The sequence below is a fragment of the Telmatherina bonti genome, assembly GCF_933228915.1.
Source record: "Telmatherina bonti genome assembly, chromosome: 13".
NCBI lineage: Eukaryota > Metazoa > Chordata > Actinopteri > Atheriniformes > Telmatherinidae > Telmatherina > Telmatherina bonti.
This window is the reverse complement of record NC_136611.1, coordinates 4,640,761-4,710,195: the sequence shown is the minus strand read 5'-3', so window position 1 is coordinate 4,710,195 and position 69,435 is coordinate 4,640,761. Positions and strand designations below refer to the sequence as shown.

Sequence of the window (69,435 nt, the reverse complement as noted above, 5' to 3'; positions counted from 1 at the left end):
GTCCTTTCACTTCTCAGACTTTATGTATCAGTACATAAAAACCAGCAGGTCCAGCATCGTAGCAGGAAAACCTGCATTTATCTCCTGGTACTGCAGCAAGTAGAGCAGGGATCCTCAGACCTGGTTTCCCTGCTGCAACACACCTGACTCAGGACTTGTGCAGAGCTTGATGTCTATTAAATTCAAATGAAAACTAGGATCTGTGTGAAAGCTGCAAGCCAGATTATTTTCTGTTGCTTTCGGGGTTTGGAAACTTTTTAAGCTTTGGCTGATTCAGGAAAACTGATTTTCATGTGTTCCATGTGAGGACAAATGGACAAAACCCTTACAGAGGAACATCCGGGACGAGCTGCATGTGCACCTGATGTAAATATTGTCTGAGTAGAACCTGATCAGATTTAAGCCAACGTGTGTCGGGACTTGGTCATGCTGACATTCGAAACGTGCTGCTGTTCACCAACTTGCAGCTGGACTTAAAGTCTCACCGCTGCATTTAGTCTGGTGTCCATAAGTCATTTTCTGCACCACTTGGTCCAATTCAGGCTAGCGGGAAGCTGGAGTCTATCCCTGCAATTATTGGGCGAGAGGCGGGCACACCTGGACAAGTCGCCAGTCCAGGTGCGGTGCACGCTCCCGATGTAGTGCAGTGGCGGAAGGCGGGGCTTAATGCGGAAGAGTCTCAATCCACTCGTTTTGCCCGCAGGCTGATCTGACAGCCTACGGAGAGGGTCGGTCTGAAGTAAATAAAGCGGTTTGTGACAATAACTCCATCAATCCCAGCCCTTCTGGTCTCAGAAATAAAAATAAATTAGCCTGAAATGCACAGAATAGTTCCACTTTAAGCTTGTCTCCTATAAATAATGACACCATGTGATCAGTTTTCTCGTCCATTTGAGGCGGGAGCTCCTAACTTTTACCGCCTGATGAGGAGGAAATGCACTTTAATATGTTCTGATGAGTAAAACCTGAGAATGAACTTTGTTTTTCACATGACTGCAGACAGAAAGGGCTTCTCTGAAGCCCATCAGCTTCAGCGCTGATTAACGTTAAACACTAAATGTGTCTTTGGTTCCATCAGCGCTACTTCGGTGAATACCCGGAGGACCACTTCACTGAGGACCGTCCCTGCCAGTTGATAAAGAAGTTCCAAGCGGAAATTAAAAAGTTTACAGAAGAAGTCAACACCAGGAATGAGGGCTTGGAGGTGCCGTACACATACCTGGACCCACAAGTGTTTGCAAATAGTGTGAGCATTTGAATACTGGAGAGTGGGACTCCTCAGCTGCCTGTGGAAAAGGGAGAAATGTGGGAAGGGAAGTGGTACAGACTGGGTGCTGTGGTTTTAATGGATGTTGTGGTGGAGGTAAATTTCTGTTTGGGGTTTGACGCAAACATCCATCAGAAGAGAATAATGTAGAAGCAGAGACTGTGAGATAATCTTTTTCTGTCTTACTTACTTAATGTTTATTTGCTTTGCATCAATGATCAGATAATAAACCCGACATTGTGTCCACTGGCTTCTTTCTGAGTTGTACTTGTTATAAAAAATGTGTTATTGTTGTTTTGTCTGGTTTATTCAGCTTAATAAAGATGTGAGAAGTGAAAACAACATGTCACTGCAGCTTTTCTTAAACTTAATGATCATATTATTAGATTAATTCTGTTGCTAGACATTTGTATTAATTAGGTAATAACATGTAATTGATTTTAACACTGTAGTCTACATCAGTATTATTTAAAGATGCATTACGTAACTTTCTGACATTAACATTCCACGTTCCGGACTTGTTCGAAGACACATTGACGTGTATTTCTGGAGCCGTCTCCTTATCATGGTGGAGGGGTTTGTGTGTCCCGAAGATCCTCGCAGCTATGTTGTGTGGGGCTTTATGCCCCTGGTAGGGTCACCCATGGCAAACAGGTGTCTAGGGGAGGGACCAGACCAAGCACGGCTCGTAGACCGCTATGATAATGACAAACATTGGCACAAATGTTCTCTTGCACGGATGTGAGTCACCGGGACCCCCCTCTGGAGCCAGGCCTGGAGGCGGGGTACGAGAGCGAGCGTCTGGTGGCCGGGCCTTCACCCATGGGGCCCGGTCGGGCTCAGCCCGAAAGGGTTACATGGACCCCACCTCCCGTGGGCTCACCATCTGCGGGAGGAGCCGTAGGGGTCGGGTGCAATGTGAGCTGGGCGGCAGCAAGGGGCGGGGACCCTGGCGGTCCGATCCCCGGCTGCAGAAGCTGGCTCTAGGGACGTGGAACGTCACCTCTCTGGTGGGGAAATGTTTCATGTAAACGTTTATTCAGAATTATTTTCATGTAAACTCATAGAATACTTTAATTCAGAATTATTTAATTCCGAATTAAAAAACATTACGTAACCGTAGCCGATGTAGCGACACAAAACCTCTCTGCGGTACGAATTCTTTATAGGTCCCAAAGTATCAAAATACTGGTTTATTGATAGTCAGGAAACTTCATTGGAGACAGTGAGGTGCAAACAAACTGCATTTATTTTGTCAGCATCAAAACAATACAAACAACTAATGAGTCAAAACTTACGTCAAGCCTGATTTTACTCTGTATGGAAGCTGCTTGGTTACCAGTCAGGGCATCGCCGATCCCTTTCCACCTGACTTTTTAACCCCTCAAGCCGCAGGGCTCTGCCCGGGCCCTTTTGGGGGGTTTTTTGTGTTTTTTTTAATATAAAATCTTGTAAAATCTATTAGACACTTCATATTTCAATATTACTGTGCATGTCTGGTCCATCATCTGCCTACCAGTCTATCAGTAGTATTGAAGTTTGGTATCAATGCTTTTCTGATAATAATTATATATTAACTATGTTTAATATCCACCAGGGCTGTGAGAGACTTCTCTTTTGAGACTTTAAAACAAACACAGACACAAAAATAAAACAACCAAACACTGTTTTGCACAAGACTGTCACCATGCAAGGAACCGTTATTTGAAATTTAAAGAAAAACTTCATCTGCAGCATGGTGAGTTTTGCAGATGCATCCATGTGTCCGAATGCCACATGTACAAATGTTCACACTTTTTCACCCTTCAATCAGCTGTTTTATTAAAACAATCCGTTTTACTTCAATCAGAAAAAATGTGGACGCAGCAACTGTCTGCTTCATGCTTTTCCGCGTTAACCACGCCCACCTCAAATATCCAACAAATCACACAATACTTCTCAAAGCGCCAAAAGGAAAAGGTTCTGCAAGCCTGATGTCTCAAGAACTGTCTTCCATCAGAATTATGCCATTTTCTACAAGAACAGGAAATATGTCTCGCTGTTCGTGGAAGATGTTAGCAGGCAGTAAGTGGTAGAGTTTTCAGCAGGACCTGGTCTAATGTGGTCTTGGTCCCTAAAAACAGTGAATTTGCCCTTCATATATTACAGATCAGAACCAACTTCAACAGCAGGCTACTTTTCTGAACATTTCTCCCATCCATGCTCAGATATAGTTAAAACAAAACAAAAACAACAAAGTGACCTGATGGCAGCATGTCACTTCAGACCTGCTGGAGGTGGGAGTTGAAGCTCACGGGGAACTCTGACGGATGTTCCCAGCAGACCCTCACGACTTTTGTTTAGAATTATGTGGCATAAACGAAAACATATCTATTTAGTCAACAACACATTATTTACATTAGTCGTCTTACAGAACGACACCGCCTAAATAACTTATACCTTACAGGGTAATGGTCTCTCTCCAGTCTGAATTTTCTTATCACAAAATCTCTCCTCATTCATCACAGCTGAATTCTCCATTTTCATGTGTTTTTTTTCAAGTGTGTTTTGATGAGAAACCCAACTCCCCACTCATTGCAGCTCAACGACTTGGCTTGTGCGTGGATTCTCATGTGCCGGTTTAAGACTCTATTATCACGGTATCTCTTTCCACATTCGTTACAGCTGAACGGTCTCTCTCCTGTGTGGGTTCTTATGTGTTTGCTGAGGTTTGTCTTGCGACTAAACGTTTGTCCGCATACATCGCAGCTGAATGCTCTCTCTCCTGTGTGGATTGTCATGTGTTGGTTCAGGTCTGTCTTGTGGATAAATCTTTGTCCACACTCATTACAGCTAAAGGGTCTGTCTCCTGTGTGGATTCTCATGTGTCGGGTTAAGTGTTCCTTTCGATTAAATTCATGTCCACATTCCACACAGCTGAATTGTCTGTGTACTGTGTGGATTCTCATGTGTCGTCTTAAATGGGAATTGCAACTAAATCTCCGTCCACACTGACCGCAGCTCAACTCTCGGTCTTCTGTGTGGATTCTCATGTGCTGGCTAAGATATATTTCATGACTAAAGGTTGTACCACAAACATCACAGGGAATTTTCTGGATGTTTACATTTTGTGTCACACTTTTCTCACGGTTTAAACAACTCAAAGGTCTTTTTGTTAAGTGTCTCTGAAGTGATTCCTGGTTGTGAAACTCTTCATCACATTCAGGGCAGCTGAAGGATTTCTTGGCGGTGTTGCGCTCCACATCGCTGTTCACACCTGACCCATGCGCCCCGTTGTCGTTCCAGCTTTTATCACCATCTTCCATTTCAGATCTGACATGTGACAAACGTATCCCAGAGGAGCTTGAAGCTGTGCCGTCTCCATTTGGTTGTAAAGAACTGTTTGTTTCATGCTCACTGGTTAGTTCTGGAGCTCCACACACCTCTTGATTAGGTTTTGATTTAATCCGTTCAGCTGCAAAGTTGGTTGGAGCCTCCACCTCCATGTTATTCTCTATTTTTAATTGAAGAACATGGGGTGAATATAACCAAGAAAGTGGTTTAATTTCATCATCGTCACTGTTCAGAGGAGCAAAGTCACTGTTTAAAGTTGACCCATGCGCCTCGTTGTTATTCCAGTTTTTCATTTGAGGTCCGAAATGCGATGAATTTATCACATCGCAGCTGAATGGGTCGTCCTCTGTGTGGTTTCTCATGTGTTGATTTAAGTTTGCCTTTCTGCTAAATCTTTGTCCACGTTCTTCACAGTGGGGCTTGTTCCCTGTGTGGATTTTTATGTGTTGGTTTAAGTTTTTTGTGCAAATAAAGCTTTTCCCACAGTGTTCACAGCTATATGGTCTGTCTTTTGTGTGGGTTCTCATGTGCGCCTTAAGGTACATTTCATGGCAAAAGATTCTGTCACAAACATCACATTGAAGAGTGTTTTTCCGTGTGGGGATACTTTGCTGGTTGTTTACGACGACTCTACGTTTCACACTGTTCATACAGCTCAAGGGCCTTTTAGTTGAGTGCTTCTCGAGTGATTGTTTGTCATGAAACTCTTCGCCACATTCAGGGCAGCTGAAGGATATCTTGGCGGTGTTGAACTCCACGTCACTGTTTCCACCAGACCCATGTGCCTCGTTGTCGTTCCGGGTACGATCACCATCTTCCATTTCGGATCTGACAAGTGACAAACGTATCCCAGAAGAGCAAGAAGCCGCTGTGTCTTCATTTGGTTGTAAATAACTGTTTGTTTCAAGATCACTGGTTAGTTCTGGATCTCCACAGAACTCTTGATTTGGTTCTAATTTAATCGGTTCAGCTGGGAAGTTGGTTGGTGCCTCTTCCTCCATGTTATCTTCTGTTTTTATCTGAATAAGATGGGGTAAATATAACCAAGGTTGTCTTTCTTTTTCATCATCTTCAGTCTTTAGGGCCACGTCGCTGTTCACACCCGACCAATGTGCCTCGTTGTCACTCCAACTTTTATCACCATCTTTCATTTCAGATCTGACGTGTGACAAATGGATCCCAGAAGAGCTTGAAGCTGTTCCGTCTCCAATTGGATGTAAATAATTGTTTGGGTCTTGATTACTGGCTAGTTCTGGTCCTCCATAGTCCTTTCTATCAGCTTCTAATTTAATCTGTTGAGTTGGGAAGTTGGTTGGTGCCTCTACGTCTGCATTATCTTCAGATTTGAGTCCAAGAAGACGAGCTAAATATAACCAAGGTTGTGGTTCTTTATCATCTTCACTCTTGAGAGGAGCAGTCATCATTGGTACATTCTCCACCACATCATCGCCTTCATTACTTGATCCTGATTGGGCCATAGTTCCTGTGGTTGACATTTATACAAGGAACCTTTCTGTGGTCACCAACAGCTGCTGCACATCTGCAGGGAAATTTAAAAGAAAGATAATAGTTAGATTTAAATACCATTAAAAACTCCTCAACTCATCCCCTCAGAGCTTCTTCAGTCACAACTTTTGTGACAAACAATGTTACATAAAAACTTGGTAAAGATAGAAAGCTTATTACCAGCTCAGTATCATATATTAATAAACACCAAAGCGCTGCGACAAACAAGTGGTTACGGGAGCTGACAAACTCATCTGTCATTTTACTTGGCTCTGGTTTATGATGGACATATGTGTCATTCAGTTTCATTCCTTATGTCATGTGATCTCCTAAAACAGCTTAGCTAAAGCAACTGAGTTAGACAACTTCTGAACATTAAGTTCAGGAAACATAATGTAAAATTTAGATTTCTAATCCAACTTTATTCTGAAAGCATTTATATTCCCACTCAGTCATAATTATTTAGTCATATAGTTCACCTTTTAACCGACTTTTATTGCTGTAGTGAAATGCTATCAAACGGGTAATTTACAGATTATTATTATCGATAATTTCATGCCACTACGATCCCTCTTCTTTTGGACATTAAATAAAAGCTTAAACCTGAATTACTGTCATAATTGCTGTTTAAAAGTGTAAAGTGTAATTGGGCTGTTACACATCACTTCAACACTGAAAATGAGGCCAATTTTAATGTTTTCCAACATTATATGTGAGAAAAATCCTTGTAAAGTAAATCAAAGACCGTCTGTTGCTGCATAAGAATTAAAGCAAAAACTTATGTAAAGTCTTTTAGCAACAGAATGGTATTTATATTCCACCAATCATCCCTAAGAAAAAAAAAAGTTGTATTATTCTGCGGTTGTGGCACACAGTCAATGATGTGTGTCAACCATAGACCGTATAAGAAGGATGGACGGAGCCTCCGGCAGTTAAAAGTGAAGCCTATGTGGAAGTGCATAAAACTGCAGTTCCCCCTTCATCCACTAGGCGCTGCAAAACAAAGCAAATCCCCATAGACTCCCATGTTAAAAAGACCAACTTCACGGCAGAAATAAACATGTTTACAGCCTGGTACAAAAATCCGTTTTTAGTTAATAGGTCAGATTTACCTTCATGACAACTATGGGGGGAGTGAATTTTTTCTAACTCGCCTGTTTAAAAGTAATTTAATCTCAAAATTCAGCATATTTAGGGGTGTGTCCTTTAGATTGACAGGTACCAATCTCCCGCTTCAAGTCAGAAGAACGTAGAACAACCGTGGTTTTTATCCGGTTATCAACGAGACTTAGCTTTAGCCCTCTTACCTCCGTTAGCTGGTTAGCTCCTGTTACCTCCAGGTTAGCTCTTAGCTACAGAAAGCTCAGAGTTCGCTCGATGTCAATCATCCACCATGACGCTCACAGCCCCCCTCTCAGCCCCACCTCTTTGCCCATATTTGTATTTTTCAGGCTATACAACACGCATGCCCCTACCAAGATGGTGATGGTAGGAACCGCCCACCGAGCTTCAATTCAGCTCTTCAGAAACCTACGGGTGACGTCACGGTGGCTACGTCCATCTCTTTCTATACAGTCTATGGTGTCAACCAAGCAGCAAAAGTGAAGCCGATGAGGAAGTGCCAAAAAACTGTTCCCCCCTTGTCCACTAGGGGCCAATCCCCCATAGACTTTTATGTTAAAAAGACCAACTTCCCACAGCAACATGTTTACAGTAAAAATAAACATGTTTACAGCCTGGTACAAAAATCAATTTAGGTTTAATAGAGCAGGTTTACCTTCAGGACAACTGTGGGGGGAGTGAATTTTTTTTTATAACTCCGCTATTTAAGTAATTTCATTATAAAATTTGGCATAATTAGGGGCATGTCATTTTGATTGACAGGTACTTGATATCCCACTTCAAGAAGGCAGAATGTAGCACGACCGCGGTTTTTAGCCGTGGTTTAGCTTTAGCCCGCCTATCTGCATTAGCTCCAGTTAACTCTGGCTTCGCTCGGTTAGGTTTAAGGTTCAGGCAGGTCAGAGTTCACTAGATGTCAATCATTCACCATGATGCTTACAGCCCCACTCTCAGCTCCACCTCTTTGCCATGTTTGCATTTTCAGGGTGTGACGACACGCGTGGCGCTGCTAAGATGGTGACAGTGGGAAACACCCAATGAGCTTCAATTCAGCTCTTCAGAAACCTAGAGGTGACATCACGGAGGCTCCGCCCATCTTTTCTATACAGTCTATGGTGTCAACACAGTGGTTTCCAAACGAGGGGCAAGACCAAATACAACTTGGGAGTTTTGGCATTGGACAAATTTGTAAAGGTAGCAACGGGAAAGGATGAAATAGTCAAGAAAAACGAGAGACTTCAAGTACAAAAAAAACCCAGAAGAAACTAGTAAGACGTAAGCAGCGTTTAAGGCCCTTGCACCTACGGCACTGCTTGGCCTCTTGGCACCGCCTCCCCTGGCGACCACTCATGCTTCACTCACCCTCACCTGCAGTCAGACTGCACATCTGTTCATTTTGGCTTTAAACCAGGGACTTCCTGTCCACAGAAGGTGGGGCTATGGTGGTGATGTCATATAGACACGTGTTTGTGGTCAGCATTGCACTACACTAATCCAAGGTCAGTTTGGTGCAGATTGGGTGTTGTATAAACAGCGACCTTGGCCTCAAAATGGGAGAGTTCCTGTTGCCAATGGGCGGGGCTAATTTGTAATCCAAGTGTTGACACGCAGTTGTGTTCAGGATGGGACTGGGCATCATACGTATAATTTTTGAGGAATTATGTTGATTTATGTGGGAGTTGTATGAATTTGTTGTTGATGGCGAGAAGTCAAGCTTAAAGGCCCCGCCCCTCCTACACGCCTTGGATTCTGTAAACTATCAGCACAAGTTTTAATCACACATGCCTCCTGAGCATCATGACCAATTTTAGTGTCAGTTGGATAAAATCCCTTGCACACGCTCGTTAAAATGCATGATGAAGAAAAAGGCCAAAATGGCACCTTTTTCAAAATGGGTGAATTCCTGTTAAGCTTAGCACATTGGTCCAGGAGGCTTTTTGTAGGCCTTGATAAGGAGCACATGTGTACCAGATTTCATTCATGTCAGTCAACTGAGTGGGCAGGGCTAATTGTTTAAATTAATCCAGGGGGCGCTATCCATTCATCTATGGACTTTTGCAACATGTTTGTATATGACTGCTTCCCAATCCAGGTTCTGCACACTTCCTAGTGGGAGTTCATTGGCTGCATGTGTCATAGTGGCGCCAAGTGCTGTCTCAATTCAAAGGCTCCTTCCAATCCACCCTTCAAATCCGCCCTTCGTTTGGCTCCAGATTAATTTAAAACGAAGGCTAAAAGAGATGTATCCTAAGCGCCCTCTCCTATCCCAGAATTGATTGCGCTCCTGAAAAGAATGAGCAACAGAGCGCCGGTGGAGGTACCACACCAGCCAGACCATTTATTTATTCTTTATTATGTATATAAATACACATAATTGTCCCAGCAGACAAGCTGGGAGGACAGCGGCATTGTGTCCAATAACCACAAATAAATTTAATTCCAGTGGTCCTTAGATGTCTTCGTCCCCTTTCATGAAAGGCTGAATTTATTACAGTCACTCAGATAACTGGAGATTGAAATAAGGGAACAATAATTTAAAATGTGCTAAATTATAATTCAGTGATATAAGACACTGTTTTGTCATTTAATTAAGTAAAAGAAAAAAAAAACCACACAAATGGGTCCTGGACAAATTAGAGCATTTTTCTGATGAACAGTGGGACAAAATACCTGTCAACAGGTGCAGAAGTCTGACTGGGAGGAACAGAAAACACCTGACTGTAGCGGAAACATTCAAGGATTGTTCAACTAAATATTAGTTTATGGCTGATGGAACATATATTACTTTATATTTGTTTGCTTTTTTAAAAAAAATCTTTATATTGAACCAGAATTAGAAAATAATGCCATGATTTTCACTAAACTTTCATTTATTATTACTTTAATCAGTTTAATATTATTTCCCAAGCAGCTGTTTTCTCCTTCTTTAATGGGAGGGTATGAATACATATGAGGACGACTGTATATGTGTCTAACAAGGATTATTTTCTACTGAAGTTAACGTCAGCTTGACAGGATGAGCTGTCAGCCAGAGGAGAGCTCGTCTAAACCACCTCCTCCTCCTCATGTTCCTCATTTACACACAAAGGAAAATGAAAATAAATCTAATTTAAATTTACTGGCAACCTTTTCTGTCATTTTAAAAATATTTTTGTGTTTTTGTGGAAGACTGGGATCAGTAATTGGATAAACCTGGCATATGTAGTTGCCAGGCAACGGAGGACTGGAGCTGGATTAGGCCTAGACCGGAAATCATATAAATCTTTTCAGGACAAAGCCCTGTATGTTTTATGGTGATCAGATCAAAATTGAGGGACTTATAATGATTTTTGATGTCATGGCGGCATATCGAAGATAAAAAGTTCCTGGATCCAAACGGTGGTCTGAATCACTACTAAAATTAAATCAGTTCTTCCTTTTCACGTTTCCAACAAGTCCTGAAAATTTCATGACTTTTTAAGTTATCTTGAACACAAACAAACAAACAGATAAAGCCGGTAAAAACATAACCTCCTTGGTGGAGGTAATTATGCTACCATGTAAAACTCTCTTTGTGAAACATCAATATCATATTTTTCCATAAACACCTCATAGGAGTAAAATTTATCATTTGCATTTAGTAGATTATTCACTGTGTTAACATTATTTATGAACCAATTATGTAGAAAAGTGTTTTGTTTGTGTGTAATATATATGCATTGTTCCACAGAAAACTATTTTGTGGGGAAACTACAGCAAGACTCGAAAGTGGAGACCCATCCAATATGGTGGAGACACTGGTTCACTCTACAGCGCACAATGAGGCCTTTATGCCTGTATGATGTCTATGGTGTAGTTAAACAGAAAGAACATCACATCTAAAATAACGTTAAACACTAATTTTCCTTTTATTGGCATCATTGTTCTTTCTTAAATCCATTGAATGACTATGCTAAACCCACGTTTGGATCCTTCATCCACTTTCTGTGGAGCCGCGATGCTCAGATTGCTTTTCAAAAAATCTTTCTATTGAACCAGAATTAGAAAATAATGTCATGGTTTTCACTAAACTTTTTATTATTACTTTAGTCAGTTTCATCTTATTTCCCAGGCAGCAGTTTTTTTACTCCTTTAATGGGAGGGTATGAATACATATGAGGACGACTGTGCCATTATCTAACAAGGATTATTTTCTATTGAAGTTAACGTCAGCTTGACAGGATGAGCTGACAGCCAGAGGAGAGCTCGTCTAAACCGCCTCCTCTTCATCATGTTCCTCATTTACACACAAAGGAAAATAAAAATAAATCTAATTTAAATGACTGGCACCATTTTCTGTCATTTTAAACATATTTTCGTGTCTTTTATGGAAGAATGGGATCAGTAATTAGATAAACTTGGCATATGTTGTTGCTAGGCAACGGAGGACTAGATTAGGCCTAGACCGGAAATCATCATATCAATCTTTTCAGGACCAAGCCCAAAGCCCTGTATGTTTTATGGTGATCAGATCAAAATTGAATAATTTATAATGATTTTTGATGTCATGGCAGCATATCGAAGATTGCCATGGCGGCACGGTCACACCAGACACTTAACACTTGAATACAGACAAATACAAATATGGTAGGAAAGAAGTAATACTTTTATTCATGTATGACGTCTAAATAAGTTTCCAAGCACATCATAACACAGAATACCATCAAAGTGGTGCGAAAAAGCTCAGAAACTTTACAGCACGGTCTTTTGTCCAGTAGCCTGAGCTAGCTTAGCTGCTGCTAGCTCACTACATCTGGAATAGGTTAGCTTCTGACAGAAACTGTTAGCTGGTAAAAACCATAGACATCACATATACAAACACGCCGCATTGCATCACGCTGCCCATACGAGCTGACGTCTCATCGCGCCGCCATCTTGGATGGGTCTCCATGCGCCTCCAATGTATTTATTTGTAAGGTGTAGGTCCAACCACAACAATAACTTCACCAACTTTTACCAGATTTTTCTCACAGTTTAGTTTGCTACAAAGGGGGGAGATATTCTTATGATACAGATCACTGTAAAACATTAAAAAACTATGCACTTTTATGCTAAAATATATTTCATAGTGCTATTTAACAGAGACATAAGGTAGCTACAATATAAATAAATGTATAAATGAATTTGATACTAACATGTTTTATTGTTTATGCATTTGGGTTTATCTATTTTTATCTGGTCAAATAAATTATTATTCAACCTTGTGAAATGTAATTCCAACAATCTGCTTTCAATATTTCACCAGTAATTGCAACCGTGTGCTTGACAAAATACGGGAATAGTTGCTGGATTTCTCTTGATTACGGTTGACTCTTTTATTTACATATATCAATTTATCAATATAGAGATACAGTCGTACAAAGTCTGAAAATAAAGTATTGTATTAAAACTGTGCAATTCAGAAGTTACCCAGAAAAGCACTAGAAAAACGTAAACCGCCGCTAAGGCTTTTGAAAAGTTCCTGGATCCAAACAGTAATCCAGATCACCACCAAAATTAAATCAGTTCTTTCTTTTCACGTTTCCAACAAGTCCCTAAAATTTAGTGAAAATCCGTGTATAACTTTTTAAGTTATGTTGAAGTGTTTATGGTACCATGTAAAACTCTCTTTGCGAAGCATCTATATAATATTTTTCCATAAACGCGTCATAGGAGTAAAATGTATCATTTGCATTTTTTAGATTATTCACTGTGTAAACATTATTCATGAACTAATTATGTAGAAAAGTGTTTTGTTTGTGTGTAATATATACGCATTGTTCCACAGAAAACAGTTATGTGGGAAAACTGCGTTGATTCTGCAGCATGACCCATCCAATATGGCGGAGACCCATCCAATATGGCGGCGACGTTGGTTCACTCCACAACGCACTACGAGGCGTCTATGCATGAATTACGTCTATGGTGTAGTATCACATCTAAAATAACGTTAAACACGAATTTTCATTTATTTATCTGGATCATTGTTCTTTCTTAAATTCACTGAATGACGTTAAACCCACGTTTGGATCCTACATCCAATCTATGTGGAGCCGCGATGATCAGATTGCTTCCAAATAATATTTATACATGGTTCAGAATATAACACAATGTGTGTCGTTTTAAACTCTTCACATTATGGATGGATTCCCATATTACAACAACTTAACATTGCTAATCACCAAACATTACAACCACACAATTCCTGGTAATATCACCACCTGCACAAAAGGTAGGTAAATTCTTACCTCCCTTCCCAACAGATGTCCTTCACCAACAGCTTTTTCACTGACTATTTATCCACCCAGTAAGTTCGTCTCCACGGACATCTACTGTCAGCATCCAGATATCCGTCAGATTCACAAACTGCAGTTTAAATACTATAAATAAAATGAATGCAACACACCGCCACAGAAAAGGGTCCGCTCCTTTTGCTGTTCAGGAGACAAACCGGAGGTCCTTTCAGGCCCCCTCTTCTTCCTCTTAGTGGTTTGTGTGGGTTGATTTGGTGCAATTCCGCCACCAACCGGCCAAGAGTGTGTGGCCCTGTCCTCCTCTCCCGTTTCTTTTTTAAAACTAAGTTTATTGACAGAAATAAGTCTTATGGTCATTGGTCAACACAGGCATCATATCATATATACAATCAGCAAAATAGAAAAAAATGAAAAAATTAGAACAAATGAAAAATGAAAGTTACTGCAAGAGGTTATTCATTTGGAATGTTCCTGCATTTGTCCAGTAGATGGAGGCTTTTCTCCACCAGTTTGGTGTCATGTCCAGACACTCCTGGACTGTGGGGGGGGGGGGGGGGGGGGGGGGGGTCTGAGGACCGGAACTGAGGAACATCAGTTTGATTAAAGTGACATCAATCTATCAATCAATCAAATTTTATTTCTATAGCAATTTTCATACAAAAGTAGCACAAAGTGTTTTATAAAATAAAAAGCAAAAACAAAACAAGGTTAAAAACTTTCCTTCACATCCAAAAACATAGAATTGACCCAAATTCTAACACATACACTCAGTTTGTCTCACACACTCTCACATAGATATAAAACAGTCCCATCAAACCAACCTGAGGGATCCATCCACATGGGGACACTAATCATGACTATAGAGACCACCGCCTCAAAAAAAAAAAAAAAGACATGACAAATTAAATGTTTCCAGAATATTTATTTCATAAATAATTTTCCAGAAACGGGGAGCCTCTAGAAAATATGCTGGACCTGTAACCGAACTGCTGGCGTCATTCCAGAAGAACTTTCCTCTCTACTGAGATTATTCCGACTGCCGTTTTATCACAATGTCCTTCATTCCCACATCAGAACCGATCCGCTCCAACCACAGCGTCCCATGATGCACTGGGGCTCCACACTTTACTCTTCATGTAAAATAATCTGACAAGCTGTTATTTGCCTTCTTATGTGTCAGCAGGATCCCTTTCCTTGATTCCCCCCACCCCCCGGCGGAGAAGGGAGGAGCCTAGGTCACATGACCAGCAATCTAACAGGAAGTCACTTTGAATTCAGAGGTCGGTCCCGGTTCTGGTCTGGATGAAGGTTTTCCTCCCTGGTTCTGGTCTGGATGAAGGTTTTCCTCCCTGGTTCTGGTCCTGATGGAGGTTTTCCTCCCTGGTTCTGGTCCTGATGGAGGTTTTCCTCCCTGGTTCTGGTCCTGATGGAGGTTTTCCTCCCTGGTTCTGGTCCTGATGGAGGTTTATCTGAACTGGTTTTAGCTTTGTGCTAACTGGTTTCCTGTAACAAACATTACGTTGTAGACGGATCACAGTGAACCGGGTTGAACTGGTCTGGTTCTGATCCAGTCGTTAACAGGTGACGTATAAATAAAGCTGAAATGGAAGAACTGATCTGAAGAATTCTGGCTTTCTGGGATCGATGAAACATTAGCGAATGAAACGTCTGCACAGTAAAAAGTTTTGACTTTTTATTTTCAGACATAAAATCTTCACTTCTCAGAAATAACGCAGAACGTTTCCTCTCTTCTTCTCACAAACTATAACTTAGAGAGGAAGGTAAGGATCAATCGCTTTTATACTCTTCTATAATGAGGTCATCATCCTCCAACAGAACCTGGTTTGTAACAGGAGATCCACCATCCTCATCCCTGCCTGGACCTTGGTCCTCCTCCTCTTCCTCCTCCAGCTGGCCCGTGTCCTTGTCTGTCAGAGTCTCCAGCTTCATCCTAACATCACAGAGACCAACCTTGACGTTAATTACATCCGTGTAGCTGTGAGATGCATTCACTGACACGCTTTACCCTGTAATTCCCTGCTTCTCGTTAGGAAACCCAGTCAAGTTTTATAAAACATCTTTTCTTTCACTAAACTGCCTCCAGAGTCGGAATCTGAAGGCTGCTTTAGAGTCAGCGGCGTCTGGGTCGGGTCTGCGTAGCTGATGCAGGCCAGAGTGTGTTTATACTCCAGCGCAGTGTAAAAGCGTCGTGCTGCAGTCTCCTGTCCGGATCTGCGGGCAACAGCAAGGTCGGTATCGGCCGGTAAACTCCACAAGTTGTTTCTATGGTTCAATAAAAGTTTTTTTATATGCAAATTACACGCAGTGATCAGTCTTAATGGGCTGCAGTTAGTAAACATACCTGCACAGCCTGCTAGATTTGCACGTGACCCGTTTCAGTCTTCTGTGTATTTTATGCAGCAAATCAGCAATGTGGCTGCAGAAGCAAATATCCAGAAACAACTAATCACAATCTGACCAATCACAAGGGAGTACTTCTGCTTCGCTGCTTTCAGGTCTGAAGAGGTGCGTGTGGAGGCTCTGCAGCTCCGTAAGGCGGTTACGGGACAACCGACCCGACGCAGGCGCCGCGCAAGTTTAAACCGGCCTTAAAACCGGGACTAACCCAACGACGTGGAGACGTACAACGTAAATGAAGAAAGATATGCAAATTTATTTTAGCCTACGTGATGTTCAATCAGCTACAAAGACATTTAATGTTCAAACTGAAACTTTATCAAGAGATAAAGAAGAAAAACCAGGCTTATTGGGGAACTACTGGTTAGTTATCAGGGAATCTAAAGAGGCAAGAATATGGACTAACCATACTGAACCAGTACTTACTGGTGACCACAAAGACCATAATTAGAAGGTTAAGAGACTAAGAGGACTGATGACTCTATGATCTAGAAAGTCACTTATCCATTTGTTTCCAGTATACTGCAGAGGAGTTTACAGGACTATCTATGAAATAAAACATTAAGAACTGTGAGAAATGTTGGTGTCCTTAAAAAGACCAGTAAAAGTGAACATATCACTCTGGTTGTCAGACTTTTACGCTGGCTTCCTTTACAAAGAACTGATTTTAGAGTTTGCTGCTGGTTTACAAGGCCCTGAAAGTCTCAGGGTATAAATATACAGCTGACCTGCTGCTGCCACGTGAACCTCTGAGATAATCTGCTGTAGGTTTGCTTCAGCCAGGAGAACAACAATAAGGAGGGTCAGCATTTAGTTTAAACGCCTCTGATATCAAAACAAAAAACTACCAAATAACCGGAAATCTGCTCCAAACTCTGGGCATTGAAACATGATGTATTTACCATCATTTTAATCCAAATGAAAATGATGGCAATGATCCAAACTTTCTTCTTCTTCTTCTTCACTTAAAAAGAAGAAGAAAGGAAAGAGGAAGATGAGGAGGAAGATAAGTCCCGTACCTGTCCGGGTATCTCTTCAGGGACATCTGGCCCACGTCCTGAATGAAACTGATCTGAGCTTGGAGACAGAAGGCGGGACATCGTCAGCATTCAGTCAGAAGATCACATGACGTCCAAACAGCCAATCAGCTGAGGTCTAAATGAGGCCTTTAGAGATGTGGATTAAAATCCGAAGAACTGGAATTAAAGACGGATCTTTAACAGATATCTGATGGTCAGTTTTATCATCCGAGTTATTCATGATTGGCTCCGGATCAGAAAGGTTCTGGTTCCGTTCTGATGCAGTGTGACCAGATGTGGACATAAAAAAACCCACTGATGCAGAACTGTGTGTGTGAGTTACCTTGGTTCAGGTCCATGTAGCGGACCTTGTTCAGGTACGGCAGCATCTGGGTCTGCAGACCGACGGCCGTCAAACTGAACCTCCTGAACAGAACCGCAGCAGCCGAACAGTTCTCTCTGAGCTGGAAGCAAAACCAGGATCCAGATGTTCAGAGTCGGGACATGAAACCAGGAACCAGATGTTCAGAGTCAAGGATCAGAGAAACTTCTCTCCTCCACATGGCAACACAACACATGGACACATCCTTTCTAGGTGCAGCCGAGGTGTTGAGGGGATCCGTCTTGGTGGCCTCAGGATTGGGTCCCTGCTTTTTGCGGATGACGTGGTCCTGTTTGCTTCATCTGGTCGTGATCTCCAGCTCTCACTTGAGCGATTCGCGGCCGAGTGTGAAGCGGCTGGGATGAGAATCAGCACCTCCAAATCTGAGACCATGGTCCTCAGCCGGAATAGGGTGGATTGTCCTCTCTGGGTCGGGAGTCAGGTCCTGCCTCAAGTGGAGGAGTTTAAATATCTCGGGGTCTTGTTCACGAGTGAGGAAAGGATGGAGCGTGAGATCGACAGACGGATCGGTGCGGCGTCTGCAGTAATGCGGACTCTGCGCCGGTCTGTCGTGGTGAAGAAGAAGCTGAGCCAGAAGGCGAAGCTCTCGATTTACCAGTCGATCTACGTTCCTACCCTCACCTATGGTCATGAGCTGTGGGTTGTGACCGAAAGAAGGAGATTTCGTATACAGGCGGCTGAAATGAGTTTCCTCCGCAGGGTGGCCGGGCTCTCCCGTAGAGATAGGGCGAGGAGCTCGGTCATCCGGGAGGAGATCAGAGTAGAGCCGCTGCTCCTCCGCATCGAGAGGAACCAGTTGAGGTGGCTCGGGCATCTGGTCAGGATGCCTCCTGGACCTCCCTGGTGAGGTGTTCCAGGCACGTCCCTCTGGGAGGAGACCCCGGGGAAGACCCAGGACACGCTGGAGGGATTATATCTCTCGGCTGGCCTGGGAACACCTCGGGATCCCCCCCGCAGAGTTGGCAAATGTGGCTGGGGAGAGGGAAGTCTGGGAAGTCCCTGCTTAGGCTGCTGCCCCTGCGACCCGACCCCGGATAAGTGGTGGAGAATGGATGGATGGATGGACTCCATCGCATTGGACTCAAGGTTTTAGTGAATCTTTAACATACTGAAAAACCAGTCCGTACAAACTTGAATCTCAGAAAATCAGGAAACGTTTAAGTCTGAAAATGTGTTCATGAAACTCGATGTCCAGTTCTGTCCACTTCAAACGCAGTTTCATGGTATCATCTGGAACACAAAGTTCCCTTTAAACCAGGGTTCTTAAACTCCAGACCGTGACGACGACGGTGCTGCAGGTTTTAGATGTTTCTTGCTCCAACACACCTGATTCAGAACTTGAGCATCTTGATCCAGCGGGAAGCATCTAAAACCAGCAGGATGGGAGCTGGTGATTTCTGCTTTATTCAAACAAATGAAAACATAAACTAATCTGCAGCTGCTTGGGACATCATGTCGGACCAGTTTTACCAGTTTAAGCACAGGTTTTATATCATCATCAGTCCAGGTGAGTCGTACCTTTCTGCTGACCAGTAACCAGCTGGGTTTGTGGAGTGGTCTGAATCCCACAGAAACCTGGTGCGAGTTGGCGTGAAGGAGCCCCCTGGTGGCCACTGATGACCCGTAATCCGCCATGATGCTGCGACTCTTCAACAAAACAACCCAGAAAACATCAGAGATGAAGGAAAGTCAAACAGAACCTCTGAGCTCGAACCCTGACACGGACAGAAGTCGCAGGATTCCAAATCCTGCATGATTTACTGTTTGGAGTTTGGCATCCAGGTGAGTTTAGGAACGTGGGACACACCTGGCTTGGTTCTGATTAGACCAACTGAGACTTTAGGGACTGAAATGGATGGTTGTTTTCATGTTAATAAACGAGCAGAAAAGTCTCAGTTTCCGTTCTTTCTGAGTGAAATATCTACCGTCCAATCAGAGGCGAGGAGGTCGGCATCGGAAAGGTACTCGCTGGCTCTGTCTACGTCTTCTATCTCAGAGAAGAAGTCCAGGAAGTTCTGGTGGAGGTAGAGGTTGAAAATCTCTCCCGACATGTGCGAACGCTCAACAACCATCTGGCGGAAGACGAGACGCCGTCACGTTCTGAGGTTCTGAGACTAAAAGGAGAAGAAGAGGAAGGTCTTTACCTCGGGCTGGATGGTCAGCGCCTCTCGGTGGTGCTGCATCAGGTGACTCGGTAAACCCGGTCCGGGAGAACCTTCAGGACTCTCTCCTGTTTGGAAACATCCGTTTCAGACTTCAACAGTCCAGTAACTCATCAGGTGTTTACTGGTCTGAAGGGCTTTCTACTGGTCAACCAGTAAGACACAAACCTTCATGATCATGACAGAAAATATTTCCATTATTGGCCAGTCCCTCAGTTCAGCAGGACTCGGACCTGGACTTGGCCAGTCCGTCAGTTCTGCGGGACCCGGACCTAGACTCGGACCTGGACTCGGCCAGTCCGTCAGTTCTGCAGGACTCGGACCTGGACTCGGCCAGTCCGTCAGTTCTGCAGGACTCGGACCTGGACTCGGCCAGTCCGTCAGTTCTGCAGGACTCGGACCTGGTCTCGGCCAGTCCGTCAGTTCTGCAGGACTCGGACCTGGACTCGGCCAGTCCGTCAGTTCTGCAGGACTCGGACCTGGACTCGGCCAGTCCGTCAGTTCTGCAGGACTCGGACCTGGACTCGGCCAGTCCGTCAGTTGTGCAGGACTCGGACCTGGACTCGGCCAGTCCGTCAGTTCTGCAGGACTCGGACCTGGACTCGGCCAGTCCGTCAGTTCTGCAGGACTCGGACCTGGACTCGGCCAGTCCGTCAGTTCTGCAGGACTCGGACCTGGACTCGGCAAGTCCGTCAGTTGTGCAGGACTCGGACCTGGTCTCGGCCAGTCCGTCAGTTCTGCAGGACTCGGACCTGGACTCGGCCAGTCCGTCAGTTGTGCAGGACTCGGCCCTGGACTCGGCCAGTCCGTCAGTTGTGCAGGAATCGGACCTGGACTCGGACCTGGTCTCGGCCAGTCCGTCAGTTGTGCAGGACTCGGCCCTGGACTCGGCCAGTCCGTCAGTTGTGCAGGAATCGGACCTGGACTCGGACCTGGTCTCGGCCAGTCCGTCAGTTCTGCAGGACTCGGACCTGGACTCGGCCAGTCCGTCAGTTCTGCAGGACTCGGACCTGGACTCGGCCAGTCCGTCAGTTCTGCAGGACTCGGACCTGGACTCGGCCAGTCCGTCAGTTCTGCAGGAATCGGACCTGGACTCGGCCAGTCCGTCAGTTCTGCAGGAATCGGACCTGGACTCGGACCTGGACTTGGTTAGTCTGTCAGTTCTGCAGGACTCGGACCTGGACTCGGACCTGAACTCGGTTAGTCCGTCAGTTCTGCAGGACTCAGACCTGGACTGGTTCTTTTTGGCTTCTTGACACCATGAAGCGATTAGACACAGTTCCAGTATGAAACACATCCTACTGGCCAGACTCACTGGTATTAGACTGGTATTCTCACGCTATCGGCTTGTTTTCAGTCGTGGTTATCAAAGCGTCGGGTCATAATCAACTGGACACAGGAAACTCATCAAACACGCCATCCTGTTAGAAATAAACAACTTATGAGATGTTGAAAAGATAAATCAACAGGAAATAACTGCAGATGAACCTTCTGATCAAAGTGATAAACGTCTGACTTTGCCAGATTGATCGCTCTGCACGCCATCAGAGGATAAATCTGGTTTAACGGCTTCTCACCGTGTGAATCACAGAGAAAGGAAACCTGGCACAATGTGGGAGATGGGCTCACGTTTGCAGTGCAGGATCTTCCCCAGCGCTCTGAACAGGAACAACGAAGCATCTTTCCCTCCAACAAACTGTTCGTCTTCCTCTCCTTTCGTCTGCCTGGACTTCTTCATCCTCTGCTTTGTCCTGGAGACGCTTCCGCCCAGACGGATTCTAGGTTGGTCCTTCATCCACAGCAAGTCCTGCTCCATCGATGTGTCTAAGAAGTTACAGAGGAGTTTACTTGGAAAGGCTGAATGACAGAATAAATATATGAAGTCTGAACAGCAGCACCTCTCCTCACTCTGACCTGGACCACAGATAAACTGGAGACTGTTGATCGCGTTCCGGATATCCCCCGAACTTCCTGAACAGATTGTTTCGAGCTGTGTCTGATCAGCAAGTCGCATCTTTCCAAAGCTCTGTTAAAAGGAAAAACTAAATTAAACTTTAAAATAAACAGGAAAAAAAACAGCATCCAGCTGGACTGAGCTGGAAGAAATCCACTCACCTTTCCTGCTTCCAGGGTCGAGATGGAGCTCAGGATCTTCATCATCACAGTCCGAGCAACTGCGTTAAAGCTGGAGGGAAAAACACAAAACCAGTCAGGCCATGAGAAACCAGTCAGGACGGTCCAGTTTAGGCCATGAGAAACCAGTCAGGACAGTCCAGTTCACGTCACGATAAACCAGTCAGGACGGTCCAGTTCACGTCATGATAAACCAGTCAGGACGGTCCAGTTCACGTCATGATAAACCAGTCAGGACGGTCCAGTTCACGTCACGATAAACCAGTCAGGACGGTCCAGTTCACGTCACGATAAACCAGTCAGGACGGTCCAGTTTAGGCCATGAGAAACCAGTCAGGACAGTCCAGTTCACATCAATAAAAACCAGTCAGGACGGTCCAGTTCACGTCACGAAAAACCAGTCAGGACGGTCCAGTTCACGTCACGATAAACCAGTCAGGACGGTCCAGTTCACGTCACGATAAACCAGTCAGGACGGTCCAGTTCACGTCACGATAAACCAGTCAGGACGGTCCAGTTCACATCAATGAAAACCAGTCAGGACGGTCCAGTTCACGTCACGAAAAACCAGTCAGGACGGTCCAGTTCACATCAATGAAAACCAGTCAGGACAGTCCAGTTCACATCAAAAACACCAGTCAGGACGGTCCAGTTCACATCAAAAACACCAGTCAGGACGGTCCAGTTCACGTCACGAAAAACCAGTCAGGACGGTCCAGTTCACGTCACGATAAACCAGTCAGGACGGTCCAGTTCACGTCACGATAAACCAGTCAGGACGGTCCAGTTCACGTCACGATAAACCAGTCAGGACGGTCCAGTTCACATCATGATAAACCAGTCAGGACGGTCCAGTTCACATCATGATAAACCAGTCAGGACGGTCCAGTTCACGTCACGAAAAACCAGTCAGGACGGTCCAGTTCACGTCACGATAAACCAGTCAGGACGGTCCAGTTCACGTCACGAAAAACCAGTCAGGACGGTCCAGTTCACGTCACGATAAACCAGTCAGGACGGTCCAGTTCACATCAATGAAAACCAGTCAGGACGGTCCAGTTCACATCATGATAAACCAGTCAGGACGGTCCAGTTCACGTCACGAAAAACCAGTCAGGACGGTCCAGTTCACGTCACGATAAACCAGTCAGGACGGTCCAGTTCACATCATGATAAACCAGTCAGGACGGTCCAGTTCACATCAAAAACACCAGTCAGGACGGTCCAGTTCACGTCACGATAAACCAGTCAGGACGGTCCAGTTCACGTCACGAAAAAACAGTCAGGACGGTCCAGTTCACGTCACGATAAACCAGTCAGGACGGTCCAGTTCACGTCACGATAAACCAGTCAGGACGGTCCAGTTCACGTCACGAAAAACCAGTCAGGACGGTCCAGTTCACGTCATGATAAACCAGTCAGGATGGTCCAGTTCACGTCACAAAAAACCAGTCAGGACGGTCCAGTTCACGTCACGATAAACCAGTCAGGACGGTCCAGTTCACGTCACGATAAACCAGTCAGGACGGTCCAGTTCACGTCACGATAAACCAGTCAGGACGGTCCAGTTCACATCATGATAAACCAGTCAGGACGGTCCAGTTCACGTCACGATAAACCAGTCAGGACGGTCCAGTTCACGTCACGATAAACCAGTCAGGACGGTCCAGTTCACGTCACGATAAACCAGTCAGGACGGTCCAGTTCACGTCATGATAAACCAGTCAGGACGGTCCAGTTCACGTCACAAAAAACCAGTCAGGACGGTCCAGTTCACGTCACGATAAACCAGTCAGGACGGTCCAGTTCACGTCACGATAAACCAGTCAGGACGGTCCAGTTCACATCATGATAAACCAGTCAGGACGGTCAAGTTCACATCAAAAACACCAGTCAGGACGGTCCAGTTCACGTCACGATAAACCAGTCAGGACGGTCCAGTTCACGTCACGAAAAACCAGTCTGCACGGTCCAGTTCACGTCACGAAAAACCAGTCAGGACGGTCCAGTTCACATCACGAAAAACCAGTCAGGACGGTCCAGTTCACATCATGATAAACCAGTCAGGACGGTCCAGTTCACATCATGATAAACCAGTCAGGACGGTCCAGTTCACGTCACGATAAACCAGTCAGGACAGTCCAGTTCACGTCACGAAAAACCAGTCAGGACGGTCCAGTTCACGTCACGAAAAACCAGTCAGGACAGTCCAGTTCACATCAAAAACACCAGTCAGGACGGTCCAGTTCACATCAAAAACACCAGTCAGGACGGTCCAGTTCGTCCCGTTAGACCGGGTCCTGCAGAGTTTGTGGGCTGAACCTGATGCAGCTGATGTTCAGCTCCTCCTGGATCTCTCTGGGAAAAAGGGAACGCAAGCTGCTGCCTCCATTAGAGGAATCTGACACGATGAAAACCAGAGGACATCGACTCGTCGTCACGAACCGCCTGGAAGACAACAAAACACACGCCAACATGTAAAACCATCCACACGCCTTGGGTTTCTCCCGCCGCGGTCCACGCAGGATCCGGTCTGACCTGCTGGGAAACGTAAACGCCGTACGACTGCAGTACAGGTAATGCCTGCTGGATCGGGTCAGGTGGATGTTCGGTTCTGATCGCATCTGTTTACTGTCTCCGCGGTTAAACCCGTCTGGTTCGGTAGGTCTAGCCTCCGTGTGGCGCCGGTGTGACGGTGTAGCTACTATCCAAACACAACTTGTGTAACCGTGGAAACAGAAAGTGCAGATCTTACCTCAGGATGTCATGCAGACTGCCAGGATGTCTGTAGAACTGGTTTGGAAAGTCCTGAAACCAGAAGGAGAGAGTAAACCATCACACGGTGTCACAGGGTCTCATGTCCAGACCAGACAGAGGAAGTCTGTAGACCTGCATGAAGAAGTCTAAAAAGGGTCCCTGAATGCACTGCTGCTTCTGGTTCAACATCATGAGGATTTCAGTTGATCTGCTGTTCTGTCCCTGGAAACATCATGCCTAAAATATGACCAAACAACTGGAACCCAACAATTCCCAGTTGGGTTGAATGATTCATCTTTTTTTTTTTTTAAATAAAAAAATGCAATTTAAGAACTGCAATTAGCAAATCACAAAGAATATGATTAATTATCATGGAGCATCCACTTCTTCTGGCAGTTTTTCCACATCGCTCGGACCTCTAAAAAATCCACCATGAAAACTGAAAAAAAAACGTGAACGTTCCTGATGGAGGTCCACGACAGAGGGACCTGAGGAATCTGCTGTCCTGTGGTACAAACACGAACGGAACCAATGCAACCAGAGAAAATCCTGGAATAAGAAGCCTTGGTCAGTGTGTTGAACCCACCTCCACCAGTATGAGCTTCCTGTCTGTCGTTCCTTTATCTCCTGCCATTTTCAGACAGCTGTATTTGTTAGCTCTGAGGAGAAACTCCTGGAACTGGGCTAACTGGGAGCTGCAGCCGTTTGTCCGCCATTCATCTAAAGGACGAGGAAGTAAAGATGTTTTTTGGTTAAAAGTGAAGCCTATGCGGAAGTGCATAAAACTGCAATTCCCCCTTCATCCACTAGGGGCTGCAAACCAGAGCAAATCTCCATAGACTCCCATGTTAAAAAGACCAACTTCACAGCAGAAATAAACATGTTTACAGCAGAAATAAACATGTTTTCAGCCTGGTACAAAAATCCATTTTAGGTTTAACAGGTCAGGTTTACCTTCATGACAACTGTGGGGGGAGTGAATCTTTGTCTAACTCGCCTGTTTAAAAGTAATTTAATCTCAAAATTCGGCATTTTTAGGGGCGTGTCCTTTTTATTGACAGGTACCCGATCTCCCGCTTCATGTAAGAAGAATGTAGAACAACTGCGGTTTTTAGCCAGTTAACAACGTGACTTAGCTTTAGCCCGATTACCTCCGTTAGCTAGTTAGCTCCTGTTATCTCCAGGTTAGCTCGGTTATCTCTTAGCTACAGGTAGTTCGGAGTTCGGTCAATGTCAATCACCCACCATGACATCACAGCTCCACGGGGGGGGTCCACGAGGTGGAACTGACCCCCCCTATCAGCTCCACTTCGTTGCCCATATTGGTATTTTCCGAACAAGATGACGTGCATGCCCCTGCCAAGATGGCGATGGTACGAACCGCCCACCAAGCTTCAATTCAGCTCTTCAGAAACCCACGGGTGACGTCACGGAGGCTCTGCCCATCTTTTATATACAGTCTATGACATTGACACTTTTTCCATTCAGCGGACCCGACGCCATAATTCCACGCTGAATCCAGATCCGCTTTGGACCCATCAGAACACAAATGGGTCACAAATCTACAAAGATCATAATGCTCACATCTTCCACCCATTGTTACCTAATCTTCAGAGTTACTGAGATCCACTAAGGGTCGTAACGAGGCTTCTAGTAAAACTGAGGGTGGATAGGAGACCTATGTGGTCTCCTTTCAGCAAACTGTGGTCTTCATCTTCGTCCGCCCCCCTGGAGATCAAACTGCTAAACGTGGCACCACGGTAATACGTATTGTGTCGCTTCCTTTGTACCTTGCTTGTTTTCGGTACACCTCTAGTTGTTCTTCACACTGTAATTTTGGTTCGTTGTTTCCTGCTTCATTCAAATAAATTACATGTAAGCCTGATTTACAGCCCTCATATGTTCCTCCAAAAAGGCAGCAATGCGGGATATGGTTGTACCTAAACAAACAAAGATGAAATGATTCTGCCAATGGACTGGTTTGTTGGGACATGGACTGGTTTGTTGAACACACATTGGAAATCTGAAAGCAAATAGACTCTCCAGTGAAACAAAGACTGGAGTGTAGGACACGTTGGAGCGCATCATGGTAACGATCGGGCTGCCGATACAGAAAACCAGTCAGGTTTGAAGACTAAAGTAAAAACCAAAGCAGAGTGTAGAAAGGTGATGTTGCCAGGATCGAGCTGTTTTCCATCCTGGCCAATCACTGAGTCTGATTTTCTTCTCTCTTGTTGATCAGCGGCCATTTTGAGGAATGTCGCCCCCTAGAGAGCAGTTGTAACTTGTTGCATGACCATAAATCTGCAACTAAAACCGCTTTGCATCGCTGATAGCAGCCTTTTAGAGGGTCCTGACCCCCATGAGGGTCCCAAAAAGATTTCAGAGGGTTGTCGGATTACTGTAAACAGCTTAGTGAGCGCTCAGTTGAAAAAAGGTTGAGAAGCCCTGGTGGGGGTGGTGATGATGTGAAGGTTTGTGCTCACTGTGCTGCCAGCTGCTGTACAGCTCCAACGTTGATGGGTTGGTCCATTCCTGAACTCTGAGATCCATCTCCAGAGACAAAACCTGAAGCGTTGCAGTCTTTCCGCAGCCTGGCGGTCCTGTCAGTATCAAGATGCCGCCCTGTAAACGACAGCAGGAAGTTAGGTATGGCGGTCCTGTCCTATGAACGACGTGATGGATTCTTCAGTCTGAGCATCAGGAGGTTCGGTTCTGTTTATTCAGTGTTTATTCACCACACACAGGATCAGGATGAGGACGGCATTCCAGAGCAGTAATAAGTGGAATGGAGTCCAATAAGGGGTCTGGCCCTACACTGTACAGACCAGACCTGTCCCGTCTGACCCGTACCGACTAAACCTGTGCTGACCAGCTGGGTACTGGGCCATCCTGTACTAACCAGTACCATTAATGGAAAGGTTCTATAGGTGAGATCTCGTACGATAAGACCAAAGACGTCTGATAATGTTTCCTGGAAAAGCCACCAGCAAAATGGGTTTGAAACCAGCAGCGTTCAGGTCATCATCTGGTTAATGAAAGCGGGTAAAAAAAAAGTACTGAGAGGAATCAGAACCGGGTCAAACGGTCCTACAGGTCCAGGTTCTGTTTCTAAATCAGTAAACTGAGTTACCTGTGATGCGTCTGTGTGAGCTCTGATCCAGTTCTCCACCTCTTCCACCTTCTTCCTGTGGACGCCCAGTTCAGCCTGCACACAGCACAGCAAGGAGCTGAAAAACCGTCATTTTCCAGCAGAATTAAACTATTTCCTCATTTTAAATAAAGTTATAAAACACTGATATTCCAGATACGAGAAGCACGAAAACTCTGCCTTAAGTAGAGCAGTTCAGATCAATAACGACATCTTTCTGGTACGATGTGAATGATCCATCAGGACGTCTTCAGTAAAACCGACCTGCGAACGAGGCGAGTACCGCTCCACCCACGGTTCATCCCGATCCCTTTGGGTCGCCTCGGTCAGCAGGAACGGGCTGCTGGCCTCACCTCTCTTCTTCCTGGACCTCTTCATCTCATGCCTGGTGCTCCTCTTCCTCCCAGACAAGGAAACAGCTTTTTCTGCCAAGTCACTGAAGGACGGATCCACCCAGCGTTTCACCTGTCAGACACCAGAATCACCACAAATTAATCGATTGCGATCAAGCGCCCGTTTTTACTGCATCGTATCAACAGAAAGGACGAGACATGCTTGATGTCAACTGACCAGACGTCTGGGGGTCAGTGAATGCAGCATGTAATGTACTTCTACATGCTGCTATGCATATTCTCTACAATTTTAAACTTCAGAATTCAGAGTTCATCCAGCATCACCTCACCTGCCGTCTCCACAGTGATTGCATCTGTCACCATGGAGACGCTCGTGACGACAGAAGTTAAACAGATAATACTGACTTTGACAAAACTGATAATCTGGATAAAAACACATTTATCGCTGAAGTGGGTTTGCACTGCAACATCGCCCAAAGTAAACAACAACAACAACAACTCATAGCTCGTTTGTTTGTTTTTCCACTTAGATCAGCGGTGGACTACTCTGGTCCTGGACAGGCTGCATTCCTGTGAGTATTATGGGTTTCCCAGATGTCTTGCAACAGGTAAACTCTTAAATCTACTATCATATCTGAAGTAGAAATCCTCCCTACCAGCTACTCTGTCTGCTGGAGGTTCCTGCTCTGATCTGGAATAGAATTTAAAATCCTTCTCCTTACATATAAAGCCCTCCACAGCCAGGCACCACTATATATCAAAGACCTCATAGTTCCTTATATGTCAAGCAGAGTACTTCGTTCGCAGACTGCAGGCTTACTTGTGGTTCCTAGAGTCTCAAAGAGCCGAGCAGGAGGCAGAGCCTTTGGTTATCAGGCCCCTCTCTTATGGAATAAGCTCCCAGTTAGTGTTAGGGAAGCAGACACCCTCCCCACCTTTAAGACTAGGCTGAAGACTTATCTTTTTGATAAGTCCTATAGCTAGGGATGGTTAGCATCCCTTAGTTATGCTGCTATAGGTTTAGACTGCTGAGGAACATTTCCTGATACACTGAGCTTCTTTCTCTTTATCTCTCTCTTTTACCCCCCCCAATAACAGTGTTGCATCATTAACATGTATGTCTCCTGTCTCAGCAGGTCTCCCTGGCCGGGAGTAGCAGTTCCTGTTGTCTGTTGTCTTTCTGTCCTCTTCCCCCCACACAGCACAGGCAGATGGCTGCCTGTCCTGAGCCGGGTTCTGCCGGAGGTTTCCTTCCTGTTAAAAGGGAGTTTTTTCCTTCCCACTGTCGCCAGTGTGCTTGCTCAGGATGGGAGATTGAGTTGGACTCAACTCAATCTGTTGGTTTCCTTATATAGGCTGTTATGAACTGGCTTCATTATGTTTTTTTCTGTCTGTAAAGCGTCTTGAGATGGCATTGCCGTGATTTGACGCTATATAAATAAAGTTGAATTGAAATTAATCTGGATCCCAGAACTTCTTCATAATTTCTCCCACATTCACGGTCGGAAATGATCAGACCTGTGTCTCCAACATCTGCACAGCACCATGATTTAGAGAAGACGTCCCGCCTTCCTTCTGCTGTTTAGACCTCGCTGCATATCTGAACCTGACCTGCCTTCGTGCATGTGTGAAGGATGGGCAGCAGATTTTAGTTCCCAGCATCGTCCGCTTCCCAGGAACGTTTAAAACCAGGATCTCTGTCTCCGTCAGGATCTCCGTCTGACGGGGACACATGTTGTCCCACATGGCTGGATCTCATGTATGTGATGCAGGACAGATGAGGGGAGGGAATCAGCTCCTCATGGTTTCTGGAGCCACATGTCATGCCTCGCTCTGATTGGTCCAAAATTTCAGGTGAGAGAGAAACACCTGCTATTGCATTTGACAAGGTTCTGGTTCTGGCTCGGTTCTGGTCTAACCTGGCTTCCTCTGCTGGAGGTTTCTTTGTGTTCCTCAGGAATCTGATTCATCCTGGAGGATGATGCAGGTCCACGCGCCTCAGGTTCACATGCAGGTTCACATGTAGGTTCACGCGCTGCGTCTCAACCTGGAAAAAAACAACCAGAAAAACTTTTTATTGATTTTTTTTAAATATTAAACTTGTCCTACTTCTTTATATTTGCATAATAAACACTTAATTAGTTTATTTGCCGCGTTATTTTAGTTTATTTTTACCTCTTTCTGAGCAGCGGAGGAAAATTTAAACTTCAGGCGCCGGAAGTGCCGCAAACAGAAGCCAGCTGACGTAAAGACGGCAGCTGATGTCAGAGTGACGCGAAGCCTGGCTTTACGGCAGCGTGTGTTCGGAACATCTGAACTGCGTTCCTGCTCCGGGTTTTCTGGTTCTGGATCTTCTCGTCCCGACCGGATTCCACCTGGAAGGAAGTGACGTAGCCGTCTCTTTGATTTGTCTTCCGGGGGCTCGTCCACGCGACACGTGGGGGTGCACGCGCTCAGCGTGGAGATGACGAAGCGGCCGAACATCCTGGTTACAGGTGATGTTTCTGACCCGGTTCGGTTTCTGGGTCTGGACGGGTCCGAACTTCCTCTTTTAACCCTGAAATGTTTGGTGTTTCCGGCTCACGCGCCGCCAGCTTGTTGTGAGCCTCATCATCATCATCAAACCTGATCTGATCCACAGGAACTCCTGGAGTGGGAAAAACCACACTGGGGAAGGAGCTGGCCACGCGGACCGGACTGACCTTTGTCAACGTTGGAGACCTGGCAGAGGAAGGTGAGCTCACCTTCATCCTCCTCATCTTCCTAACCTTCATCCTCCTCATCTTCATCCTCCTCCTCGTCTTCCTCCTGATGATGATGATGGAAATCAGGAATTCTGTCTCCAGGTCAGCTGTATGACGGCTACGATGAAGAGTACCAGTGTCCGGTTCTGGACGAGGACCGGGTGAGTTCCAGTCTGATCCACCAGAGGTGAACACCTCACGGATCGAGACTCAGAGACACATTCCACAGGATGAAGAGTGGGTGGTGATGATGATGATGGTGATGATTGGTTGAAAAGTTTATTTGAACATAATGAAATCTAAAAACAAGAAAAAAAAGACAAAAAAAACAAAACATAGAAATGAAAGATGACAAAACGTTCAAAAGCAGTGGGTAGAAGCATCAGTTTATATGTAATCCCACCCCAGTGATGAGCAATTCAATGTCAATAACAATACTAACCCATAGCAATACTACAGTAGCAACACAGTATATTATTAATACCGATATAAAAATAACAATAATAATAATAATATCCTTTATATGTCGTAATCTATATGTATACATGAAGCAGTTACAGTAATGGAGCAATGCAGTCATAATACCAATCATAAAAACAATAGCAACAGTTATATCAACAATAATAACTGAACTACTCAGTGTATGTAATATGATGATGATGATGAACTTCTCCTGGATCCTGCAGGTGGTGGATGAGCTGGAGGACAAGATGGAGGAAGGTGGTGTGATTGTTGACTATCACGGCTGTGACCTGTTTCCTGAACGCTGGTTCCACATCGTCTTCGTCCTCCGGACGGACAACACTCAGCTCTACACCCGGCTGGAGAACAGGTAACCCACCTGGAGAACAGGTGCCAAAATTAAATTTATTTTCATTTTCCTTTGTGTGTAAATGAGGAACATGAGGAGGAGGAGGCGGTTAGACGAGCTCTCCTCAGCTCATCCTGTCAAGCTGACGTTAACGTCAGTAGAAAATAATCCTTGTTAGACACATGTACAGTCGTCCTCATATGTATTCATACCCTCCCATTAAAGAAAAGGCTGAATTTACACTCAAATAACTGGAGACTTAAAAAAGGAACAATAACTAAAAATTTGCACAAATATAATTTAGTAATATAAGACACTGTTTTTTCATTTAATTGAGTTAAATGAAGATAAAACAAACAAACAAACAAATGTGTCCTGGACAAATGAGAGACTTTTCTGTTGAACAGTGGGACAAAATACCTGTCAACAGGTGCAGAAGTCTGACTGAGAGGAACAGAAAACACCTGACTGGAGCGGAAACATTCAAGGATTGTTCAACTAAATATTAGTTTATGACTGATGGAATATGGAATAAATTATCTTATTTGTTTTCTTTTTTCAAAAAAATATTTCTGTTGAACCAGAATTAGAAAATATCATGATTTTCATAAATTTTTATTTATTATTACTTTAGTCAATTTCAGCTTATTTTACAGGCAGCTGTTTTTTTCCTTCTTTAATAAAAGGGTCTGAATAAATATGAGCACAACTGTATATACATAAAAATAAAAAAACGCTCTGGCTGGTGTGGTACCTACACCGGCGCTCTGCTGCTCATTCTTCTCTATCAGGAGAGCAATGAATTCTGGGATAGGAGAGGATGCATCTCTTGTATCCTTCGTTTTAAGCTAATCTGGAGCCAAACGAAATGCGGACTGGGAGGGCTGGAAGGAGCCTTTGAATTGGGACTCCACTTGGCGCCACGACGACGCATGCGGCCGACCAATCCGCAGAACCTGAACTGAGAAACAGCCGGAGTCTGGAGATGGAAAGGAAGTGAGGAAGCCCCAAACGTCTGAAACTGACTCCGTTTATATCGTCTCATCGAATTATGCATCACCAGGCTACTTTCCCCCAGAATCCCTTCCTGCTGTTGCCACGGCAACAGGACTGCTTTAGGCCTGGATGGTGTTTTTAATTCGTCTGTGTGAAGATAAATGTTCTGCTGCTCTGTGGGGAAGTCGCTGCTCTGCAGGGTCTCTCCATGTATGTGATTGGTCCGATGCTGCAGACTCCGCCCCTTTCATGTGAGAGCCGCTCTGATCCAGATGAAAACCCTGCGTTGGTTACCATTGGTTACCGAGTTGATAGTCGGTTTCTAGTTCCGCCTGTCAGGACGCTGGATGTCGGGGTGAGGTAACCAGGTTTGTTTATCCCACTTCCTGGTTCAGGACTCTGGAGAACAGGTAAACACACTCCAGTCAAACCAGTTTAACCAGAACCAAAGTGGGTGGACTTTACTCAGTATTTTAAGCTGAAGTAGCAGCATCAAGTTAACAACTTAAATGAACAAGAATCTCTATAAAACATAGAATTCCAATAACTTCCCAACTTGCTACTGCACGCACAGATCATGGAATGACAACTGAGGGGAAAACTGGAACACCTTCTGGCTTAATTTGGTGAGAAAAGTAGCGTGGCCTCGTCTTAGGTGGCCAAAAACACGCCTGACTGAAACTAAATCACATTAATTAACTCGCCACCAGGTGGCGTCAAACAACACCAACAGCAACAACCCACTCTGCGAAGGCCACCAGGTTCTGAAGTCCAGATGATGTCTGCTGTTTTTAGCTTTGCTGAACTGGCCCCAGTGGACAGGACCTTACTGGTGTGTGAACTGCTAACGGTGTGTGTGTCTCCTGTTTGATCGACAGGGGCTACACGGGAAAGAAGCTGCAGGACAACGTGCAGTGCGAGATCTTCCAGACCATCTACGAGGAGGCCATGGAGGCCTACAGCCAGGACATCGTCCACCAGCTGCCGAGCAACACACCCGAAGACCTGGAGAGGAACCTGGACCAGATGGTGCAGTGGACCGAACAGTGGATCAAAGACCACAACTAGAACCCGGATCACTGCTTCTGAAATGTTCCAGACGTTTCTGATGTCTCACAAACCGAACAAAGACGGTTTCTGGTCCCGTCAGAGGAAGTCTCTCCCGCTTCCAAAAACCTGATAAAACATTTAAAACACTTTTTTTCCTGTTCAGAGAAAATAAAATCTAATTTTTTTCTAAACTTTCATGTTCTGGAAATAGAAAAGAGTTAGAATGGATGGAGTCGGAGGTTCGAGGCCTGTCGCAGTTCTACTTCCTGGATGGAAAACTCACCTGTCCATGTCCATCTCTGTGGTGACAACCTGAATGCCCGAGCCTTCCTGCTTCCAGGCAGCGATACTAAGCTCCGCCCACCATGCAACACATCAGAGGGTCCACTCCTTTACTCCCAGCTGTGTGATGACCCCGGGAGGAGTGATGAGGAGGGGTTACATCAGGGGTGCCCAAACTCTTTCCCTCCAAGAACCAAACTGAAAATGATCCAGTGAGCCAAACGCTGCAGCTTTAAGGATGAAACACAAGTAAATGCATGGAGTTATTTTAATTATTGTCCAATAACTAATAGTGTATTCTTTCAGATCTGGACAGATAAAATGTTCCATAAATAATCAATGTAGCAATAGAAAAATAAAGCCACAGTTAAAAGGGCAAGAAACTATAATTACAGGCACTAAACGGGAACAAAGTGCAACATGTCAACAACAAGGAACCGTACATGTTGAACAAAACAAGTTGCTGATACTTAATGGGACACATGAAGTTGATCTTTGGACATTACCCGTCTCTCCATGTTGGGTCGCACCTGGCTCACTGACAAGGTGTGAGTCCGTCAGGATCCCTCTGAGTCTGGTCCTATTGGATTTCATGACACTGAAAGTATTTTCTTTTCTTCAAGCTCTATAGGGTATATAAACAACAACTAGCGGGCCAAAGGCAAAGTGGGCTCCACTTTGGGCACCCCTGGGTTAGATGGAGGGTAAGGTGTTTGTAGGTGGAAACCGGCTTCACCAAAACAGAAGAGACAAGGATCATTCATTTATAAAGGAAAAAATGATAATAAAGATATAACTTTGTTCATATTTCTTTCAGGTTATCTGTAAAGTCTAACGGTGTGCATTGCAGGTCAGTTATTTATACTGAAACAACAAACTTCCTGTCTGGAGCGTCTGAATAGAAACATTCAGTCGAATATGGTTTTAGGAATCATAATGTGAATTTATCAACTGAACTTAAACACATCAACAATATTTTATCATGTTGGAACTTTTAAGTTATCTATAAACTGATTGACTGCTTGGTTCCACCCATGTGACTAAAATGGGCGTTCCCACGCGGAAACTCCGCCCACCCGGCTGCCCCCGGGTCACCTTGGTTGTAAATGGTGCGAACCCAGTCTGTCCAGTTAACTGTGGGTCAAGTCCAGCTGTTGTACTGGTTGTGGTGGAGCAAACAGGAAGAAATTAGCAAAAGAACACTGATATTATATATATATATATATATATATATATATATATATATATATATATATATATATATATATTTTATTTCATGTCTGTAATCTTTAAGAGCCGGGTTTATTTGACCCGTTTGGCTTTCCGTAGTTCCAAAGTAGTCCTGTTTGCAGAGATGTGACGTGGGCAGGCAGGTGTAGGCGACAACAGGTAGAAAACACCTGGCGCTCCATCAACAGGAGCTCATAAGAAAGGCTGCGCTTCCAGATCCAGTCGGAACCGATCCAGAACCAGAGTCCAGGTAAGTCTGGACCGAACCGGAGGATGCAGATATAAACAGTCCCACCGCGCGGATTAAATAAATAAATAAATAAAATCTACCTGGAGGCGGGAGGATAAATCACTCATGACTGACGTCAGAAGTCACGTGACGTCTCCAGCCCGTTTCCGGTTTCCTGGAACAGCTGTTTGAAGTATTTGACACGTTTTCCAGGTGTTTGTGGAAACTCCGACTGGTTTTAACCCGGTTTGGTAGACCGAACTGAACCTTTTTCCGGATTAAGTCGGTTCGGGTCTCGGTTCGGCTCCGGTCGGACTCAGCTGGAAGGAGGTCAGATGGGTAAGAAGCTGAGAGGATTAAGAGAGAAAATCAGCTGCTTGGTGTTTACAGCAGTTTATCTGACCCGATCAGAACTTTAATAACTGGTTCTGATCCAGATCTATCACCCTGGACCAGAACCGTTCTGGTCAGAGAAACATGATGGTTTTTATTTTTCTGGTTTAAACTTTAATCTGATTAAACTCAGTTTTATTTATTCAACGTTAATTTAAATAAAAATGATCTCATTCATCAGACGGAACCAGTTCAATCTGATTGATTTGGATCCGATCAGAACCCATCGATCACATCATGCAACTTGGTTCCTTTAATTTATATATTATACAGGTTTATAATAACTTATTTAAAACATAAAAGTCACAACAGAGCCGATAAAACCAACAGTCAGGACCATAACCGGGAAACAAAACCTCCATCAGGACCAGAACCAGGAAGGAAAACCTCTATTAGAACCAGAACCAGGGAGGAAAACCTCCATCAGGACCAGAACCAGGGAGGAAAACCTCCATCAGGACCAGAACCAGGAAGGAAAACCTCCATCAGGACCAGAACCAGGAGGGAAAACCTCCATCAGGACCAGAACCAGGGACGAAAACCTCCATCAGGACCAGAACCAGGGAGGAAAACCTCCATCAGGACCAGAACCAGGAAGGAAAACCTCCATCAGGACCAGAACCAGGAAGGAAAACCTCCATCAGGACCAGAAGCAGGGAGGAAAACCTCCATCAGGACCAGAAGCAGGGAGGAAAACCTCCATCAGGACCAGAAGCAGGGAGGAAAACCTCCATCAGGACCAGAACCAGGAAGGAAAACCTCCATCAGGACCAGAAGCAGGGAGGAAAACCTCCATCCGGACCAGAACCGGGACCGACCTCTGAATTCAAAGTGACTTCCTGTTAGATTGCCGGTCATGTGACCTAGGCTCCTTCCTTCTCCGCCAGGTGTGTTTTAGTTTAAAACCAGGAGGATCCAAACTGAACGCGATGAAGGTGTTTTCATCTTCATCTCTGCTACAGGAAGCAGCGAGGATGCCGCAGCCCAGGTTGTTGCTGGTGGTTACGGGAGATGACTTCGGCTACTGTCCCAGGAGGAACCAGGGAATCGTGGATTGTTTCCAGGCTGGAGGAATTTCCAACGTTTCCCTGCTGGTGAACGCTGCAGCTGCCAAAGAGGCAGCGGATCTGGCTAAAAGGTGGGCCGGAGTGCCGAGATCAGGAATTCTGGTTACACATCAGATGTTTCAGCTGAAACTGTGTCATGAAACTTCTTCTCTTGTTCTTCCTGAATCAGACACCAGATTCCAATCGGCCTCCACGCCAACCTCTCGGAGGGGATCCCGGTGTGCCAGACCCCCCAGCAGGTCTCCACCCTGGTCAACCAGCAAGGCTTCTTCCATGGGAAGATGGGCTTCCGCCAGGCCCTGGACAGGGGTCATCTCGACATGAAACAGGTCCGACATTAATCAAGTCTGGAAATAACATGAAGGATCAGGATTGGGAATCAGGTCAGGAATAACGTGGAGGATCTAGTTTGGGAATCTGGTCTGAGAATAACTTGGAGGATCAGGTTTGGGAATCTGGTCTGAGAATAACTTGGAGGATCAGGTTTGGGAATCAGGTCAGGAATAACGTGGAGGATCGGTTCTTCAGCCGATCGACTGATTTGTTCTGTTTTTGCTTCCAGGTGGACGAAGAGCTGAGGGCTCAGGTCCGGAAGTTCCTGGAACTGACGGGTCACCTTCCTCACCACATGGACGGACACCAGCATGTTCACATCCTGCCAGGTTGGAAAATACAGATCCAGTCTATCAATAATCAATTCTGATTTTCTTCTATAAGACTGATGATAATAATAATAATAATAATAATAATAATAATAAAAAAAACAAAACTTCCTGTTGGTGAAAATCATCATGTTCCTCTAAGAAGTTCCGGAACCAGAGCCAGGTTCTGATCCGGGTCCAGGTTGGTTCCTGGTTTCAGTTATTGATGATGACTGGTTAATCTGTGTTTATCACGCAGAGGTCCGTCAGGTGTTTGCTAAGGTCCTCTCCGATCTCCAGATCCCGTTTACTCGGCTTCCCGTTGAACCGGGTCTGTGCAGCTGCCCGGGTCTGCCGGACCACCTCCGCAGGTTCTACAAGCAGGTGGAGAAAGACGCTCTGGACTCGGTTCCTGTCTTCCAACAGCACGGACTCAGGTAGGTTTCACCAGGACTTATTAGATCTGACAGAACCTCACCAGAACCGGACCTTTACCAGCTAGAGGAACCTTTCCTTACTCCTCTCCTTCATCCTGGAACAGGAACCAGATCCAAACCCACCTCGATCCTTTCAGGAGAATTTAAAGTTATTCTAAAGAACTAAATATCTTCAACTTAATTGTTTTTACACCATTCATTCATTCCTGATTGATGTTCTGTTCAGGACTGCATTAGAACCGGATCTGGGATGTATTAGAGCCTGATCGGGACTGCATTAGAACCGGATCTGGGATGTATTAGAGCCTGATCGGGACTGCATTAGAACCGGATCTGGGATGTATTAGAGCCTGATCGGGACTGCATTAGAACCGGATCTGGGATGTATTAGAGCCTGATCGGGACTGCATTAGAACCGGATCTGGGATGTATTAGAGCCTGATCGGGACTGCATTAGAACCGGATCTGGGATGTATTAGAGCCTGATCGGGACTGCATTAGAACCGGATCTGGGATGTATTAGAGCCTGTTCGGGACTGCATTAGAACCGGATCTGGGATGTATTAGAGCCTGATCGGGACTGCATTAGAACCGGATCTGGGATGTATTAGAGCCTGATCGGGACTGCATTAGAACCGGATCTGGGATGTATTAGAGCCTGATCGGGACTGCATTAGAACCGGATCTGGGATGTATTAGAGCCTGATCGGGACTGCATTAGAACCGGATCTGGGATGTATTAGAGCCTGATCGGGACTGCATTAGAACCGGATCTGGGATGTATTAGAGCCTGTTCGGGACTGCATTAGAACCGGATCTGGGATGTATTAGAGCCTGATCGGGACTGCATTAGAACCGGATCTGGGATGTATTAGAGCCTGATCGGGACTGCATTAGAACCGGATCTGGGATGTATTAGAGCCTGATCGGGACTGCATTAGAACCGGATCTGGGATGTATTAGAGCCTGATCGGGACTGCATTAGAACCGGATCTGGGATGTATTAGAGCCTGATCGGGACTGCATTAGAACCGGATCTGGGATGTATTAGAGCCTGATCGGGACTGCATTAGAACCGGATCTGGGATGTATTAGAGCCTGATCGGGACTGCATTAGAACCGGATCTGGGATGTATTAGAGCCTGATCGGGACTGCATTAGAACCGGATCTGGGATGTATTAGAGCCTGATCGGGACTGCATTAGAACCGGATCTGGGATGTATTAGAGCCTGATCGGGACTGCATTAGAACCGGATCTGGGATGTATTAGAGCCTGATCGGGACTGCATTAGAACCGGATCTGGGATGTATTAGAGCCTGATCGGGACTGCATTAGAACCGGATCTGGGATGTATTAGAGCCTGATCGGGACTGCATTAGAACCGGATCTGGGATGTATTAGAGCCTGATCGGGACTGCATTAGAACCGGATCTGGGATGTATTAGAGCCTGATCGGGACTGCATTAGAACCGGATCTGGGATGTATTAGAGCCTGTTCGGGACTGCATTAGAACCGGATCTGGGATGTATTAGAGCCTGATCGGGACTGCATTAGAACCGGATCTGGGATGTATTAGAGCCTGATCGGGACTGCATTAGAACCGGATCTGGGATGTATTAGAGCCTGATCGGGACTGCATTAGAACCGGATCTGGGATGTATTAGAGCCTGATCGGGACTGCATTAGAACCGGATCTGGGATGTATTAGAGCCTGATCGGGACTGCATTAGAACCGGATCTGGGATGTATTAGAGCCTGATCGGGACTGCATTAGAACCGGATCTGGGATGTATTAGAGCCTGTTCGGGACTGCATTAGAACCGGATCTGGGATGTATTAGAGCCTGATCGGGACTGCATTAGAACCGGATCTGGGATGTATTAGAGCCTGATCGGGACTGCATTAGAACCGGATCTGGGATGTATTAGAGCCTGATCGGGACTGCATTAGAACCGGATCTGGGATGTATTAGAGCCTGATCGGGACTGCATTAGAACCGGATCTGGGATGTATTAGAGCCTGATCGGGACTGCATTAGAACCGGATCTGGGATGTATTAGAGCCTGATCTGGGCCATATTAGAGCCTGATCAGGGCCATATCAGAGAAGCAAACATTGATCAGGATCTTTGTGATGTCCACAGGTGGCCAGATGTGTACCTGGGACTGAGTACCATGGGTCAGAACATGTCCGTCTCCAGCCTGCACCGGGCCCTCCGGTATGCCCTGGCTGCAGAGTCCTCAGGCAGCATCTCCAGGAGAGCTTCTGGCTGCGGTCAGCCTGCGGTCACTGCAGAGCTCATGGTTCATCCGGGTTACCCCAGTCATCCCCAGGAAGGCGGCTGCGGTCAGGGTCCCGATGAATTCTCCCAGTCGGCCGACAGACTGCATGAACTGAGCGTGCTCAGTGACCCTTCGTTGCTGGCCCTTTACAGCCAGGAGAGAGTGCAGCTGTGTGGATTTAAAGACCTCTGATGGCGGCTGCATCGGCTAGAAAACATTTTAACGGTGACGAATGAATCTGTACTTAAGTTTTCTGTCCATCCGATACCATCCTGATATCGACCCGATACGTCCTGATATTAGCTAAAGACCGTCCTGATATCGGCCCAATATCGTCCTGATATCGACCCGATACGTCCTGATATCAGCTCGATATCGTCCTGATATCAGCTCAATATCGTCCTGATATTGACCCGATAACATCTCGATATCAACCAGACGCCATATCAAACTTTAAAAGTAATTTAGTTTCCGAAATTCTGCGTATTTAGGGGCGTGTCTTTTTGATTGACAGGTACCCGATTTCCCGCTTTAAGTCAGGAGAACGTAGAACAACCACGTTTTTCAGCTGGTTAACAACGTGACTCAGCTTTAGCCCGCTTACCTCCGTTAGCTGGTTAGCTCCTGTTATCTCCGGGTTAGCTCGGTTAGCTCTTAGCTACAGAAAGCTCGGAGTTCGCTCGATGTCAATCATCCACCATGACGCTCACAGCCCCCCTCTCAGCTCCACCTCTCTGCCCATATTGGTATTTTCCGGGCGAGACGACGCACATGCCCCTGGCAAGATGGTGATGGTAGGAACCGCCCACCGAGCTTCAATTCAGCTCTTCAGAAACCTATGGGTGACGTCATGGAGGCTCCGCTCATCTTTTATATACAGTCTATGCTGTGAACACACTAAAACAGGAAGTGATGTCAGAAGTAACAGCCGTGACATCATATGCTCAGGTGGTCATGGAAAATGCATACTTTAGGAAACACGTTTTATGATTTCTGTGTTACATTCTGACCGTGTGGTTGGATGGTTGCTATGGACACCTCAGAGAGACATCTACATCCTCTGACGTGACGTAGCGGTAACTAAATAAATACGTAAACCAGTATTTACTGTGTGGTTTTTCATGACTCGCCATCGCTTGGTTTATTTGTTTCTCCTGGACAGACCACTGCAGCCTTTCAGCAAGGTCATTGGCTCCAGGTTGATTAAAGGGTTCCATGCTCTGGTCCTCCAGGGCAACAATCCTGTAGGTTTTCCATGTATCCCTGCTCCAACACACCTGACTGAAACTAATCAGTCATAGCAGGGAAATATGGAAAACCTGCAGGACCGACTTTGGGCAAGCCGGACCTAAAACCAGGTAAGGGGTCCTGAGAACCAGGACTGGGAAACACTGGCTACACCGTCCCCATCAGGATATGGGTACGGCTATGAAGAATTCTGCAGTTAAACTGGGTGCAATGGTTAAACTGGTTTGGTTTTCAGCTGAACTGAAGCAGGCAGACATGGAGGCCAAATGGTCAGCCATCTTTATTATGAAACACCGGGACCAGATCAAACAGCCGTTACATGGTGGTTTTTGGCCACTGCAGTCCCTTTCCGTGTCTGGACTCTATCCAGCTGCCTCTCCGGGTTTTTCCGACCATCTCCAGGAGCCGAGCTTCGTTCAAGCTGAAGGCATCCATCTCCTTACCCCTCCCGCCCCCCTCCCCCGCTGCAGCTCTATCATGTCTGGATGGTTCAGGTTACATGCAGAAAGATTTCCATTAATCCACATTTTCCCAAATTTACATCCCAGAAAGGTTAAAATGAAAAAGGTGTCATGCAGTGAAGAAGCTGCGGCGCATCAGAAAGCCACAGCATCTGTAAACAGGTGTGTTTGTGTTCCAGGTGTGGAAGAAACCAGCTGTGCTAACAGATAAAACAGTGAAGATGAGGTTTACCTCCATGACCCGCCTACAGCTTCTCTTCTGTCACTTTTATTTCATTTCTAATCATTTCATGTTTTTTATGGGACAAAAAAAAAAAAAAAAAAAAAAAAAAGAAAAGTCAAATAAGGACACGTGTCTACATGAGACATCTTAAAAAGAGAGAAGAAGCCAGAAGATACAGGACTGAATATTTCCATCTAACTGAATGTGTACCCTTAGCTTCTCTTTTCCTTTTTCACCTGAACAAACAGTAGAAAGTTAGAAATGCTCTGAAGGTTTATTCTGAGGAGGAGGAAGAGGCTGCCTGATCCACAGAGAGTCCTGGATGGGAGCGAGGCGGCTCCGGGGCTGCAGGGAGGAGCGGTGAGGGAAACGGGGGAGGACAGTGATGGAGGAGGGGGGTAGGGGCGGAGGGGGGAGGGGGATCAGGAAAGAGGATCATGGGGTGGGGCTAAGCGCTCGTCATGTGATCAGTCCATTGGCCGCTTTTCTCCGTGTTTCTTTGTAAACTCTTCGGCGTTCTTAAGGAATTTTTTTCGGTCCTTTGAGTATTCTTCTGCCAGGTCGGCCCGGAGAGGATGCTCAGGTTGGGGGTCGTTGACCAGCGCGATGAGGGACTGGATCACTGGGGGAGACACGGAAACCATCATCATCATCATCACCTTACAGGAAGAGTAACTGCATTTCACAAAGCTCTGCTACGCCAGGGATCCCCAGTCCTGGTCCTCGAGGACCGGTGTCCTGCAGGTTTTCCATGTGTCCCTGCTGCAACACACCTGATTCAGCAGAACATGCCTAGAGTCTGAGTCTGAGTCAGGTGTGTTGCAGCATGAACACTTGGAAAACCTGCGGGACACCGATCCTCAAGGACCAGGGTATCAGGGGATCCCTGCACTACACAAATGCTGACGTACGGAGACGTTAACATCTGCATGACCTACCGTACGCAGACGCCCCCTGTACGTAGAAGCTACAGCACACAGACAATGCCATGTGCAGACGTTACCGCACGCAGACGCCCCCGTACGCAGACGTTACCGCACGCAGACGCCCCCGTACGCAGACGTTACCGCACGCAGACGCCCCCGCACGCAGACGCCCCCGTACGCAGACGTTACCACACGCAGACGCCCCCGTACGCAGACGTTACCGCACGCAGACGCCCCCGTACGCAGACGCCCCCGTACGCAGACGTTACCGCACGCAGACGCCCCCGTACGCAGACGCCCCCGTACGCAGACGTTACCGCACGCAGACGCCCCCGTAGGCAGACGTTACCGCACGCAGACGCCCCCGTAGGAAGACGTTACCGCACGCAGACGCCCCCGTAGGCAGACGTTACCGCACGCAGACGCCCCCGTAGGAAGACGTTACCGCACGCAGACGCCCCTGTAGGAAGACGTTACCGCACGCAGACGCCCCCGTAGGAAGACGTTACCGCACGCAGACGCCCCCGTAGGAAGACGTTACCACACGCAGACGCCCCCGTACGCAGACGTTACCGCACGCAGACGCCCCCGTAGGAAGACGTTACCGCACGCAGACGCCCCCGTAGGAAGACGTTACCGCACGCAGACGCCCCCGTAGGCAGACGTTACCGCACGCAGACGCCCCCGTAGGCAGACGTTACCGCACGCAGACGCCCCCGTAGGCAGACGTTACCGCACGCAGACGCCCCCGTAGGCAGACGTTACCGCACGCAGACGCCCCCGTAGGCAGACGTTACCGCACGCAGACGCCCCCGTAGGCAGACGTTACCGCACGCAGACGCCCCCGTACGCAGACGCCCCCGTACGCAGACGTTACCGCACGCAGACGCCCCCGTAGGCAGACGTTACCGCACGCAGACGTTACCGCACGCAGACGCCCCCGTAGGCAGACGTTACCGCACGCAGACGCCCCCGTAGGCAGACGTTACCGCACGCAGACGCCCCCGTAGGCAGACGTTACCGCACGCAGACGCCCCCGTAGGCAGACGTTACCGCACGCAGACGCCCCCGTAGGCAGACGTTACCGCACGCAGACGCCCCCGTAGGAAGACGTTACCGCACGCAGACGCCCCCGTAGGCAGACGTTACCGCACGCAGACGCCCCCGTAGGCAGACGTTACCGCACGCAGACGCCCCCGTAGGCAGACGTTACCGCACGCAGACGCCCCCGTAGGAAGACGTTACCGCACGCAGACGCCCCCGTAGGAAGACGTTACCGCACGCAGACGCCCCCGTAGGAAGACGTTACCGCACGCAGACGCCCCCGTAGGCAGACGTTACCGCACGCAGACGCCCCCGTAGGCAGACGTTACCGCACGCAGACGCCCCCGTAGGCAGACGTTACCGCACGCAGACGCCCCCGTAGGCAGACGTTACCGCACGCAGACGCCCCCGTACGCAGACGCCCCCGTACGCAGACGTTACCGCACGCAGACGCCCCCGTAGGCAGACGTTACCGCACGCAGACGTTACCGCACGCAGACGCCCCCGTAGGCAGACGTTACCGCACGCAGACGCCCCCGTAGGCAGACGTTACCGCACGCAGACGCCCCCGTAGGCAGACGTTACCGCACGCAGACGCCCCCGTAGGCAGACGTTACCGCACGCAGACGCCCCCGTAGGCAGACGTTACCGCACGCAGACGCCCCCGTAGGCAGACGTTACCGCACGCAGACGCTACAGCACGCAGTCGCCGCCACCGCACGCAGACGCCCCCGTACGCAGACGCCACCGCATGCGGGAGCCTAATTCCAGCTCCAGTACGGTACGGAGTTAGAGTACCCAGACAGCTGTTTTACATTTCATGGCCTGGTTTGTTGTTAGAAAGGTTGTGGATCTGGAAAACCAGTTGGTTAAACTAATCAATGATCAGCTGATCGGAATTACCCACCTTGGTCAGTTTTGGTGGCTGGTTTCCAGTTCTCTGCACTGATCACAGGTAAGCACACCTGGCCCTTCTCATCGATGTTGGGGTGATAGATCTTTGTCTTGAATGTGATTTTGGGAGGCTTGAAGGGATACTCGGTGGGGAAGATGATTTCAATCCTGAATGCACCTTTGTCGTACGGGGGATTGTCCTGGAAGTCAACAGGAGAGGTCAGTACAGCAGGCTGGAGGTTTGTAGGGTCGGGTAAGTACAGAACAGATACTCACAGGAACGATGAGGCCTTGCCATGACAAAAGGTTTGATTCCTCCACCTGAATGTTTCTGAAGTTTTTCATCCCAGACCTGCGAATCTCCTCCAGCTCCTACAACAACAAAAACCCGAAGAAGTGAGCTGACCACAGGGGAAGAGTTACCTTCATGCTGGATTCAACGAGTCTAAGGAACAAAGCTCCCATGGACGGAGGTCGCAGCAGGGAAAGCTCATCATGTTGCTTCCTGAATGTCTGATTAATTAACTCTTTGGTTTCTATCTGACATCCATTACACACCTGATTGTTTTCAACCAATCAAGAATGAACGATGTTTATCATCAGCTGGATTCAAGCAGAGCATGCTCAATTCTGCAGGATACTGGTTAGACCTGCAGGATACTGGTTAGACCTGCAGGATATTGGCCCTCCAGGACTGAACTCAGAAATGTGGGTTATAAAACAGGATCCAGTATGAGATCCTACAGTCCAGACGTCGCTAACAAACACCGGGAATAACTTTAATCCCACCTAGATTTACTTTATTCGATCCCAGGATTAGTAGACTCGTTTCTGGGATCACTTTACACCTTCCTAAAGCTGCTTCACTAATTCCTACGATTACTCGGTTCCTAGATTCATGTGGCCCTGATGCTTACAAGTTAGTCCTGAACAAGAGTCCTGTTCAGGGATTCAGTTCTCTCGTCTTGGCACAGTTAGTCCTGATTTGAGCTGCTGAGAGGACAAGTGATGCATCAGGTGTCGGACTGGTTTATTCTGGGAAACCAGAGGTTAAGAAACGTAAACAACCAGATGTTTACTTCCAGAGTCCACCAGTTTGGTTCTGGTCAAACTGGTGTAAACAAGGACTAGGTCATCAGGAGGTACTGAGGTTCTGAGACTGTAGAAAAGAACCAGAAGCGTGTTTGTCTGAAAGCAGCGAATCAACATTCATTCTTTCATTTCTATACTGCTGGGTTTATTCAGGGTTTCAGGAGGGTGAAGTCTACCCCAGCAACTAGCAGCTGAGCAGCAGGAACGCCTGGTCTCATGTTTACATGGTGAGAAGATGCTAACGCCACACAGAAAGACCCCTGTGTCCTGATGGGTGGTTGTTCATCCATCCATCCATCCATCCATGCCTCCATCCATCCACCTATACATCTATCCCTCCATCAGCCATCCCTCCATCCACCCGTCCATCCATTTATACATCCCTCCTTCCCTCCATCCGTCCATCCACCCGTCCTTCCCTCCTTCCATCCATCCACCCGTCCATCCCTCCATTCTACTATTGGTCCATGAACTGGGATAGGCTGGAATAAAGTAAAAACGGGAAGTTGTGGTAATCCCTGCACTCCAAGCGTGCAGCAATCCAGCAGGTGGATACGAGGAGATAAATTTCTCCATCTGATCAGCATTCATGTGTTCCAGATGTTCTGCTATGTCGTCTCCAAATGGGAATTTAGCTGTAAAATGTGTTAAATCTGACATTGGCGACAGTCGCATGTTTATTTATTCAGAAATTATGTAAATAATGCAGATTTAACAGTAATTTCCTAAGAGTTCACATGAAAATAATAATTCCGAATGAACGTTTACATGAAACATGTCCTCATTTAATTCCTCTTCAGAGGTGGGTTGGGAAGGGTTCCAATTGGACGTATGACGTATACCAGAAATAAACAAAGTTGGCTCCCTGCTTCTCGTCTTTTCAGTCGTAACGAGTAAAAACTACATAATAAGTACCAGTTTTGCTGCTATTTTTTATTATAAATGTGAAGTAGCAGCTCAACACCAGCATACTACTTCACTTTCTGCAGCAACTGAGAAGGAGAAGAAAGATAGACCACCGAACACGGCAGGTAAAACAACGAGGGTCATCAGGACAGGACAAGGTAACGAGCATGCTCAGAACGACCGGAGTTAACTAAGAGCAGAATGAAGGTTTACATGACAGAGGAATTAAATAGATCGGAATTAAAATGTGAATAAACCAGCCGCTTACATCGGAATTAAGTTTAATTCTGAATAGAAATTTGCATCAGGAATGCAGTGTTTAGATAGTCGTTTTTCATCAGTTTAAGCGGAATGAACTTTTATTCGGAATAAAACAGGAACTAAAACTCCCATGTAAACGTAGCAAGTGTTCCCTCATACTCGGGGTGTAAAATCTCCACTTCAGCAACACCGAACTTCCCAAAAACAGATCTGGTCTGTTTTCAAAATTGTTTTATACAACAGTTATTGATCTGTCATTCACATTATGAAACCCTAACATTGATATTCCACTAATATGTCAATAAAAGCCTGGATGAATTCCAGTGTTCAGGTTTTTTTTCATGCAAATTAATGCAGATTAGCGTATTTTTGGCTAATCCCTCATTTGCATATTGAAACAAGTTTTATAGGTTTAATAAGGTTTTAATTTGGAGAATAAAACCTGATCCTGATTTGCATTAAAACAGAAACATTCTGGTCCAGTTTGTCTTAAACCACCAGACTGGAACCGGACCAACCAGGACCGGATCGGGATCAGGGTTAGTAGAAAGAACACCACTGTGGACTTTACCTGGAGACAACACACCTGTCTGCTGAACAATAGGGACATGTCATGTGACCCAACCTGCACAACCCAGAAACTTCCTGGTTTCTGGTTCCGTGTCACGCGGCTAAGCTAACATGCTAACAGCGTTAAAAACACTAGCCGGGTTTAAGTGTCGCTTCCGTGTCTGTGGTTGGACTTTAGTCTTGTCGGTCTCCACTCTCAGACACCGGAACATATTTTTTAACTGATAAAAACCTCGTTCTGGGGAACATTTTAGGGGCTCATCCTGCTGAAAAACGGGACAACAAACCGGATCAACCCGTTTGCGCAGCGACGACTTCAGAAAACGAAACCGAACCTGCTGCGCGTCAGAATCAGCTTTTAATGAGTGTTTATCTGGACTTGGACCTACACTACCCCACCCATATCCCAAACCCCGAGCTTCAGGAGCGATTTGTGGGAGTTAAACTCTCTGGTAGCCGAAACGCAACTAAAACCTGACGTTAGCATCTTAGCTTAGCATCATAGCTCCCGAACCGAGAAAACCTTCACCACCGACCTAATCTGATCACTTCCAGACTCCCTCGCTTAGTCACACCTCTGATGTTAAAAAGACGTGTAGATCTGACTGGAAACAGAACCGTGAGCCCCCCCAGCGGGGTCCAGAGGCTGGTCTGGATGTCCTGGCCTGACCTGCCGGCGCGGAGCCGCCTGATCCGGCTCGGCTCGTCGGCCGGCACTGACCTCCCATTTTCATACAATCTGGAGCCTTAAACCGGATTTAAACCCCTTTTCACACCACGACAACATTCTACAATGTCTTAGACACAAAATGAGCGCGTGTTCTAGTCAACAGGGAGTCGATTTAAACGTAAAAAATAGTCCGAACATGACGGAACCGAGACATTTACCTTGGCCAGCCTCCTGCTCGCCGCCATCTTCAATTCTGTGTGTTCCCAGAATGCCGCGCGGCGAAAACGGGTCTGATGGAGAGGAGCCGCGCGCGGTGAGGTTGCGCGAGCGTTTCCAATAACAGCTATCAGTTACGGTTTCATTTCTACCAAAGTTGCTCAATCCAGTCTGACAAGAACTGCAGTCCAGCAGCTTCTCCGTGTTTCCACACACTTTACGCTAATTAACAGTCTAGGAATGTGATTGGTAGATGGGTCTGGTTAATTTATTCAGGTGTGTTGGAGCGGAAAACACTGAAAATCTACTGAACTGTGGCCTTCGTAGGACCAGGTTGAAAAACCCTGATTTAGACTGACCTGTAAAACCCCCAGAGATCAAGAAGTATGGTTTTTATCAGAATTAGTCTGGTCCAGAACAGGAGCGACAACCAAAACTAGAACCAAATTAAAACCAGAACCAGAACTACAACCACAGCCAAAACCAGAACAACAAGAATTAAGACCCAAACCAAAACTACAACCAAAACCAGAACCAGAACTACAAACACAGCCAAAACCAGAACAACAAGAAGTAAGACCCAAACCAGAACTAAACCAGAACCAAAGCCAGAGCCAAAACTGGAACTAAAGAAAGAAAGAAAATATCAGAATTGAACCAAAATCAAACTTGATATAAACTTGATAAAAAATCTTTAACTGGCCACTTCATACAGAAAGTAAATACATCCTGGATGGAATACATATACATCCATCCAGGATCCAGACCATGTTGGTTCAGTTCAGACCAGGATGGTCCAGGTTTTTATGTAAGGCTTCAAACTAGAGATGACGCAAAGTTAGAGAAGAAACTGTCGTCATGGTAATGACTCCATCCACCCGCCATCCAGCCTGTCGACCTCATTCTCCGCCTCGTTTCCACGGATGCACCTCTGAATTCAAACTGATGACATCACATAGTTTATCTGCATTGTTCTGCCTAAACATGTATATTTTACATTTTATTCATGTCATCAGTGTAACACAGTAGTGTAAAAATTAGTATTTTTACACTGCTGATATTGAAGGTTTTGTAATTTTCATCATAGATAAAACATAAACCCAGGAAATCACAAAGTATAAGCTTTAAATATGTCATTAGTATTTTATTGCATGAAATGAATGTATTATCACACCAGTTCACCACAATTCAGCCTCTCACAGATCAGTTAGTTAATCTGTAAGAAGTTTTCCAATCCTCCACTCATTATTAATTAAACTTATCTGAACCCGTTACCTGTACGGAAGACGCCTGTTCACCACTAAATCAGACTCCAGCCTCTCCACCATCTGCACGACAAAAGAGTAGTTCCAGGACACCAGACCTGCACCAGGCTGGGGTGGGCTGCAGGACTATGGGGACAACAGGACAACAGGCTGCGAGATCCAACAACTGTTGCTCACGATTACTTTAAATCTACCTTGGACTGCGACTGCCTGCAAGATCTCACCTGATGAGGTTCCAGTCATCACAGAAGGGTGAGGGATCAGCCCAGAGCTACCTGGGAGAATCTGTTCAATGACCTGAAGACCAGCGGTTCCAAGGTTACCATGGTAACACACTACATCATGATAAATTGAAATCCTGCAGCAGGTTCCAGGTCTTGCTGCGGAAGTCAGCACGTGTCCAGGTCCGTCTCAGATCTCAGTGATCCAGAGGAGGCCTGGGAGAAGATCATGCCGTCAGATGAGGCCAAATTTGAACTTTTTGGTTTAAACTCTACTTGCTGTGTTTGGAAAAAGAAGATGTTCATGGGAGTACAATCCTTGGGACACGACACAAACTATGTAGCATGGGGGCGGAAACGTCACGCTTTCGGAGAACTGTTCTGTGGAGGAGACAGGGTGACTGGACCGCACCACGAGAATGGACGGGACCATGCATTGCTTTTAAATGTTCAGGTCCCGTGTTTCAGAAGGCCAGTCATTCCTCAGGGTTAGAAGTAGTTCATATAGAAATGTATTGATGTATACCACATCTGTCAAATAGTGTTTGTAAGGACATTTTTTTTTTTTTTATTATTTTGCTATATTATTATTTTTATTTTTATTTATTTAATATTTTATTATTTTTATAATTATTTTAATAAATTTATTATTATTATTATTATTATTATTATTTTATTATTTTATTTTTTTAAAAAACTTTTTTTGATTAAATTTCCTTTTGGGGATTAATAAAGTATTTTTCATTTCATTTAATTAATTAATTATTTATTTATTTAAGTTTTAAAATATTTTTTATTTTTGAACGAATGTATGAAAGAAGACAAGAAAAGCATATATGTGCATACCATTCATTCATTTTCCAAACTGCTTATTCCAATTCAGGGTTGTGGGGAAGCTGGAGCCTATCCCAGCTGGCTTTGGGTGACAGGCAGGGTACACCCTGGACAGCTTGCCAGTCCATCAGAGGGCCACTCATTCCTAGGGGCAATTTAGAGTAACCAATTAACCTAACATGCATGTCTTTGGATGGTGGGAGGAAGCTGGAGTACCCAGAAAGAACATGCAAACTCCACACAGAAAGGCCAATGACCAAACCCCTCCCCAGCCAAGGATCAAACCAGTGACCTTCTTGCGGTGAGGCCACAGTGCTAACCACTGTTCCACCGTGCAGCCGGTGCAGTATTTATTTATTTTTAAGCAAATACATTTATTTACGTATTTATATATTTTTTCATTCATTTCTAATCTTTTAGATATCATTCTGACCTAATTTATAACATATTTTATGTCTATATTTTGACATATTTTATGTACTTTTTATTATTTTGATTTTATTATTTATATTACTTAGGTTTAATCTTTTTATTCTAATTATTGTCTTACAGAATTATTGATTTAGTTATTTTATTTAGTATGTCTTTATTTTATCTTTTTAACCTTTTAGCTCCAGTGTTTCTTCTTCCTCATGGGGATCCTCCGTGTTGGGGGCTGCACCTGTTTGACCAGCGGGGCCGTTGTGGCGGGGGTCGTCCTGCCAGGGATGTTGGTTGAGGTTCTGCACTGCAGCCATATGGCTGTGGTGTGGACCCCGGCCTAGGCGTTCCCTGTGGCTACGTCTCTGTTGATCACTCCTGGGACGGCTCCTGAATTGGACAGACGACCAAGATGTTGTTTCCTCACAGCAGTGACAGAATCCTGAAGTTATTTGTTTTTATTTTGGCATTAATGGTCAGGGAAGGGTTGGGTTGTGAGCGTGTGTTTTTAAACGTGAAACTGTTTTTAATTTTTTAACTTTGATATGCTTTTGTATGAAAAGTGCTATACAAATAAAGTTTGATTTGATTTAATTTGATTTGATTTGGGGCTGCACGGTGGCGCAGTGGTTAGCACTGTGGCCTCACAGCAAGAAGGTTGCTGGTTCAATCCTTGGCTGGTTTGGTCAGTGGCCTTTCTGTGTGGAGTTTGCATGTTCTCCCCATGTATGCGTGGGTTCTCTCCAGGTACTCCAGCTTCCTCCCACCATCCAAAGACATGCATGATAGGTTAATTGGTCACTCTAAATTGCCCCTAGGAGTGAGTGTGGTTGTTCATCTCTCTGTGTGTGGCCCTGCGATGGACTGGCAAGCTGTCCAGGGTGTACCCTGCCTGTCGCCCAAAGCCAGCTGGGATAGGCTCCAGCTTCCCCATGACCCTGAATTGGAATAAGCGGTTCGGAAAATGAATGAATGATTTGATTTGAAAGAAAGAAAACAGAAAAAAAAAAAAAAGAAACAACTTCTGACCAGGTGGTGGCAGACTTGCACTAAATCATTGCATGGACATCGAAACCGAGAAGACGAAGAAGAGTCCGTACATGACGTCACTTCCGCTCAGCAAATGGCGCGGATCCAGTCTCCACTGCAACACTGCGTCATTTTGCTCAGAGAATGAAGTTGGGTTTAAAGACTGGTTTTACCTCCGTTAAAGGTATTTTACTGCAACATTTTCTAGTTGAAACGTGAAACTGCAGAATCAGAGAATCCGACTTATCCTGTTCGTTTATGTGGAGAAAACAGGATAAAATTCTGGAGAAAAAACTGGAGGAGAGGCGAGGATTTGTTTGCTGCTGTGTGTCTGCTTTACTCGCTACGTGGCGACATTGTGATGTTTTCCTGCTCCGTGGGCTCCATGAGGCGCAAATTCTTTCTTTTAGTCTGTTTTTACTCTGCAAGACTGAACAGAAAAACGTAAACACAGCTGGAATAAAAGTACTGTAAAGTCAGGATGTGTGGAAAGGCTGTAGAGCTGCTTCGTGGGGTGAGAAGCTGACATGGTGTGTGTTTATTATGGGAGTTTTCAGAATAAAAGCTGCAGACTTACAGGTGATGTCAATAATATGTTGATATAAGGATTGTTATTTTTTGCAGGGCGTGTGTGATAACTGAGGAGAGGCTGTTGTAAACTTGTTTATTATGATATATGTGATCTGGTGCTGCTTTTTCTGATGCAGCTTCCAAACTTTGCAAGTCAGATTTAATATCACATCATTCATTCAGTATCCTAACCGCTTAGTCCAATTAAGGGTCGTGGGGAATATCACATCAGTACAGAGAAAAATAATGGAGTAAAGGAAATGTAATTTAATGTTAAAGATCACCAGAAGGCTTAAATAATGTTTTTTTAATTCGTGTTTGTAAACTAGACATTATAATATTAACTACAGACATACTTTTTTTCTGAGACTAATGGGGTTCATTTAGTTGGAGTTTTACATCCATGAGGAGACAAAGCCTCAGTAACAGCAGCATTAATGCAGAGAGAGCCTGGTCCTGCTGGATAAATCTGCATGTTATGAGATTGAACAATAAATAAATAAGACATATTTGATCGTATTAATGTGTATTTAATGTTTTTCAGTGGATGTCAGAGCCTGGTGAACCTCCAGGTTTCCTCTGCCTGATGCAGCTGCTGTAGTTTTCCAGTCTTTTCCATCTTCTGCATCAACATGAAACATATAAATGTGTTGGTGCTCCAGTACGACCAGTCACATCCTCAGAAAGCTTCCCAGTTCCTCCCAGCAGCTCCACGTTGCTGTGATTACCTTCTCATCCAGTTTGCACACATTCTCCATCTCTGTGAGACTGTACAATAAAATTATACTTTATAAAAATATTTTCTTGTTTTCTGTTTGATTAAAAGTTGTGTTTTTAAGACGTGATGAACTGATTTAATGTTAGTAACCATAAATATTTCTGATTAATTTAGTATTTCTGTTAATATTTTACAATAGTTTTCTGGCTAGAACAACAAAAATCAGGGTTACACGTGTATTTATTCAGTTTACATAATGAAAAGTAAAATATGAATTATATAGTGAGATAATAATGTGTCCTCCATAATTAATTATATTAGATTTATCAAAAAAATGTATCTCAAAATTCATCCCAAGTCATTAATTCGAATAAATTATTGATACATTAATCCCAAATCAGTATTCAAAGCATCTGCATCTGCTTGTCCTTTAAATCAAATAAAATATGTTTAAAATTAGTTATTTAGATCATCTCTGCCATTCAGCTCATTTCCCATCTGACACCAGTTAGAACAGATAGACTGACTGGTTTCCATTGCTGGAGCGTTTGGCGACAGCAAATCCTGGCAAGAGACAACATCATGGATTTAGTTCTTGTTGTATAAAACTGTATAGATGTGAAGGTAAGATCAGACAGGTGTTAACTCGTTCCCATGCTAGCATGCATAGAAAATCTGTTTTAAAATGGAGGTTAGAAATGTGTTTCACCTTGTCAAATAAAAGACACATTACGGGTGTTGCTGTAACTTAAAAAAAAAAACGTATATATAGAAAACAAAACCTCCTCTCTCACCCACCCCTCCCATCTCCCCAGGGTAGGGTGGGTGGCTGTTCATCGGGTTCTCTACCAGAGTCCTGGGAGCTTGAGGGTCCTATGCAATATCTTAGCTGTTCCTAGGACTGCGTTTTTCTGGACGGAGATGTCTGATGTTTCACCGGTTTCTGTTGGAGCCACTTCTCCAGTGTGGGGGACACGGCCTCCAGTGCTCCAATCACTATGGGTACTACTGTTGCTTTCACCCTCCAGGCCTTCTCCAGTTCTGCCTTGAGGCCTTGGTACTCCTCCAGTTTCTCCTTTTTCCTGATATTTACATCATTGGGGATGGATACATCAATCGGATATATATATATATATATATATATATATATATATATATATATATATATATATATATCTTGTGTGTTTGTGTTTATATCTATACTAAATATAATCTGTAAATGTATTGATTGGTGAGTTGACCATCTCGTTTCTGTTGACTATGATAAATTTAGTCTCTGTTGCTTCCAAAAATAAAGCTTTGATAAAATTACATAGGCAGTATAGTAATCAATACACATTTTTGGGCAACACTGAGGGAAGATTGGGAGAAAAATGGATGTATTTTGCGCTGCCTCCCACCAGAACCCATTGAAATGGACTGATGGCGCTGAGCTGTTTGGAACTTTTGAGAGCTTCATGAACCATGTGATGGCGAGTTCAAAGAGTGTCGTAACTCTCTTACTAAATGGCTCTGGGACACATGTAGCCTCAGATGCTAATGTTTACCATCAGAAGAGTTAGCACCAACATCATCAATAACAACATCTCCCCTCTGTAAAGCATCTTCAGCCCATCTCAGGGTCTGCGCTTCTTCTGTTGGACTGCACCTCCAGGAAAATAGTTGAGTTATTTACTTTTGGCAATAAATCTTCCAAACTTTTCAGTTTGAGTTTGGGTCATCTGGGTCCAAGCATCTCTGGTCATTACAAACTGTTTGCAGGTCACAACATGAGCAAAGTTATTTCCTTGACTTTAGGAATGTTTGGGAGGTGCTTTAAGTGTCATGTTGAAGATTTTTGACCCACATGCAAATTCAAGCAATCCTTGGGCACCGGCCCAAGGCTGTTGGGAAGCTGAATCCAGATATGATTGTTGTTTGGGTTCCAGGAGAGGAAAACAATTTGCCCTCAGCCTTGAGTCCATAGCAGGTCTCAGGCTGGCAGCTCCAAACAGCTGAATGGGGCGGGTCAATTTCCACCGATTCTAGCAGAGCATCTTCTCCATGTTGTTGTCGATTCTGCGGACCAACTCCAGGACCACGGCCAAATGACCAGTATGGACCAGACTGGTATCCTGCTTACGGTCGAGTCCTGTCAATGCAAGAGTCTGTGCACTGCTCGCTTGGCCCATACCACTGCAGAATTCTGGCAGCCTGCCAGTTGTTGCCAGAATCTCACGAATCTTCAGGTAGATCAGAACTCCACCAGCGGCAATCAGCAGAATCCTGATCACCAATAATCCAAAGATGTAAATATCCTCCACGTCCTCAGAGGACAGAACCACCAGACGCATCGGTCTCCACCTGGCCCATGAGTCCGGAACGTATCCAGCCGGAAGCGTCCCCTCAGGACATGCGGGCTCCCCTCTGCCCGATCTTTGGGTTGAGAAAATTTGATCAATTGCGTTGAGAGACCAGCTGATCAAATCCATGATATAATTTTGAGTAAAGAGATATAAAAAGAGACTCCGAGTCAGACAGGACAAAGTCGCAGGCCAGAGTGGGAGGAGAGGGAGGAAACAGGAGCAAAAAGACAAGTGTCCGCCTTCGCTGAGAGCAGGAGTGGAAAGAGAATTCTGTTGGCGATTCGGACACAAAGCTGGCTGTTTTCTTGTGGCACCGCTGTCACCATGGCAACCACCATGCGTCTCCCAAATCCAATCCAAACTCGTGTGAAAATATTTCATTTTCTTATAATGTATTTTATTCTTTGTTGCATGTTTATTCAACAAATACGGATTTAAAATGAATGACCTGTATTTTTTTTCTTAAACTGCTGTGATGTTCATGTCACTTTGAGCTCTTGCCTGGAATGCATTGTGGTCTACATTGACCCGTCTCGTGGCCATCGATGCTCACTACTTTTCAAAATGCATTGTGGGTAATTTTGTTTTCTCCAGACATTCGGACACCCATGGCGTGAGGACTATGTCGGGGATTATGTCAGGAATAGGGTGGACATTTGGACACAGCTAGTAAGTTAGCAAAAGAAAGAAAGAAAGTAATAAAGAAAGAAGAAATAATGAAAAAAAGAAAGAAAGAAGGAAAGAAAGTCAGAACCAAAACATACGGCGAGGCCTCTTTCCAGTTTTATGGTCCTTACCTTTGGAATAACCTGCCAGAGGAGCTCAGGGCCGCAGAGACAGTACATGTTTTTAAAAAGAGGCTCAAGACTCGCCTTTTTTGTTTAGCTTTTACTTGATTTTTAAAAAAATTTTCTTATTCATCTGTTTATTTCTTAACAAATATAAGTATTTATTTATTTTTAACACAAATACATTTATTTATAAATAAATGTATTTATTCATTCATTCATTTCTGAACTGCTTAATCCAATTCAGGGTCACAGGGAAGCTAGAGCCTATCCCAGCTGGCTTTGGGCAACAGGCAGGGTACACACTGGGCAGCTCACCAGTCCATTACAGGGCCACACAGAGTTAACCAATTAACCTAATATGCATGCCTTTGGATGGTGGGAGGAAGCTGGAGTACCCAGAGAGAACCCATGCATACATGGGGAGAACATGCAAACTCCACACAGAAAGGCCAATGACCAAACCCCTCCCCAGCCAAGGATTGAACCAGTGACCTTCTTGCTGTGAGGCCACAGTGCTAACCACTGTTCCACCATGCATATAAATGATATTTATAATATTCATAATATTGATATTTTTTATTAATAACAATAATAAGAAACCCTCATCAATTCAATAATTAAATAAATTAAGTAAAAAAAAGGAGTTCAAAAATAAGGAGTTGGAGGAAGTGTACACTTACAGTTGTGCTCATATGTATTCATCCCCTTTCATTAAAGAAAAGGCTGAATTTACAACAGTCACTCATATAACTGGAGACTCAAAAAAGGAACAATAACTAAAAATTTGCACAAATATAATTCAGTAATATAAAACACTGTTTTTTCATTTAATTGAGTTGAAGAAATGAAAAAAAACAAAAACAAATTGGTCCTGGACAAATTAGAGACTTTTCTGTTGAACAGTGGGACAAAATACCTGTCAACAGGTGCAGAAGTCTGACTGAGACGAACAGAAAACACCTGACTTTTGTTGAACAAAATATTAGTTTATGAGTGATGTAATATTTAATAAATTATCTTATTTGTTTGCTTTTTTTTTTTTTTTTTTTTTAAATTCTATAGAACCAGAATTAGAAAATAATGTAATGGTTTCCATAAAAAATGTATTTATTATTACTTTACTCAATTTCAGCTTATTATACAAGCAGCTGTTTTTTTTCCTTCTTTAATGAAAGGGGATGAATAAATATGAGCACAACCATATGTGGTATTCCCACCCCTAGTTTATTTAAATTGCGGTGATTCGCAGTATTGATCCGCATGGTGGCGCTGATGTATCCTGTTAACATGTGTGCTAAAGCAGACAAACGTAGAAGAAGAAATGACAGGAAGTTGTCACGCTGGGCGGCGCAGCATGACCGGAACAACAAAATGGCGGAAGATGGGGAGTTTCGGGTAAGCGGAGAGAAAAACAAAGATTTTATCAGATTCCAGGATTCTTTCAAAGTCCAGGGAGTCTGGAAACATTAGGAGGCGGCAGGTTAAAGCGAACGGTCCAAAGACAGCGGAGCCGCCGGACGCAGAAGCCGCGAAGTCTCGCTAGTTAATCCCGGTTGTAGACGGCTACATGTAGCCTTGATGCTAACAGTTTTCTCATATATAGATTTCTGATCAGGAATCAATATTATTATATAGTTATATAAATACTGGATGCTAACAGCTTCATCCTGCAGTTTATATAAATAAAAGCTAATTTGTTTATAAAGTGTATGAAGCTGGAATTTACTTGAAAACACGTTTCTGTCTGCAGCTAAATGCTGCTAACATGCTTACAGTACAAACAGTTCAGACTGTGTTGATGATGATGCTACAAGAAGTGTGTGTTTGGGTTTAACAGCAGTGAAGGAATAAGGGTGTTCAAATGTGCACCTAACCTGTAGATTACCACCTGCAGGTGACATCACAGTGACGCCGGTGTGGTGGTTATGTTAGAATAATATAATTATGTTAGAATAATATAATTATGTTGGAATAACCATGAAGACCAGTGGACTCGGAGACCAGTTCACTGCTGGGAGGATGATGATGATGATGAAGAAGAGATCAGATCTGAACTTTGATTGTTTAGTGAATGAAACGAGCTGCAGGTTAAAACACCTGTTTGATGTTTCATCAGTGTTTTTCAACTTTTTTAAGCCAAGGCACACCTAACCAAAATGTCTACATCATCATTATTATTATTATTATATATTATTATTATTATTATTTTTGTTATATATTATTATTGTATTATTATTATTATTATGAAGTCAGAGCCTCTTGTATAGAAATCAGGTAAACACGAGAAGAAGGAATTTTATTATCCTTCACAAGGACCTGTTTGGATGAACACAGCTGCTTTTTAGACCAATGAGGTGAAATTGGGTAATTTTTCAGGGCACACCTGATAAACTCACAATGGTTGAAAACACTGCGTTAGAGATGTTTGTTGTTTACATCTGTGCAGCTGCAGAGTCATGTGACCAAACAGCATTCAGTGGGTCTGTTTAGAGCAAGGGGGGGTCAAACTCCAGTCCTAGAGAGCCGGTATCCGGCAGGTTTTTGTTGTTTCAATCTACCAACACAGCTGATTCACATCAAATGGATCCAGCTGCTTCTTGTCAATATATTTGTGGATTTTGGTCAGTTGTGTTGCATGGAGACAACAAAACCCAGCAGGATAGTGGCCCTCGAGAACTGGAGTTTGACACCCCTGGTTTAGAGTCAGCAGGGTGGTGATCTGAGGAGAAGTGATGGAGAACAGAGGATGTGAATTTTGCCTCTTAAATCAGAGGGAAAAGGAAACATGATTTTTATGATTGAAATTAAATTTATTTAGGATATGCTTTTGTCCTGATTCAATTACAATTTTTCTGGTGCCGATTCTATTTAAATTGAGATTCTCACAATTCTTCGATATTGCTGATTTTTGTAGATTAAAAACAAAATAAATGTATAAAACTTTTTTTTTGCTCGTCATTGTTCTTGATTTTAGTTCGGAAACAAACAACCCAGTCGCCAGACCATCATTCTGCTGCTATAATGCCCAAGAAGACAAGTAAAAAAATCAATAAAAACAAGAAAAATGACAAAAATTTTAAAGGATTATTTCTATTTAAAAAAAAAAAAAATCTATGTTAAAATTGTGAAGCAAAGAAATCCAGATTTTCGATTTTTTTTATTTGATTTTCCCACCCCTAGTTAAAATCATTTTAAAGTGATAATTTTTCATGCAGGCTGATGGGTTTTGGGTCCGTTCTGTTTGAAGATCAACGAACGCTTTCAGTCATCAGAATCAGAAAAAACTTATTTTTCTCATCTTGTAAAATCAAGTCGGAGTGTGTGACATGCTGAGAGGGAACATCCAGGATAAACGAGGTCGACCAGGATGAGCAGAAGTTTTTTCCGGAGTTATATCAGTTTTTGAACTCTTCAACAGGCTGAGGAGCAGCTTCTTCCCCAGGGCTGTCTCCCTGCTGAACTCTGCCCCCCCCCCCCGCCCCCAATATCACCCCACATCTCATCACACCACCCCCAAACTGACTGAATACTATGCACTGAATTTTACTTCACTGTTTACTTAGTTAGCTTGCTGCTCATTATTCTTGTTTATACTATTTAATATCCAATTCCACGAGTGTTTAGGTATAAGACCTGTACATACCATCTGTAATTATGTTAATATCTTCTGCCAACACTGGATGTATATTTAAAGTCCATCTGTATGTAATGCTCATAGTACTCAAATAAGTTTACTGACAATAACATCATGCCACAGCTGTAAAATACTTGTACAAACTGCAGATAATATATACTTTGCACTTGTTGCTTATTGCCCTCTGGTTAGGTGCGTTTCGTTGTGTTGTACTTGTTCATGTAATGACAATAAAGTTGAATCTAATCTAACTTTATTGATAAAGTAAGAATATCTTAAACTCATCTGGAGGTCTGCTCTGATTGGTTGGTTCCAGTCATGTGGTTTAAGCAGATTCCTCCCGAGCAGGCTTTAGGCTCCGCCTCCTGGTTGCCTGGAGTAAACTGGTTGATTCTGGCAGCTTCCCTGAGTTTGTTTATGTTTCCAGTCTGCGAATCTTTGTTTTGGACTCAGATGAACCCGCTGACCTCTGACCTTTGTCGGCAGGACCCCGCCCTGTAACGCAGCTTCGTGATTGGTCAGACGTCTGTGAGGCTCCACCCAGAAAGCAGCATGAACGTGCAGCAGCCGGCGCCCCTGGTCCCCCCCGTCCACCCCGACGTCCAGATGAAGGCTCTGCCCTTCTACGACGTCCTGGACGTCCTCATCAAGCCTTCCAGTCTGGGTCAGCCATTCCTCCCAGTCCTCCCAGTCTCTGGTAAACATGTGATCCGGTTCTGGTTCTGGTTCTGATGGCTCCCTTCCTGTGTTCCAGGAGCGAGCACGGCTCAGCGGTACCACCAGGAGAAGTACTTCATCTTTGCGTTGACGCCGCAGCAGGTCCGGGAAGTCTGCATCTCTCGGTGGGTCCCGCTTCGCGGTTTTTCCACCAGTCGTCGAAACGACTCGCTCACTTTGTTTGTTTGTTTGTTTACAGAGACTTCCTACCAGGAGGGAGGAGGGACTACATGGTGCAGATCCAGCTGAGGTGAGAGAACCGGTTCCAGAACCACCAGGATCCAGTTTCTTCTCATGAGACACCATGATCTGTCCTGCAGACATGTTTCCATGGCAACCCTTCCAACTTATCGCACATGTCACCAAATAAAGAGTCTGGGCCAGATCCAGGACCAGAATCTGACCCAGGACTAAAGCTGGGCCAGATCCAGGACCAAAATCTGACCCAGGACTAAAGCTGGGTCAGATCCAGGACCAGAATCTGACCCAGGACTAAAGCTGGGTCAGATCCAGGACCAGAATCTGACCCAGGACTAAAGCTGGGCCAGATCCAGGACCAGAATCTGACCCAGGACTAAAGCTGGGTCAGATCCAGGACCAGAATCTGACCCAGGACTAAAGCTGGGACAGATCCAGGACCAGAATCTGACCCAGGACTAAAGCTGGGCCAGATCCAGGACCAGAATCTGACCCAGGACTAAAGCTGGGTCAGATCCAGGACCAGAATCTGACCCAGGACTAAAGCTGGGACAGATCCAGGACCAGAATCTGACCCAGGACTAAAGCTGGGACAGATCCAGGACCAGAACCAGGACCTGGATCTGTGTCTTTATGCTCAGCAGTCTGAAGAAAGGCTGCAGGAAACCGTAACCATGGTGATCACTGTCTGACCATCGCTAGTGATGATTCAGCATGAGGTTAAATCTTTTCCATGAACTGGCAGAGATCTGAAACAGCAGTGTGGAACTGGGAGTACTGGTTCCTGGAGGTACTGTGTTTCTGAAACAGCAGTGTGGAACTGGGAGTACTGGTTCCTGGAGGTACTGTGTTTCTGAAACAGCAGTGTGGAACTGGGAGTACTGGTTCCTGGAGGTACTGTGTTTCTGAAACAGCAGTGTGGAACTGGGAGTACTGGTTCCTGGAGGTACTGTGTTTCTGAAACAGCAGTGTGGAACTGGGAGTACTGGTTCCTGGAGGTACTGTGTTTCTGAAACAGCAGTGTGGAACTGGGAGTACTGGTTCCTGGAGGTACTGTGTTTCTGAAACAGCAGTGTGGAACTGGGAGTACTGGTTCCTGGAGGTACTGTGTTTCTGAAACAGCAGTGTGGAACTGGGAGTACTGGTTCCTGGAGGTACTGTGTTTCTGAAACAGCAGTGTGGAACTGGGAGTACTGGTTCCTGGAGGTACTGTGTTTCTGAAACAGCAGTGTGGAACTGGGAGTACTGGTTCCTGGAGGTACTGTGTTTCTGAAACAGCAGTGTGGAACTGGGAGTACTGGTTCCTGGAGGTACTGTGTTTTTGAAACAGCGGTGTGGAACTGGGAGTACTGGTTCCTGGAGGTACTGTGTTTCTGAAACAGCAGTGTGGAACTGGGAGTACTGGTTCCTGGAGGTACTGTGTTTCTGAAACAGCAGTGTGGAACTGGGAGTACTGGTTCCTGGAGGTACTGTGTTTCTGAAACAGCAGTGTGGAACTGGGAGTACTGGTTCCTGGAGGTACTGTGTTTCTGAAACAGCAGTGTGGAACTGGGAGTACTGGTTCCTGGAGCGTCTGTGTTTCTGTCCAGGTTCTGTTTGTCAGAAACCAGCTGTCCTCAGGAAGACAACTACCCCAACAGTCTGTGTATAAAGGTGAACGGGAAGCTCTTCCCGCTGCCCGTAAGTCTCGACTCTTCCAGATAAACTTCCAGGCGCCAGTCGGAAACGCCGACTCACCGTTTCCTTCCTGCAGGGGTACGCGCCGCCACCGAAAAACGGCGTGGAGCAGAAAAGACCAGGAAGACCTCTAAACATCACGTCCCTCGTCAGACTGTCCTCGGCCGTTCCCAACCAGATCTCCGTCACGTGGGCTCCGGAGATCGGAAAGGTGTGGCAGAGTTTGCGCTGGTCTTGTTGACAGTGGCGAGGTTGTTTACGTTTGCTTGTTGGTTGTTTTCCAGACGTATTCCATGTCGGTGTACCTGGTGAGGCAGCTGACGTCGCCGCTACTCCTGCAGAGGCTGAGGATGAAGGGCATCAGGAACCCAGACCACTCCAGAGCACTAAGTAACTTCCTTTTTAGCATTTACCTGAATGCAGGTGGCCGAGTCGCTCACGTCTCAGAAACCCTCCTGGAGGAGATCCGGCTCCTCCTGGAGGAGATCCGGTTCTGAAGATGTTTGTCTCTGTTTGCAGTTAAAGAGAAGCTGACGGCGGATCCAGACAGCGAGATCGCCACAACGAGTCTTCGGGTGTCCCTCATGTGTCCGGTATGTCCGGCTTCTAGAGTTCAGAACTGGGTCAGAGTTGGACATCAAGTTCTGCACAAGTCTGCTAATTAGCCACTGATTTGGGTCAAGTGTGTTGGAGTCATAGACTGTATATAAAAGATGGGCGGAGCCTCCGTGACGTCACCCGTAGGTTTCTGAAGAGCTGAATTAAAGCTCGGTGGGCGGTTCCTACCATCACCATCTTGGCAGGGGCATGCGCGTCATCTTGCCCAGAAAATACAAATATGGGCAAAGAGGTGGAGCTGAGAGGGGGGCTGTGAGCGTCATGGTGGATGATTGACATTGAGGGAACTCCGAGCTTTCCAGAAAATCAGCAAGAGCTAACTGAGCTAACCCGGAGATAACAGGAGATAACCAGCTAACGGAGGTAAGCGAGCTAAAGCTAAGTCACGTTGTTAACCGGCTAAAAACCGCGGTTGTTCTACGTTCTTCTGACTTGAAGCGGGAGATCGGGTACCTGTCAATCAAAAGGACACGCCCCTTAATATGCCGAACTTCCAGATTAAATGACTTTTAAACGGGCAAGTTAGAAAAAATTTCCTCCCCCCCACAGTTGTCATGAAGGTAAACCTGACCTATTAAACCTAAAATGGATTTTTGTACCAGGCTGTAAACATGTTTATTTTTGCTGTAAACATGTTTATTTCTGCTGTAAACATGTTTATTTTTGCTGTAAACATGTTTATTTTTGCTGTAAACATGTTTATTTCTGCTGTGAAGTTGGTCTTTTTAACATGGGAGTCTATGGGGATTTGCTTTGTTTTGCAGCCCCTAGTGGATGAAGAGGGAACTATAGTTTTATGAACTTCCACATCGGCTTCATTTTCAACCGCCAGAGCCTCTGTCCATCTTTCATTCGGTCTATGGTTGGAGCAGGGACGCTCCTAGTATTTACAGCTCTGCTTGTTGGAGAGAATCTTTGCTTCCTGTGTGACTCTGGGTTTAGACCAGGTTGTGCTGACCCAAACTGACCCTGGTTCCGGTCCTGAGCCCTGGTCCTGGTCCCGGTCCTGACCCCTGGTCCCGGTTCTGACCCTGGTTTTGTGTCTTCCAGCTGGGGAAGATGCGTCTCACGGTGCCGTGCCGGGCCGTGACCTGCTCCCACCTGCAGTGCTTCGACGCGGCTCTGTACCTGCAGATGAACGAGAAGAAGCCCACCTGGATCTGTCCCGTGTGTGACAAGAAAGCGGCGTATGAGAACCTGATCATTGATGGGTCAGTGTTCTGGTTCTGGTGATGTCTCAGATGTGAAAGGAACAGGAGAGAACATGTTCTCACTCTGCTCAGGTTGTTCCTGGAGATCCTGAACGACTGTTCAGACGTGGATGAAATCAAGTTCCAGGAGGACGGGACCTGGTGTCCCATGAGACCGAAGAAAGAGACGCTGAAGGTCTCGTCGCCGTCGGTGACCAAGATCGACTGTAAGGACGCGTCGTCCCCGCTCCGTCTGGTTTTGCATGTGTTTGTATGAATGTGGGTCAGAACCTGACCCGGTTTGTCTCCGTCTTTCAGCCCTGGCGCCGCCCAGACCGCTGTCGGTGGTCTCCCACGCCACGGAACCGGTCTCCGCCAAGAAGGCCGACGTGATCGACCTGACGCTGGAAAGCTCCTCTTCCTCCGACGAAGAGGAGAAGGACGCCGATCCTCCTCTGAAGAAGCAGTGTGTTTACATTTCCAAAAACGACGACCTCCATTCTAAGGGGTGAGTGGTTGCAACCGGATCAGAACCCTACACAGAACCCGTCTGCAGGTTCTGCTCCGGACAGAATGATGAAGGACCAGTCCAGGTCCCTGATGAAGTTCAGACTAAAATGTTTATTTAAACCATCAACAGTAACAGGAACCGTCTCTATAGACCCGTTTACCCATCAGAACCGGTCCAGACCCGTTTACCCATCAGGACCGGTCCAGACCCGTTTACCCATCAGGACCGGTCCAGACCCATTTACATTCCTACCAGGACCGGTTTAGATCCGTTTACCGGATGCGGTTCTGTCTGCTGGCGGTTCTGCTGTTCGGACCTCTGCGCTGTGTGATGAGGTTCTGGTTCCCCTTCAGGGTGTTGACCTACCAGCCCACGGTGCGGATGACCAACGTCCAGACCCTGGAGACCTCCTACCTGACCTCCACCCTGGCTGACTATGCAGTCCCCTTCCACCCCTCCACCCTGGCCTCCATCCCCGCAGACATGCAGAGTGAGTCTACCGGGACCCAGACAGCAGCTTGGTTCTGGTTCTGGTCCTCATCATGTTTCTGTCTCTTCCTGTAGGTCTGGACCTGTTTTCATTAATCCAAGCAGATCCCCAGGTAAGTCCACAACCAGAGCCCAGTTGGGTCAAAGAAAGTAAACTGGTTTCGTCTCAGTTCAGTTAGATCCGGTCTGGTTTTTGATACCTGTACCTGAAGTTGTGTCTGGAGCTCTGCAGGTAAGACCTGACCCTCCTTACGGACTGAAAGGGACTGGGAAAACCAGGTTCTGAGGAAATGTTGGGACTGGTTCTGTTGGTTCTACTCGGGACAGAACCAACGTAGACGAAGACTGACCCGTTCGTCTCTGTTCTCCTCAGCATTACCGGCCTCAGATGTTCCTGGAGAACCTGACGAGCAGCATTCAGAGCAGCGCCGCAGCCAGCACCAGCGCCGCCCTGGTCTCCTCCTCCTCCGGCAGCCACTACGACTCCGGCTCCATCCACGATACCCGGGTCATCGCAGGAGGAGGTCCGGGTTCAGCCGGAGCCGCAGACAGCAGCATATCAGACATCATTTCATTGGACTGAACCGAGCCTGACCGGACCGTCTGCCTCAGGACTTTCAGGGTTTTATGTACAGGCCATGTGGACTTAACGCCAGAACACCGATGCCATGAACTCACCAGGACGCTCACACCACAGATCAACTGGGACAGAGACGCTATGAATGAACTGGGTCGTTGAACAAGAGAATGAACCGGGACATCGATGCTGTAAATGAACCAGGACATTAAAGTGGAGAATGAACCGGGACATTAAAATGGAGAATGAACCGGGACATTAAAGTGGAGAATGAACCGGGACATTAAAGTGGAGAATGAACCGGGACATTAAAGTGGAGAATGAACCGGGACATTGAAGTGGAGAATGAACCGGGACATTTAAGTGGAGAATGAACCGCGACATTAAAGTGGAGAATGAACCGGGACATTAAAGTGGAGAATGAACCGGGACATTAAAGTGGAGAATGAACCTGGACATTGAAGTGGAGAATGAACCGGGACATTAAAGCGGAGAATGAACCGGGACATTGAAGCGGAGAATGAACCTGAACATTGAAGCGGAGAATGAACCGGGACATTAAAGCGGAGAATGAACCGGGACATTAAAGCGGAGAATGAACCGGGACATTAAAGCGGAGAATGAACCGGGACATTAAAGCGGAGAATGAACCGGGACATTAAAGCGGAGAATGAACCGGGACATTAAAGCGGAGAATGAACCGGGACATTAAAGCGGAGAATGAACCGGGACATTAAAGCGGAGAATGAACCGGGACATTAAAGCGGAGAATGAACCGGGACATTAAAGTGGAGAATGAACCGGGACATTGAAGCGGAGAATGAACCGGGACATTAAAGCGGAGAATGAACCGGGACATTGAAGCGGAGAATGAACCGGGACATTAAAGCGGAGAATGAACCGGGACATTAAAGCGGAGAATGAACTGGAACATAGATGCGGTAAATGAACCGGGACATTAAATCGGAGAATGAACTGGAACAACACCATCATGTTCAAGGTGTTTCAGGCATGTTGTTGCTTATTTTTATTTTCTTGGTTGGAACCTAAAGGTTTCTGGTTTTTATACGTTGTGCTCGCCGAACAACCCGAATGGCTTCTGATGAATTCAGTTCCTGTCGGAATCATGAAACCTGGAAGCGGAACCCCCCAGCAGGTCTCCAGAGACTCTGATCTGCAGCCGGACCTGGAACCTGCAGCTCCGACCTGGAACCTGCAGCCGGACCTGGGGGTCTGACCTTCTTGGGCGGGGCTTGGTCCAGACATGTTGATGTCTTTCTGATGTAAAACTGGATAAACTCGTTCCAGTCAGAACGTCCTGTGACCCTCCTGCTGCCGACCAGACTTCATCTTTAGTTCCTCTTAAATGGGGATCTCCAAATCTGGTCCCTGGGAGCCGGCACCCTGCAGGTATCGGACGTGTCCCTGAAGCAACACACCTGATTCAAATGAAATCCTCATCAACAGACTTGTACAGAACTGGACAAGCTGTGGAGATCATTCCAGAGAAACTTTCCGTACCTGCAGGACCGGATTTGGAGATTCCTGCTTTGAAACCACAACAGACGTCTGGAGCCAGGAGCCCCCGTCTGGGACCCGGAACAGCCGTCTGGTTTTCCATGTCAACAGGATAAACTCTGGAATTTTACTTGTTCACAATGATTTATTCGGAACTTTATTTTATTTTCCTGTTTTTGTAATTGTGTGAGTTTTCATTAAAATCTGACGAAGCAGAAATAAATCTAGTTCTGAGTTTTTATTCCAGACCAGGGGGGCACCAACCATCCCAGCAACCCAGACCGGATCAAGCTCAGGTGTCTGACCCATCACCAGCATGGAGAAACCCTGCAGAGCAGCTATTTCACCATTTTTCTTCATACTTATGAAGAATTAAACACATAATCCAGAGCAGGAGCAACACTGTTTCCATAGCAACGGTGGCGGAAAATAGCCGACTGGTAACGAGGGGTGGGAAACTCGAATCTAAAAATCAGGATTTTTTTTCTCACAATTTTAAAATAGATTTTTTTTCAAATAAATAAAATGAATGCACTATAAAATTTGAGTCATTTTTATTGATCTTTTTACTGGGTGTTATAGCAGCAGAACGATGGTCTGGCTACTGTGTTGTTTTTTCCTTATTGAAATCAAGAAAAATGACGAGCAAAGAAAAGTTTAGTACTTTTGTTTTTTGTTTTTAGTCGACGAAAATCAGCAATATCGAAGAACTGTGACAATTGCTATTTAAACTGAATTGGCACCCAAAAAAAATCGGAATTGAATCGAATCGGGACAAAAGCATATCGTCACAACCCCTAGTGGTAACGTGTAATCTGGTGAGATTATAGGATGTTAATGGAACAATATAAATAGACTCAGTTCAGATGTTTTGGGTCGAGCTTCCTTTCAGTTCTTCTGAAGCTCCGCCCACACATAGCATCATATTAAGTGCAATATTAATTCGTCTCAGTGACGACACGACTAGTTGTGGTTCCATAACTTCGTGGTTCTGCATGTGGAACCCCCTTGGATGAGCTGGTCCAGGAGAGAGAAGTCTGGGTTTCCCGACGTGGGTTTCTGCCCCGTTGACTCAAACCTGGATAAGGAACGGATGGATGGAAGGAAGTGGACTCTCCAGTCTGACCTTCTGTGTTCAGGATGTAACAGCTTCATGATGTTTGTCCAGAAAAACTCTGCTGACTTTGTGTTTTGTCTCCTTGCAGCTTCATCCTGAACCTTCCCTGCAGATTGATGCTTCACCTGATTTTATAGCGCTGTTATTGATTCCCATTCTGCTTGTCAGTCGTGCATAAAATTAACACAGTGTTGAGAAGCATGGATTTCTGTCAGCCCCTGACAAGATAACCCATTATTGGAGGAGGACTCCTAATTTGTTTTTGTTTATCCAGAGGTATAAAGTAACATTCAGCAACAACACCAATAATAAGTCTATTACTGAAAATCTTGGTCAGACTATTGATGAGCACTAATCATTGCCTCTCCTAATTACATCGAGGATTCTGCACCTTAATGAAGCCATGTTTACCACACTGGACATGTTTATGCTGCTTGGCACCGAA

General features: G+C 45.5%; 6 protein-coding genes across 9 annotated transcripts in view; 4 read left to right on the top strand and 2 right to left on the bottom strand.

Moving 5' to 3' along the window:
* Positions 1 to 1,258, top strand: part of LOC306764149 (polyunsaturated fatty acid lipoxygenase ALOX15B-like) — a gene marked incomplete at both ends in the record, with an annotated part of 17,729 nt that extends 16,471 nt beyond the window's left edge. Inside the window, 2 exons of the mRNA XM_079251190.1 lie at positions 543 to 638; positions 1,079 to 1,258. Of these exons, the coding sequence (XP_079107316.1) occupies positions 543 to 638; positions 1,079 to 1,258 (276 nt within the window). The remainder of the gene's footprint in view (positions 1 to 542; positions 639 to 1,078) is intronic.
* Positions 1,259 to 15,167: 13,909 nt separating this feature from the next.
* rad17 (RAD17 checkpoint clamp loader component) lies at positions 15,168 to 30,116 on the bottom strand. 2 transcript variants are annotated; one of them, XM_079251560.1, is made up of 17 exons: positions 30,051 to 30,116; positions 29,795 to 29,922; positions 27,787 to 27,987; positions 27,505 to 27,579; positions 26,858 to 26,996; positions 24,958 to 25,091; positions 24,370 to 24,422; positions 23,937 to 24,062; positions 21,597 to 21,666; positions 21,396 to 21,507; positions 21,111 to 21,305; positions 19,464 to 19,549; positions 19,245 to 19,391; positions 18,838 to 18,966; positions 17,260 to 17,380; positions 16,917 to 16,974; positions 15,168 to 15,430 (listed from the first exon to the last, which is right to left on the bottom strand). In XM_079251560.1, exons 2-17 carry the CDS (start codon positions 29,843 to 29,845, stop codon positions 15,268 to 15,270), a joined length of 1,860 nt encoding a protein of 619 aa, XP_079107686.1. In that variant the 5' UTR covers positions 29,846 to 29,922; positions 30,051 to 30,116; the 3' UTR covers positions 15,168 to 15,267. The 2 variants fall into 2 exon arrangements, with proteins under 2 accessions (XP_079107686.1, XP_079107687.1); XM_079251561.1 differs by having other exon boundaries at positions 15,201 to 15,430; positions 16,917 to 16,969.
* A 44-nt stretch (positions 30,117 to 30,160) lies between these two features.
* ak6 (adenylate kinase 6) lies at positions 30,161 to 34,405 on the top strand. Of its 2 annotated transcripts, none has more exons than XM_079251562.1 (5): positions 30,161 to 30,370; positions 30,517 to 30,609; positions 30,707 to 30,780; positions 31,306 to 31,451; positions 33,305 to 34,405. In XM_079251562.1, exons 1-5 carry the CDS (start codon positions 30,340 to 30,342, stop codon positions 33,492 to 33,494), a joined length of 534 nt encoding a protein of 177 aa, XP_079107688.1. In that variant the 5' UTR covers positions 30,161 to 30,339; the 3' UTR covers positions 33,495 to 34,405. The 2 variants fall into 2 exon arrangements, with proteins under 2 accessions (XP_079107688.1, XP_079107689.1); XM_079251563.1 differs by having other exon boundaries at positions 30,163 to 30,370; positions 30,722 to 30,780.
* A 711-nt stretch (positions 34,406 to 35,116) lies between these two features.
* Positions 35,117 to 41,019, top strand: ydjc (YdjC chitooligosaccharide deacetylase homolog). Of its 2 annotated transcripts, none has more exons than XM_079251586.1 (6): positions 35,117 to 35,238; positions 36,573 to 36,748; positions 36,847 to 37,006; positions 37,240 to 37,339; positions 37,578 to 37,755; positions 39,902 to 41,019. In XM_079251586.1, the coding sequence occupies exons 2-6, from the start codon at positions 36,585 to 36,587 to the stop codon at positions 40,230 to 40,232; spliced, it is 933 nt and encodes a 310-aa protein (XP_079107712.1). In that variant the 5' UTR covers positions 35,117 to 35,238; positions 36,573 to 36,584; the 3' UTR covers positions 40,233 to 41,019. The 2 variants fall into 2 exon arrangements, with proteins under 2 accessions (XP_079107712.1, XP_079107711.1); XM_079251585.1 differs by lacking the exon at positions 35,117 to 35,238 and adding an exon at positions 35,420 to 35,556.
* A 737-nt stretch (positions 41,020 to 41,756) lies between these two features.
* Positions 41,757 to 48,608, bottom strand: LOC306764656 (ubiquitin-conjugating enzyme E2 L3). Its single transcript, XM_079251854.1, has 4 exons — positions 48,554 to 48,608; positions 45,113 to 45,208; positions 44,850 to 45,036; positions 41,757 to 42,594 (listed from the first exon to the last, which is right to left on the bottom strand). Exons 1-4 carry the CDS (start codon positions 48,578 to 48,580, stop codon positions 42,440 to 42,442), a joined length of 465 nt encoding a protein of 154 aa, XP_079107980.1. The 5' UTR covers positions 48,581 to 48,608; the 3' UTR covers positions 41,757 to 42,439.
* Positions 48,609 to 58,057: 9,449 nt separating this feature from the next.
* Positions 58,058 to 66,928, top strand: pias2 (protein inhibitor of activated STAT, 2). Its single transcript, XM_079250942.1, has 14 exons — positions 58,058 to 58,139; positions 60,865 to 61,042; positions 61,133 to 61,220; positions 61,295 to 61,345; positions 62,883 to 62,973; positions 63,047 to 63,181; positions 63,255 to 63,360; positions 63,490 to 63,563; positions 64,639 to 64,799; positions 64,872 to 65,005; positions 65,097 to 65,286; positions 65,643 to 65,779; positions 65,854 to 65,891; positions 66,152 to 66,928. Exons 2-14 carry the CDS (start codon positions 60,931 to 60,933, stop codon positions 66,359 to 66,361), a joined length of 1,527 nt encoding a protein of 508 aa, XP_079107068.1. The 5' UTR covers positions 58,058 to 58,139; positions 60,865 to 60,930; the 3' UTR covers positions 66,362 to 66,928.
* The last annotated feature ends 2,507 nt before the right edge of the window (positions 66,929 to 69,435 follow it).

What these genes read in the sequence shown, in the direction of transcription:
- pias2 (XM_079250942.1), top strand. Translation starts at nt 60,931, where the DNA reads ATGAACGTGCAGCAGCCGGCGCCCCTGGTCCCCCCCGTCCACCCCGAC. An exon ending in CGGGAAGTCTGCATCTCTCG is followed by an intron (nt 61,221 to 61,294) that starts GTGGGTCCCGCT and finishes GTTTGTTTACAG; the next exon opens with AGACTTCCTACCAGGAGGGA. An exon ending in GTCGGTGACCAAGATCGACT is followed by an intron (nt 65,006 to 65,096) that starts GTAAGGACGCGT and finishes TCCGTCTTTCAG; the next exon opens with CCCTGGCGCCGCCCAGACCG.
- LOC306764656 (XM_079251854.1), bottom strand. Translation starts at nt 48,580, where the DNA reads ATGGCGGCGAGCAGGAGGCTGGCCAAG. An exon ending in CGAGCAGGAGGCTGGCCAAG is followed by an intron (nt 45,209 to 48,553) that starts GTAAATGTCTCG and finishes TTGTTGTTGTAG; the next exon opens with GAGCTGGAGGAGATTCGCAG. An exon ending in GGCAAGGCCTCATCGTTCCT is followed by an intron (nt 45,037 to 45,112) that starts GTGAGTATCTGT and finishes GTTGACTTCCAG; the next exon opens with GACAATCCCCCGTACGACAA.
- ak6 (XM_079251562.1), top strand. Translation starts at nt 30,340, where the DNA reads ATGACGAAGCGGCCGAACATCCTGGTTACAG. An exon ending in CGGTTCTGGACGAGGACCGG is followed by an intron (nt 30,781 to 31,305) that starts GTGAGTTCCAGT and finishes TGGATCCTGCAG; the next exon opens with GTGGTGGATGAGCTGGAGGA. An exon ending in TACACCCGGCTGGAGAACAG is followed by an intron (nt 31,452 to 33,304) that starts GTAACCCACCTG and finishes TTTGATCGACAG; the next exon opens with GGGCTACACGGGAAAGAAGC.
- rad17 (XM_079251560.1), bottom strand. Translation starts at nt 29,845, where the DNA reads ATGAATCAGATTCCTGAGGAACACAAAGAAACCTCCAGCAGAGGAAGC. An exon ending in CCTCCAGCAGAGGAAGCCAG is followed by an intron (nt 27,988 to 29,794) that starts GTTAGACCAGAA and finishes GGTGTCTGACAG; the next exon opens with GTGAAACGCTGGGTGGATCC. An exon ending in CGACCCTGGAAGCAGGAAAG is followed by an intron (nt 21,508 to 21,596) that starts GTGAGTGGATTT and finishes TCCTTTTAACAG; the next exon opens with AGCTTTGGAAAGATGCGACT.
- ydjc (XM_079251586.1), top strand. Translation starts at nt 36,585, where the DNA reads ATGCCGCAGCCCAGGTTGTTGCTGGTGGTTACGGGAGATGACTTCGGC. An exon ending in GCATGTTCACATCCTGCCAG is followed by an intron (nt 37,340 to 37,577) that starts GTTGGAAAATAC and finishes TTTATCACGCAG; the next exon opens with AGGTCCGTCAGGTGTTTGCT. An exon ending in TTCCAACAGCACGGACTCAG is followed by an intron (nt 37,756 to 39,901) that starts GTAGGTTTCACC and finishes TGATGTCCACAG; the next exon opens with GTGGCCAGATGTGTACCTGG.